Below are 72,089 nucleotides of genomic sequence, written 5' to 3'. Positions count from 1 at the left end.
CTATTGACTTCATTATATATATATATCGGAGAAGGCAATAGCACCCCACTCCAGTACTCGTGCCTGGAAAATCCCATGGACGGAGGAGCTTGGAAGGCTGCAGTCCATGGGGTTGCTGAGGGTCGGACAGGACTGAGCGACTTCACTTTCACTTTTCAATTTCATGCATTGGAGAAGGAAATGGCAACCCACTCCAGTGTTCTTGCCTGGAGAATCCCAGGGACAGAGGAGCCTGGTAGGCTTCTATCTATGGGGTCGCACAGAGTCAGACACGACTGACGCGACTTAGCAGCATACATATATATACTTGATTTCCAGGTAACATAAAAACATTTAATTATTTAACCTTAATTTTCCCACCCAACAATCCTGTAACCATACTGGCTTTGTGTAAGAAAATAAACTTTCAGATAAGTTGAATTATTTGCCCAAACTAGCCTTTTTTATATATCATAAGGAACTTTAGAACAGGAATTCTATCTATCATCTATTTATCTTTCTGTTTACTTATTATATGTCTTATATGTTTCTTCACAGAAATACAAATAAGCCTCACTGCGATCTGTTACAGTTTTCTTATTTATACAGCTGTCTAATATTTGTCTAGTGTGTTAACTGTTTCAGCTTATATCAACTGTGCATAGAACAATATAGAACTCTGTGTTGGAGTATCAAGTTCTACACATTTTCTGAATTTTTGTTTTAAAATTTTATTATGGATATTATTTAACTGCATCATAATTTATTATATAATTGGCATATGTATTGTCATATTATTAAATTTAATTTATACGTGTCTCTATGTAATTGCAATTATATAACTGACTAGATAGAAAGAATAGAAAGTTTACAAAAACAGCACAATAATAGTTTATATATGTAGCCCTCAAATCTATGTCTTAAATTTTTTCTTGTCATATCTATGTCTGTATCTATTGTATTTCTTGTCTGTATCTATAATATCTATGCATGTATATATTTATTTGTCTATTTATCTATCATCTATCTACCTATAACATCCTGGTTTTTCAACCTTAGTACTACTGAGATTTTAGACAAATATGGTGATTTATAAGATGTTTAGAGGAATCACTGACCTCTAACCATCATATGCCAATAGCTTCCACATTCCAGTTGTAACAATTAACATGTCTTCTCAATTTTGCCAAATGTCCTTTGGTTAGTAAAATAATTTCCAGTTGAGAAACAGCAACTATCTCTGTCTCTATCATTATTTATAGATTTTATTATATGTAGGAAAATTAAAATGTTAGTTGCTCAGTCATGTTTGACTCTTTGCAACCCCATGGACTGTAGCCTGACAGGCTCCTCTGTCCTTGGGATTCTCTGGGCCAGAATACTGGAGTGAGTTGCTATTCCCTTCTCCAGGGGATTTTTCTGATTCAGGAATTGAACCCAGGTCTCCTGAACTGCAGGCAGACTCTTCACTATCTGAGCCATGAGATGAGTTTATTTTCAAATATCCTAAACTGGAATGTTTAATCTGTTTATACTAGCTTTGCATAGTGAAACTCTTCCAGATGACGATATATAGAACCTATTGACTATGTTGATGCTTCTACCCAGAACAGGTTCTTTAATAAACCTGAATGGAAACACGCAATGGAACAGTGCTGAGTGAATTCATCCTTATGGGAATCACAGACCGCCCTGAGCTGCAGGCTCCATTGTTTGGGCTCTTCCTCATCATCTACGTGATCTCAGTGGTGGGCAACTTGGGCATGGTCATTCTCACCAAGATGGACTCCAAGTTACAGACACCCATGTACTTCTTTCTTAGACACCTTGCTTTTACAGATCTTGGTTATTCAACAACTGTGGGACCCAAAATGTTAGTAAATTTTGTTGAGGATCAAAATATAATCTCCTATTACTCTTGTGCTATGCAGCTAGCTTTCTTTCTTGTGTTTATTGTTAGTGAAATTTTTATTCTGTCTGCAATGTCTTATGACCGCTATGTGGCCATCTGTAACCCTCTTCTCTACCCAGTCATCATGTCACAAAGAGTGTGCTGGTTGCTGGTAGCCATCCCCTATGTCTACAGCACGTTTGTGTCTCTTCTCGTCACTGTAAAATTATTTAATTTATCTTTCTGTGGCTATAGAGTCATCAGTCATTTCTACTGTGACAGTCTTCCTTTGTTACTTTTGCTCTGCTCAAATACACATGAAGTAGAAATGATTATTCTGATTTTAGCTGGGTTTGATTTGATTTTCTCTCTTCTGATAGTTCTTGTGTCTTATCTTCTCATTCTTGCATCCATTCTCAGGATGAGCTCTGCTGAAGGCAGGCGCAAGGCTTTTTCTACCTGTGGGTCTCACCTGACTGTGGTCATAGTGTTCTATGGGACTTTACTATTTATGTATGTGCAACCAGAGTCCAGCCATTCCTTTGACACTGATAAAGTGGCTTCCATATTTTATACTCTCATTATCCCTATGTTGAATCCCTTAATCTATAGCTTGAGGAATAAAGATGTAAAATGTGCACTACATAGGATGTGGAAAAAATCATGCAGCTTTTTTTATTAACATGCAATACAATTTCTATAAACTGGTTATGGACTCTAAATTTTGTTTATATGCCTCCAAAGTAAGTAATGAGTATAAATATGTTCAACAATTATTTATAGATTACATTATATATACTAGGCACTTCCAATTGCTGCAGAGATTAATGAACAAAATAGTAAAAAAAAAAAATTGCCTTGAGCACAAAAGACCAATTTTGTATATAAATTAAGTAAATGTTAAGAGAATGTGTTAGGAGGATATAGACAAAGAAATGACTGTCCAGGTTCCTGAATGTTTTCTCATCTTTTAGAATAAAATTATGGTATATTGTGTGTGTCTGTGAGTTCTTTATTTTCTTTCATTTTTGCCTTCATACTTTTCCCCAGTATGTTTCATCTGTGTATTTGAAGTCATCAATCACATTTGTTTTCTCAAATACCCTTATTCTTTTCACTGAGCTCCCACATTTTTTATCAGCAATTCCTCTAATTCCTTATAAGAATCTATTCACCTAGTAACTGAAAATATGTTGCAATTCAGCAATTCATAGGTCCCACGGAAGCCTGATTTTGCCTCAATTCATACATTTTGTTGAAATCAGAGGACATTTAAATCAAGATAAAATTTGAGATCCCTCAGTAGCTTCCAGATTGGTACTTTTGTTCTCTCAAGTGATAATTCTTTCTTCATAACTGGTAGTTTCATTGAAGGGAGAGTAAAATAATTTTGTCTTTTTGAATAAAAATATTTATCCATGTTTAAAGTAATGTTCTACGTTTTGCATTCTTGAGTAAGAGAAGTGCTGATGAATTAACTAACTGTTGGTTCTCTTCCCTTGGATTGATGTCTCCAATTTTTATCAACACTGTTTATGCAGTAAGTTTTAATTGACTTTCAGTATTTAACTGCACAATTCATTATTCTACTTGTGGGAAGCAAATGGAAACAATCTCATTGTTGGCACTATACCATATTTCTAAGGCCTGATACATGGCAGGAATGCAATTGTCTCGCTTTTTATAAATGATTTCTACATTTTCTGATGTGCTACCTTTTAATCTATTTAATAATCCTGCAACTTTACTGAGGCTATTAGTCTACAATGTATGCTTTATTTAGTATCTTGCAATAAAATTATTTGTTTATCCCATGAAGCTTTAATAAAAAATCTTCCCTGGAATACAATTTTTAAACAACATGACACAAACAACCAAGATTTCCTTTAATATGAGTATGGATAAAAAAAGATGGTATATCCAGAAAATGGATGATAGCCTTTTAAAAACATGTGCTAATGTTATTGGGAATACAGAGACAAAAATAAACAAATTAACAAATAATGCTGATCCGAACCTTATAAAGATGCACTCAAAATGAAAAAAACAAACAAAACAAACAAACAAACAAACAAAAACATTAGGTGTAAAATGCTAAACCATAAAACATTCAGATAAAGCAATAAGGGAAAATCTATATCCAAGACCAAGGGCTAGTGAAAAGTTTGTATGACATCAAAATATAATCTAGATAATCCAATCAAAAATGATCAGGAGACCTAGTCATTTCTCAAAATAAGGCATACAGATGGCCAAGAGACACATGGAAATATGTTCAATGTTGCTGATTATTAGAAAAATCCAAATTAAAACTTCAATAAGATGTTACCTCACGTCAGCTAGAATGGCTAGCCTCAAAATATCCACAAACAGTAAATTCTGGAAAGGGTGTGAAGAGAGAGGAACTCTCCTAAAATATTGGTGGGAATATAAATTGGTATAGAAACTATGGAAGACAGTATGGAGGTTACATAAAAGATAAAAATAGAGCTACTATATGAGCCTGGAGTCCCACTCCTAGGCATATATATGGAGAAAAAATATGATTCAAAATATATACACAACCAATGTCATTGCAGCACTGTTTACAGTAGTCAAGACACGGAAGCAACATAAATGTCCAAAACCAGAGGAATAAATAAAGAAGATAGAGCATTTTCCAGGCAATAGTTGTGGAGCGGATTGCCATTTCCTTCTCCAGGGGATCTTCCCATCCCAGGGACTGAACCCAGGTCTCCCACATTGTAAACAGATGCTTAACTGTCTGAGCCACCAGGGAAGTCCCTAGAAGATATAGCACATATATACAATGGAATTACTACTCAGTCATTAAAAAGATCAAATAAAGCCAGTTGCAAGAACATGAATGGACTTAGGGATTGTTCAGTTCAGTTCAGTTCAGTCACTCAGCCATGTCCAACTCTTTGTGATCCCATGGACTGCAGCATGCCAGGCTTCCCTGTCCATCACCACCTCCTGGAGCTTACTCAAACTCATGTCCATCAAGTCAATAATGCCATTCAACCATCTCATTTTCTGTCGTCTCCTTCTCCTCCTGCCTTCAATATTTCCCAGCATCATGGTCTTTTCCAATGAGTCAGTCCTTCACATCAGGTGGCCAAAATATTGAAGTTTTAGCTTCGGCATCAGTCATTCCAATGAATATTCAAGATTGATTTCCTTTAAGATTGGCTGGTTTGATCTTCTTGCAGTCCAAGGGACTTTCAAGAGTATTTTCCAAGACCACAGTTCAAAAGCACCAATTCTTCAGTGCTGTTTTCTTTATAGGCCAACTCTTACATCCATATATGACTACTGGAAAAACCATGGCTATATCTAGATGTACATTGTTGGCAAAGTCATGTCTTAGCTTTTTAATATGCTGTCTAGGTTGGTTACAGCTTTTCTTGCAAGAAGCAAGCATCTTTTAATTTCTTGGCTGCATTCATCATCTGCAGTGATTTTGGAGCCCAAGAAAATAAAGTATTGTGCTGTTTCCATTGTTTCTCCATCCATTTGCCATGAGTGATGGGACCAGATGCCGTGATCTTAGTTTTCTGAATGTTGAGTTTTAAGTAAGTTTTTTCACTCTCCTCTTTCATTTTCATCATGAGGCTCTTTAGTTCCTCTAAACTTTCTGCTATAAGGGTGGTCTCATCTCTGTATCTGAGGTTATTGATATTTGTCCTGGCAATCTTGATTCCAGCTTGTATTTCTTCCAGCCTGCCATTTTCCATGATGTACTCTGCATATAAATTAAATAAGCAGGGTGATATACTCTTTTCCCGATTTAGAACCAGTCTGTTGTTCCATGTCCAGTTCTAATTGTTGCTTCTTGACCTACATCCAGATTTCTCACGAGACAGGTCAGGTGGTCTGATATTCCCATCTTGATAATTTTCCACAGTTTATTCTGATTTATCCAGTCAAAGGCTTTGGTGAATCAATAAAGCAGAAATAGATGTTTTCCTGGAATTCTCTTGCTTTTTCTATGATCCAATGGATATTGACAATTTGATCTCTGGCTCCTCTGCCTTTTCTAAACCTGGCTTAGCAAAGGTTTAGCAAATTCACGATTACCATACTGTTGAAGCTTGGCTTGAAGAATTTTGAGCATTACTTTATTACCTTGTGAGATGAGTGCAATTGTGCGGTAATTTGAACATTCTTTGGCATTACCTTTCTTTGGGAATGGAATTAAAATTGACCTTTTCCAGTCCCGTGGCCACTGCTGCGTTTTCCAAATTTGCTGGCATATTGAGTTCAGCACTTTCACAGCATCATCTTTTAGAATTTGAAGTGGCTCAACTGGAATTCCATCACCTCCACTAGCTTTGTTCGTAGTGATGCTTCCTGGGGTGCACTTGACTTCACATTCCAGGATGTCTGGCTCTAGGTGAGTGATCATACCATAGTGGCTATCTGGATCATGAAGATTTTTTTTTTTTTGTATAGTTTTTCTGTGCATTTTTGCCACCTCTTCTTAATATCTTCTGCTTCTATTAGGTCCATACTATTTTTGTCCTTCATTGTGCCCATCTTTGCATGAAATGTTCCCTTCATATCTCTCAGATCCAAAGTGAAAGTGAAATTAGCTCAGTTGTGTCCTACTCTTTGTGACATGGAATTCTCCAGGCCACAATACTGGAATGGGTAGCCATTCCCCACACCAAAGGATCTTCCCAACCCAGGGATGGAAACCAGGTTTCCTGCATTGCAGGCAGGTTCTTTACCAGCTGAGCCCCAACGGAAACACAAGCATACTGGAGTGGGTGGAATGGGTAGCCTATCACTTCTCTAGCAGATCTTCTGAACCCAGGAATTAAACTGGAGTCTCCTGCATTGCAGGCCGATTCTTTACCAACTGAACTATCATGGAAGCCCCAGTAAATGTACAATTCTTTCCAGATCCCATGATGAGGCAAAATGGAGTTTCTAACACAGACTGAAATGTGGAAAGAATTAATTGGATAGTAACAGATTTTTAAGTACCCAGTTTTATGGTTTTATTATTATGTAATTGTACAATATAATCTGTTACACAATTGGCATATGCATTAAGTCATATTAGCAAACGTCATTTATACATGCCCCTATGTGATTGCAGTTATGTAAATGACTAATAGAAAGCTTAGAAGAATAGCACAAAAATAGTTATACATGTAACCCAAAATTTTTGTTTTAGCTTTCTTCCTTTGCATATCTGTTTATATATCAGTATCTATATATTTATATTTATTTAGCTCTATCTATTCAACTACATATGTACATATTTATCTATCTAACCATCCTGGTTTTTCAATCTTATAACTCTTCAGATATTGCACTGATAAAGGGTATTATAAGAGGTTGAGAAGCATAACTGACCTTTAACCATTGCTGGCAAGTAGCCCCCAACTCCTAGTTGTGACAACCAACATGACTCCTAGACATTGACAAATGTTCTTTGGTTAGTAAAATAGTTTTCAGTTGAGAACTAATAAATATTCCTGACTCTGTCTTTACCTTTGTATGTATTATTACATGTAGAACATGGGTTTATTTTTAAATATCCTATTTTGAGACATTAATATGCATTTTATTTAGACCAGCTTTGCATTTAAAAATCTTCCAGGTGATAATACATGAAATCTGCTTGTTATGCTCATATCTCTATCCAGAATAAGTTTCTGATGAACGTGGACGGACAAACACAATATAACGATGCTGAGTGAATTCATCCTTATGGGAATCAGACTGCCCTGAGCTGCAGGCTCCATTGTTTGGGCTCTTCCTCATTATCTACGTGATCTCAGTGGTGAGCAACTTGGGCATGGCCATCCTTACCAAGACAGGCTTCAGGCTACAAACCCCATGTAATTTTTTCCCTGATACCTGATACCTTGGTTGCTCTATAAATATAGGACCTCAAATGCTAAGAAATTTTATTTTGGATCAAAATACAATCTTTTATTATTCTTGTGCTATACAGCTAGCTTTCTTTCTTGTGTTCATTATTAGCAAACATTTTATTCTGTCAACAATGTCCTATGACCGCTATGTGGCCACATGTAACCCTCTGCTCTACCCAGCTATTATGTCACCAAGGGTATGTAGGGTGTTGGTGACAATCCTGTACCTCTATAGTGCATTTGTATCTCTTCTCATCACTGTAAAGACAGTTTACCATTCTGTGGTTATAATGTCATCAGACATTTCTACTGTGACAGTTTCCCTTTGCTATCTTTGCTCTGCTCAAATACACATGAAGTAGAAATGATTATACTAATTACAGCTGGTTTTGATTTTATTTCATCCCTTCTGTTAGTTCTTGTGTCTTACCTTCTTATTCTTGCATCCACTCTCAGGTTGAGCTCTGCTGAAGGCAGGCGCAAGCCTTTTGCTACCTGTGAGTCTCACCTGGCGGTGGTCACAGTGTTCTATGGGGCTTTAATATTCATGTATGTGCCGCCAGAGTCTAACCATTCATTTGACACAGGTAAAATGGCATCTACAATTTACACTCTCATTATCCCTATGCTAAATCCCTTGATCTACAGTTTGAGGAACAAAGATGTAAAACATGGCCTACAAAGTACATGGGAAAAACTATGCAATTCTCTCTCTTAAGGCTTCTGTACAATATGAATCCTCTAATGTAGGTGATGGGCTTCATACTGCTCTCTGTGTGTCTCTAAAAGGAATAAAAAGTATGGAAATGTTCAGCACATATTTAGAAAATGCCTTCTAAAGTGAAAGTGAAGTTGCTCAGTCGTGTCCAACTTTTTGCGACCCCGTGGACTGTACCCACCAGGCTCCTCCATCCATGGGATTCTCCAGGCAAGAATACTGGAGTGGGTTGCCATTTCCTTCTTCAGGGGATCTTCCTGACCCAGGGATTGAACCCAGGTCTCCCACATTGTGGGCAGATGCTTTAACCTCTGAGCCACAGGGCTGGTCATACTTCTATGTGCTATACATACATTAGCACCCAAAGGGGGACAATATCTGCCTTTCCTGAGGGTAAGTGATGAATTACAAATATAATTAAGTAAATAGCACCATGTCTTAGAATGAGTTAGGACACTGTAAGGGCAAGTAAATAAAGTCAAGTGAGGAAGAATAACATATATAAAAGGATTCAAAGGATTATTGTTATTCCCAACTATTAGAATAAATTTCCTAGTGTCTACATGTGTTTGTACATGTACATGTGGTTTTATGTAAGTGCATACTTCTGCTTTTTTATTTGCTATATTTTTCTAAGGCATGTATTATAATTAAACTTATGGTGGTTTCTAGGAGGCTCAGTGTAGTACAATGATTTGAATTCATCAGTCATCTCAACTGATAGAGATGTTCCCTTGTCACGTGGAAGAGTTTAGGATCCTGCTCTGTTCTCATCAGTGAAGTTGCTTTCATATATGAGCCCTAGAAAGTCTTCAGACTCAGCACACTTAGCGACTCAGTAACTCACAACATCTAATTTGTCTAAGTCACACCATTTCTCTATAAATTCAAGTTCAGTCACTCAGTCATGTCTGACTCTTTGCTATCCCATAGGCTGCAACACACCAGGCTTCCCTGTCCAACACACCAGTGATGCCATCCACCAACCTCATGCTCTGCTGTCCCCTTTGCTCCTGCCTTCAATCTTTCCCAGTAGGAGGGTCTTTTCCAAAGGATCAGTTCTTTGCAACAGGTGGCTAAAGTATTCTCTGTACCACATACATCTTTAAATTGTCTTTAACAATATTCTATGCTTGAAAGTTGCTAAAAGAGTTCAGTTCAGTTCAGTCGCTCAGTCGTGTCTGACTCTTTGCGACTCCTTGAATCTCAGCACGCCAGGCCTCCCTGTCCATCACCATCTCCCAGAGTTCACTCAGACTCACATCCATCGAGTCCACAATGCCATCCAACCATCTCATCCTGGGTCGTCCCCTTCTCCTCCTGCCCCCAATCCCTGCCAGCATCAGAGTCTTTTCCAATGAGTCAACTCTTTGCATGAGAATGCCAAAGTACTGGAGCTTCAGCTTTAGCATCATTCCTTCCAAAGAAATCCCAGGGTTGGTCTTCAGAATGGACTGGTTGGATTGTTGGGACCTAACAAACGCCATGATAGGCTTCAGGGACTAAGGTAGGACTCACGGGAAAGGCTGAGTCATTGCCCAGTGAGGTCATCCCCATGGATGCCAGGACTTGTTTAATCAGCATACTCCTCATAACCTGGTTTGAGTTCATCAGGACGTAAAAGACATCCCCCTGTAGCCAATAGCCAATTAGTAAATACCAGGAAACCCCTGCAGCCAATAAAGATTAGCCAATTAGTAAATACTAGGAAACTCCTTCAGCCAATCAGCCCTTGTCAAACTCTCTGTTCTAAAACCTATAAATACTGCTGTAAATCTGGGCTCGGGGCTCCTTGCTCCACTCCACTGTGTTGGATGTGGCATGAGCCCTAGCTCGAGCTAGAAATAAAACCCCTTCATGCTTTTGCATTGCTGTGGATGTTTTATTCTCTCAGTTTTGGGGGCTCGGACTCTGGGCATAACATTTGGGGGCTCGTCCGAGATCCCTTTAACTGGGAAGAATAACGCTCTCCCGGTAGAAGGGGTTTCCTCACTAGGAGGAAAGATATTTGAACACCGGTGTTAAGTCTGGTTAAGTCCAGCATAAGGCCGAGGCCCAGCATATGCACTGGAAGGCAGTTGGCTCTTGTTAGGCCTAATCAGAGGCGAATTAGTCGTCCTAGCCAGTGTAAGACCGAGTGAGCACGCTGGAAGGCAACTGGCAGCCAGCATAAGACCGAGGCACAGCATTCGCGCTGGAAGGCAGCTGGTTCTGTGAGGGATTGGGAAGGAACATCTCTCCTGACTCCAGATCTGGTGGGCAGTGGATGCCCTTCGGTGAGATGACATTGGGAAGCAAGACAACAGTAACCTGGGATAGACCCAGTTCTGTGTTTTCAGCAGATATTTGTTTGTCTTCTGTCTGTCTCCTTTCTTTGTGTGCCGGCGCCATTTTTGGTTTTTTTTTTGTGTTCATTGTGGGCTCCGTCATTATGGGTCAAAGCTCTTCCACCCCTTTGTCTGTAATGACTGACCATGAAGATCAGGAGAGTCAGAAGAAGCCGATACTCCAGGAATCCTCTTTATATCCTAGCCTGATTGACTTAGACACTGAGATCTCACCTCCCCCATACATGCAGCCACCCTTGCCCCCGCAGGCACCGCAGGTGTCGTCTGTAGAACAAAGGAGGGACTCAGAACCCTCGGCTCTGCCATGGGAAGGGGGCTGGCCCAAGGAACTCGCGGAAGGACTCGAAGGGGCGGAGACTTGTCTGAGGACGGAAGCCGGGAGGCTCCTTCATCCACTGTTCGGGCATTCCCTGTCTGGGTGGGGCCGGCAAATCCTGGTGGGGAGCGAACATACCAGTACTGGCCATTTTCTATGAGTGATTTATATAACTGGAAAACCCCTTCTTTTCCCGAAAAACCCCAAGGTCTTATTGATCTCTTAGATTGTATCTTGTTTACTCACAATCCTACTTGGGATGATTGTCAGCAGCTATTGCAGGTGCTCTTCACCACAGAAGAACGGGAGCGAATTCTATCGGAAGCACGAAAACATGTTCCAGGAGTGGATGGAAGACCCACCACGCAGCCCCACCTAATCGAGGAGGGGTTTCCTTTGATGCGACCGAACTGGGATTTTGAACGTGCTGAAGGTAGGGAGCGTCTCTGAGTGTACCACCAGACTCTGATGGCTGGCCTCCGGGCAGCCGCCAGGAAACCAAAGAAGTTGTCTAAGGTAAATTTGATAAGGCAGGAGCCAAATGAGAGCCCGGCAGCCTTTTTAGAGAGGTTAATGGAGGCTTTCAGGCAGTATACACCCATGGACCCTCAGGCTGATGAGTCACACACAGCAGTCTTGCTAGCCTTTGTTAATCGGGCAGCTCCGGATATCAGGAGGAAGTTACAGAGGATAGAGAGGCTAGGAGAACAGTCAATACAGGATCTGGTGAGGGCAGCTGAGAAAGTGTTTAATAACAGAGAGACCCCTGAGGAGAGGGAGGAACGAATTAGACGGGAGGAAAGGGAATTTAGAGTCAAGGAAAACTGGAGAAATCAGAAAGAGCTGGCTCAAATGTTCTTTGCGGGAACGAGACTAGGACCTGATTCCTGGAAGACTCGAGACACCCAGCCAAAAGGAAGGGAGAAACCAGCCAGACCGACTCTAAAGAGAGACCAATGCGCCTATTGCAAAAAGCAAGAGCACTGGAAAAATGAGTGCCCCAAGAGAAATCTGAAAAAAAGGACTGTAAGAAAAGAAGAGTCTCCCTGGGGTACCCACATTTTATATGCAGGAGAAGATACTGATTAGGGGGTCAGGGCCCAGCACCCCTCCCTGAGTCCTGAGAGCGTCTCTGAGTGTACCACCAGACTCTGATGGCTGGACTCCGGGCAGCCGCCAGGAAACTATTAACGTGGAGGGGAAACTGGTCGGCTTCATGGTGGATACGGAAGCCCAATACTCAGTCCTCAATCAAAAATTCGGGCCGATGTCCAAGAAGACTAGCTTGGTCCAGGGAGCCACCAGGACAAAAAGATATTATTGGACTACTAAACAAAAAGTGGACTTGGGAGCCCAACGGGTGTCCCACTCATTTCTGGTGATCCCGGAATTGGACCCTGGGTGCACTGCAACCACGTGTGTCGTGCCACCCCAGAGAAACAAGAAAAGGCCCCCCAAAAATGGAAGGCAACACCGCATCCCACCAATCCCTTAAAAATGAAGCTCATCCGCCAGCTGGCCCCAGACAAATCCCCCTGACTCTCCTGTTGGTGGCTCTCCTCCACTCCAGAACTGCTGGTGCTAACCCACATCAACCTGCTAAGATCACCTGGATGGACTAACCCATAAGGTACTCAATTCGACTACTGGAATCCCCCCAATACTTGGTGGCCAGATTTATTCTTTGACCTTGGACCTTTGTAAAAGGAACATATCAGTACAGTTCAAGTGACGATGCTGAGACAACAATATCAGGCAACGTCTCAGAGAGAAGAAGAGGATTCCTCTCCATGATCAAAGGACAGGGGGGAATGTTGGGACCTAACAAACGCCATGATAGGCTTCAGGGACTAAGGTAGGACTCACGGGAAAGGCTGAGTCATTGTCCAGTGAGGTCATCCCCATGGATGCCAGGACTTGTCTAATCAGCATACTCCCTGTAATCTGGTTTGAGTATATCAGGACGTAAAAGACATCCCCCTGTAGCCAATAGCCAATTAGTAAATACCAGGAAACCCCTGCAGCCAATAAAGATTAGCCAATTAGTAAATACTAGGAAACTCCTGCAGCCAATCAGCCCTTGCCAAACTCTCTGTTCTAAAACCTATAAATACTGCTGTAAATCTGGGCTCGGGGCTCCTTGCTCCACTCCACTGTGTTGGATGTGGCGTGAGCCCTAGCTCGAACTAGAAATAAAACCCCTTCATGCTTTTGCATTGCTGTGGACGTCTTATTCTCTCAGTTTTGGGGACTCGGACTCTGGGCATAACAAGATCTCCTTGCAGTCCAAGGGACTCTCAAGAGTCTTCTCCAACACCACAGTTCAAAAGCATCAATTCTTCAGTGCTCAGCCTTCTTCACAGTCCAACTCTCACACCCATACATGACCACAGGAAAAACCATAGCCTTGGCTAGACGGACCTTAGTCGGCAAAGTAATGTCTCTGCTTTTGAATATGGTATCTAGGTTGGTCATAACTTTTCTTCCAAGGAGTAAGTGTCTTTTAATTTCATGGCTGCAGTCACCATCTGCAGTGATTTTGGAGCCCAGGAAAATAAAGTCTGACACTGTTTCCACTGTTTCCCCATCGATTTCCCATGAAGTGATGGGACTGGATGCCATGATCTTCGTTTTCTGAATGTTGAGCTTTAAGCCAACTTTTTCGCTCTCCTCTTTCACTTTCATCAAGAGGCTTTTTAGCTCCTCTTCACTTTCTGCCATAAGGGTGGTGTCATCTGCATATCTGAGGTTGTTGATATTTCTCCTGGCAATCTTGATTCCAGCTTGTGTTTCTTCCAGCCCAGCGTTTCTCATGATGTACTCTGCATATAAGTTCAATAAGCAGGGTGACAATATACAGCCTTGACGTACTCCTTTTCCTATTTGGAACCAGTCTGTTGTTCCATGTCCAGTTCTAACTTTTGCTTCCTGACCTGCATACAGATTTCTCAAGAGGCAAGTCAGGTGGTCTAGTATTCCCATCTCTTTCAGAATTTTCCACAGTTTATTGTGATCCACACAGTCAAAGGCTTTGGCATAGTCAATAAAGCAGAAATAGATGTTTCTCTGGAATTGATTTTTCCACGATCCAGCAGATGTTGGCAGTTTGATCTCTGGTTCCTCTGCCTTTTCTAAAACCAGCTTGAACATTAGGGAGTTCACGGTTCACGTATTGCTGAAGCCTGGCTTGGAGAATTTTGATCATTACTTTACTAGAATGTGAGAAGAGTGCAATTGTGCGGTAGTTTGAGCATGTTTTACACTGCCTTTGTTTGGAATTGGAATGAAAACTGACCTTTTCCAGTCCTATGGCCCCTGCTGAGTTTTCCAAATTTGCTGGCATATTGAGTGCAGTACTTTCACAGCATCATCTCTCAGGATTTGAAACAGCTCAACTAGAATTCCATCACCTCCACTAGCTTTGTTTGTAGTGATGCTTTCAAAGGCCCACTTGACTTTACATTCCAAGATGTCTGGCTCTAGATTAGTGATCACACCATCATGATTATCTGGGTCGTGAAGATCTTTTTTGTACAGTTCTTCTGTATATTCTTGCCACCTATTATTAGTATCTTCTGCTTCTGTTAGGTCCAGACCATTTCTGTCCTTTATCGAGCCCATCTTTGCAGGAAATGTTCCCTTGGTATCTCTAATTTTCTTAAAGAGATCTCTAGTCTTTCCCATTCTGTTGTTTTCCTCTATTTCTTTGCATTGATCAAAGAAGAAGGTTTTCTAATCTCTTCTTGCTATTCTTTGGAACTCTGCATTCAGATACTTATATCTTTCCTTTTCTCCTTTGCTTTTCACCTCTCTTCTTTTCACAGCTATTTGTAAGGCCTCCCCAGACAGCCATTTTGCTTTTTTGCATTTCTTTTCCATGGGGATGGTCTTGATCCCCTGTCTCCTGTGCAATGTCACGAACCTCATTCCATAGTTCATCAAGCACTCTATCTATCAGATCTAGGCCCTTAAATCTATTTCTCACTTCCACTGTATAATCATAAGGGATTTGATTTAGGTCCTACCTGAATGGTCTAGCGGTTTTCCCTATTTTCTTCAATTTGAATCTGAATTTGTTAATAAGGAGTTCATGATCTGAGCCACAGTCAGGTCCTGGTCTTGTTTTTGTTGACTGTATAAGCTTCTCCATCTTTGGCTGCAAAGAATATAATCAATCTGATTTCGGTGTTGACCATCTGGTGATGTCCATGAGTAGAGTCTTCTCTTGTGTTGTTGGAAGAGGGTGTTTGCTATGACCAGTGCATTTTCTTGGCAAAACTAGATTAGTTTTGCCCTGCTTCATTCTGCATTCCAAGGCCAAATTTGCCTGTTACTCCAGGTGTTTCTTGACTTCCTACCTTTGCATTCCAGTCCCCTATAATGAAAAGGACATCTTTTTTAAGATGTTAATTCTAAAGGGTCTTGTAGGTCTTCATAAATCCATTCAACTTCAGTTTCTTCAGCGTTACTAGTTGGGGCATAGACTTAGATAACTGTGATATTGAATGGTTTGCCTTGGAGACGAACAGAGATCATTCTGTCATTTTTAAGATGGCATCCAAGTACTGCATTTCAGACTTTGTTTGGTTGACCATGATGGCTAGTCCATTTCTTCTGAGGAATTCCTGCCCACAGTAGTGGATATAATGGTCATCTGAGCTAAATTCACCCATTCCAGTCCATTTTAGTTCACTGATTCCTAGAATGTCGACATTCACTCTTGCCATCTCTTGCTTGACCACTTCCAATTTTCCTTGATTCATGGAGCTGACGTTCCAGGTTCCTATGCAATATTGCACTTTACAGCATTGGACTTTGTTTCTATCACCAGTCACATCCACCACTGGGTATTGTTTTTGCTTTGGCTCCATCCCTTCATTCTTTCTGGAGTTATTTCTCCACTGATCTCCAGTAGCATATTGGGCACTTAATGACCTGGGGAATTCCACTTTTGGTATGCTATCATTTTGCCTTTTCATACCGTTCCTGGGGTTCTCAAGGCAAGAGTACTGAAGTGGCTTGCCATTTCCTTCTCCAGTGGACTGCATTCTGTCAGATCTCTCCACCATGACCCACCTGTCTTGGGTAGCCCCAAGGGCATGGCTTGGTTTCATTGAGTTAGACAAGGCTGTGGTCCTAGTGTGATTAGATTGACTAGTTTTCTGTGAGTATGGTTTCAGGGTTTCTGCCCTCTGATGACCTCTTGCAACACCTACCATCTTACTTGGGTTTCTCTTACCTTGGGCATGGGGTATCTCTTCACGGCTGCTCCAGCAAAGCACAGCTGCTGCTCCTTACCTTGGACGAGGGTTATCTCCTTACTGCCGCCGTTCCTGACCTTCAATGTGGGATAGCTCCCCTAGGCCCTCCTGTGCCTGCTCAGCCACTGCTCCTCGGGTTGCTCCTCCCGGCCACTGGCCCTAGCCTTGGGCTTGAGTGGCTCCTCCCAGCTGCTAAAAGAGTGGGCCTTAAATATTCTCACCTCACAAAAAGGAATGATAATCATGTAACGTGAAAATGTTAGCTAGTGATAAATTGTTGCCATATTAAACTATATAAATGGGTCAAATCAACATGTTGTAGACTTTAAATTTACACCATATTAAATCATTTCATGGGAAATAGATGGTGAAACAGTGGAAACAGTGTCAGACTTTATTTTGGGGGGCTCCAAAATAAATGTAGGTGGTGATTGCAGCCATGAAATTCAAAGATGCTTACTCTTTGGAAGGAAAGTTATGACCAACCTAGACAGCATATTAAAAAGCAGAGACATTACTTTGCCTACTAAGGTCCATCTAGGCAAGGCTATGGTTTTTCCTGTGGTCATGTATGGATGTGAGAGTTGGACTGTGAAGAAGGCTGAGCACCGAAGAATTGATGCTTTTGAACTATGGTGTTGGAGAAGACTCTTGAGAGTCCCTTGGACTGCAGGGAGATCCAACCAGTCCATTCTAAGTGAAATCAGTCCCAGGTGTTCATTGGAAGGACTGATGTTAAAGCTGAAACTCCAGTATTTTGGCCACTTGATGCGGAGAGCTGACTCATTTGAAAAGACCCTGTGTTGGGAAAGATTGAAGGCAGGAGGAGAAGGGATGTCAGAGGATGAGATGATTAGAGGGCATCACCGAGTCAATGGACATGAGTTTGGGTGGACTCGGAGTTGGTGACGGACAGGGAGGCCTGGCGTGCCTCCCTCGTGGAGTTGCAAAGAGTCGGACATGACTGAGTGAGTGAACTGAACTGACCTGTTAATTTCAACAGCAAAATTTGATGACAACTCTATCAATTGAATTATATAAGCTATGAATTCAAATAAGATCAATTTTAAGATTAAAATAGTGATAGTGAGGGAGGAATGGAATAGGCTGAGCTGACTCTTTCTTGAAAAAGAAAGAATCTCTATCTTTCACTTTCCGTGAACTTTGGACTATGTGCCCGGTAGCCATGGGGATAGCATACCTATAGCTGAACTGGCTTCCTGGACTGATAAACACCAGATTCCATACCAATATTTCCCATCACCAAAAGGAATGTAATAATCCCGTATGTAGTCAGTCACCTTTGTAATCTTGGTGGCAGCAATTGGTGTAGGCTTCAATGTAAAACCAGGTGACCCTCCTGATTATGAACCATGGCTGTAACCTGACTGCATCTCCTTTTAACACTTCCCAGGCTAGGTTTAAGGAATCTGGGGATGCAGGCTTGAGTGGTACAGCTAAGATATATAAGGTTTTCACAATAGTTGGTTGGGGTCCCTGCCTAAAGAGGAAACTCTGCCTCAGACCCACCGGTGTCATAAACTGCACTCCACTGCCCATGCTGTCCTTCTGAGTGAGTTTGTTTCCTGGAGCATTTGGTTATAACAATAGAACTCTATCATATTTCAATATTTTAATTATCTGCAGAATGTTGGCTAAACCTGAAAAGAATAAATAGAAAGACACTGATTTAACTTACCAAAGATAGAAAAGTTTATGATATCAGTTTATGTAGGATACTCATGTGTATATTTTCATGGTTTCTTAATGTCTTATTGGACATGAAATCAGTTAATGTTTTTTTTCTGAGAGACAGATTGATCAATACATTAATGATAGATAACTGAACATCTTTTCAGGTTAAAAAATGCCCCAATAAAACTTAATACAAAACAAACATATTGGAAAAAAAGAAACAATGGTTTTATGTCTTTAATTCTCTCCTCAAAGAGAACAAATTGGAAAGAAAGGGCAGGTACACATATACACATATGCAGGTTTTTGTTTTAATGAGGTCCGTTTCCTGTAGTTGAAATGCTGATTACACAAAAGCAATAAGAACAACACAATTACACTTTGCTGATGGACATCTAGGTTGTTTCCATGACCTGGCTATTATAAACAGTGCTGCGATGAACATTGGGGTACACGTGTCTCTTTCATTTCTGGTTTCCTCAGTGTGTATGCCCAGCAGTGGGATTGCTGGGTCATAAAGCAGTTCTATTTGCAGTTTTTTAATGAATCTCCACACTGTTCTCCATAGTGGCTGTACTAGTTTGCATTCCCACCAACGGTGTAAGAGGGTTCCCTTTTCTCCACACCCTCTCCAGCATTTATTGCTTGTAGACTTTTGGATCGCTGCCATTCTGACTGGTGTGAAATGGTACCCCATTGTGGTTTTGATTTGCATTTCTCTGATAATGAGTGATGTTGAGCATCTTTTCATGTATTTGTTAGCCATCCGTATGTCTTCTTTGGTGAAATGTCTATTTAGTTCTTTGGCCCATTTTTTGATTGGGTCATTTATTTTTCTGGAATTGAGCTGCATAAGTTGCTTGTATATTTTTGAGATTCGATGTTTGTCAGTTGCTTCATTTGCTATTATTTTCTCCCATTTAGAAGGCTGTTTTTTCACCTTGCTTATAGTTTCCTTTGTTGTGCAGAAGCTTTTAATTTTAATTAGATCCCATTTGTTTATTTTTGCTTTTATTTCCAGTATTCTGGGAGGTGGATCATAGAGGATCCTGCTGTGATGTATGTTGGAGAGTGTTTTGCCTATGTTCTCCTCTAGGAGTTTTATAGTTTCTGGTCTTACATTTAGATCTTTAATCCATTTTGAGTTTATTTTTGTGTATGGTGTTAGACAGTTCAAAAGCATCAATTCTTTGGAGCTCAGCTTTCTTTATAGTCCAACTCTCACATCCATACATGACTAATGGAAAAACCATAGCTTTGACTAGAAAGACCTTTGTTGGCAAAATAATGTTTCTACTTTTCGATATGCTGTCTAGGTTGGTCATAACTTTCCTTTCAAGAGCAACCGTCTTTTAATTTTGTGTCTGAAATGACCATCTGAAGTGATTTTCAAACCCCCCAAAATAAAGTCAGCCACTGTTTCCCCATCTATTTGCCAATAAAAATACTGGAGTAACTAGAAAAATACATTAAAATTTTATATGTGAATATTAACATAAATATGAGCTATATGTTAAAGGAATGTAAAGACAAGATAGGAAATGCTGACAGATAATTGTTTGGGGTTGCAAACTAGCCCGCATGCATGGAGTGCAAATAGAGACAGCAGAAAGAGTCTGACCACTCCAGATGGAAGGTGGCAGGTTTAATAAACAAGGGAAATTAACAAATGAGCTTGTCTTGGGAGACCAAATTTTTGTAAATTGCAACCCCTGCCTGCCAGAATCTTAAAATTTTATGGAGAGACCTTAACTGGATTCAGTCATATATTCAGTCCAGATTATCTCAACAGCATCTTACTCTCTCAGGGGAGTGTCCCTAAACAATGCTTGTTATAGGAATGCTGGGCAGAACATATATTCCCAGGATGAGGGGGTGGTGAGGAACATCTGCTATCTGGGTCCAGCTCACTGTCAAAGCACAATCATATCTTCTGGAATAACTCCTCAAACAAGTTGGAGCCTATAGACATCTCTTTAAATGAAATTTCTGCTTCTGTATAGGTAAAGATAAGTTAGTGTCTTTACGGTAGAAAGGTAGAAAATGCTAAATTGTTATGGGGCAATTGTCCAACTAACAAATTTTATGTTACGTAAGTTTTAGAATCTTAATTTAAGGCTTCAGTGACTATAAAAAAACTTATTTTTATATGAACTCTAATTTCTACTGGAGATTTTTTTTTTTTTCAAAACAATTGAGAAACTCCAGTCATACCCCCACCCCACCTCCCCCCCCGCCCCCCCAGGGAGTATTTGCCTAATCTGACATATATTACAGGGTCAATCTATCCTGATTGGGAATCTCTGATGGGAAAGTGAAAAACTGTAAAGAATGAGTTGACCAACACTAATATGAAAAATGTGAAATTAAAAGAAATTCAAAACTGTGTCAGTGGATTGGAAGAATCAATATAGTGAAAATGAGTATACTACCCAAAGCAATTTACAAATTCAATGCAATCCCTATCAAGCTACCAGCCACATTTTTCACAGAACTAGAACAAATCATTTCAAGATTTGTATGGAAATACAAAAACCTCGAATAGCCAAAGCAATCTTGAGAAAGAAGAATGGAACTGGAGGAATCAACTTGCCTGACTTCAGGCTCTACTACAAAGCCACAGTCATCAAGACAGTATGGTACTGGCACAAAGACAGACATATAGATCAATGGAACAAAATAGAAAGCCCAGAGATAAATCCACACACATATGGACACCTTATCTTTGACAAAGGAGGCAAGAATATACAATGGAGTAAAGACAATCTCTTTCACAAGTGGTGCTGGGAAAACTGGTCAACCACTTGTAAAAGAATGAAACTAGATCACTTTCTAACACCGCACACAAAAATAAACTCAAAATGGATTAAAGATCTAAATGTAAGATCAGAAACTATAAAACTCCTAGAGGAGAACATAGGCAAAACACTCTCAGACATAAATCACAGCAGGATCCTCTATGATCCACCTCCCAGAATGCTGGAAATAAAAGCAAAAATAAACAAATGGGATCTAATTAAAATTAAAAGCTTCTGCACAACAAAGGAAAATATAAGCAAGGTGAAAAGACAGCCTTCTGAATGGGAGAAAATAATAGCTAATGAAGCAACTGACAAACAACTAATCTCAAAAATATACAAGCAACTTATGCAGCTCAACTCCAGAAAATAAACGACCCAATCAAAAAATGGGCCAAAGAACTAAATAGACATTTCTCCAAAGAAGACATACGGATGGCTAACAAACACATGAAAAGATGCTCAACATCACTCATTATTAGAGAAATGCAAATCAAAACCACAATGAGGTACCACTTCACACCAGTCAGAATGGCTGCCATCCAAAAATCTGCAAGCAATAAATGCTGGAGAGGGTGTGGAGAAAAGGGAACCCCCTACACTGTTGGTGGGAATGCAAACTAGTACAGCCACTATGGAGAACAGTGTGGAGATTCCTTAAAAAATTGCAAATAGATCTACCTTATGACCCAGCAATCCCACTGCTGGGCATACACACCGAGGAAACCAGAATTGAAAGAGACACATGTACCCCAATGTTCATCGCAGCACTGTTTATAATAGCCAGGACATGGAAACAACGTAGATGTCCATCAGCAGATGAATGGATAAGAAAGCTGTGGTACATATACACAATGGAGTATTACTCAGCCGTTAAAAGAATTCATTTGAATCAGTTCTGATGAGATGGATGAAACTGGAGCCGATTATACAGAGTGAAGTAAGCCAGAAAGAAAAACACCAATACAGTATACTAACACATATATATGGAATTTAGGAAGATGGCAATGACGACCCTGTATGCAAGACAGGGAAAGAGACGCAGATGTGTATAACGGACTTTTGGACTCAGAGGGAGAGGGAGAGGGTGGGATGATTTGGGAGAATGACATTCTAACATGTATACTATCATGTGAATTGAATCGCCAGTCTATGTCTGACGCAGGATGCAGCATGCTTGGGGCTGGTGCATGGGGATGACCCAGAAAGATGTTATGGGGAGGGAGGTGGAGGGGGTTCATGTTTGGGAATGCATGTAAGAATTAAAGATTTTAAAATTTAAAAAATATAAAATACTAAAAAATAAAACTGTGTCAGATTCTTTCCATGAAGCATCTTTGATGCTGTAAATGGTTGAGGCATACAGTAAACCTGTGAAAGACAAAGTTATCATATTTCAGTTGCATCTGCGCCTTAGAAATGAAAGAATTCCATCAATATGTATTGATTATAAAACTTATAAGAAAAGTATAAAGAGTCAGTCAAGAGTAGCTAAATCCTTCTAAAAAAGAAGACCAAGGGACACGTTCCAGTTCACACAGATACTAAGACGCAGTGGCTAGAGTGTTTGATAAACTGTAATATTGGCACAGGAGTAGATCAATAGAATACCGGAGTAACACTGAGTGAGAATTGTTTTCCAGCTATGTATGAATCCCTAAATTAGGAAGAATTGATACAAAACAGAAAATAGCTGCTCTTTTTGATAAATGGTGCTGAATATTTGTGTATTTGTATATAAACACAAGGTAAAACATAACCTTTTTAGATGATAATATATCTCATTAGACTCAGGGTAGAAAATTCTAACTGTAAAATATATGAATATTTATATATATTTATATATAAATTTGTAAATATATAAATTTATCCTATGCTGAAAGTCTACATGTTTTTGTTGTCAAAATGGGCTTCCCTCATAGCTCAGTTGGTAAAGAATCCTTCTTCAGTGCAAGAGACCCTGGTTCCATTCCTGGGTCAGGAAGATCCCCTGGAGAAGGGAAAGTCTATGCACTCCAGTAATCTGGCCTGGAGAATTCCATAGACTGTATCGCCCATGGGATCGTAAAGAGTCAGACATGACTGAGCGATTGTTCAACTTTCACCGGTTGTCAGAAGAGGAAATTAAGACAAGACAAACCTTGATAGGAGAATATATTTCTGATAGATGCAACTAACAAGAAGTTGGGGTCCGATATCATCACTCCATGGCAAATAGATTTGGCAAAAAGTAGAAACAGTGGCAGATTTGTTTTTCTTGGGCTCCAAAATCACTGTGGTATGGGACTGCAGCCACCAAATTAAAAGACACTTGACCCTTGAAAGAAAATCTGTGCCAACCTAGACAGCATATGAACAAGCATGTAGTTGTATGGCAAAACCAATACAATATTGTAAAGTAATTAGCCTCCAATTAAAATAAGTAAATTTATATTAAAAATAAAAATGAAATATGAACAAAAATAAAAAAGAAAAAGCAGAGACATTACTTTGCCAACAAACGTCCATATAGTCAAAGTTACAGTTTTTCCAGTAATCATGTAAAGATGTGAGAGTTGGACCATAAAGAAGGCTGGGTGCTGAATAACTGACCCTTTTGAAATGTGGTGCTGGAAAAGACTCTTGAGTGTTCCTTGGATAGCAAGGAGATCCAACCAGTGGATCCTAAAGGAAATCAATCCAGATGTGAAGAGCTGACTCATTTTAAAAGACCCTGATATTGGAAGGATGGCATGCGCCTTGCAAAATGTATGTGCAAAGACAACTACTTTTACAATATTTTGTTATTATTTTTCATAGGAAAGGTAAAAATTGCTTTTCCTGCTTTAAATCCTGTCATCCTTGCTAGCACATTGACAATGTCTTCATTGTCAGATATGAACTAGTGAATGTAAGCTTGTTTAACTATTTTAAACATTTTCTCATTTGTTTTAAAAATCCCAATCTGTGTCTTTCTGGTATCAGTAGTTAATAAAGACTCTAAAAATACAGAAAACTGTCCATAGTATAACTAATTTTTATTTTCAAAATTTATTACAATATTATTCACAGGACCTTTGGTAACAGATAATCATTTCTAAAATGATGGGGAGTTTTGAAGTTACATGATCAAGTAAACCATCATTACAGAATAGAAACTCTCATCCAGCAGTAACACCCATCATGTGATTTTAAAATTGCTAGAGATTTTTCTTTCTTTCTTTCTTTCTTTTTTTTTTTAATCTTGGAAGAATATGAAGTAGATTCTAAGAATCAGAGTTGAATGGGAAGGGTGCTGAAAGGGTGCTGAATTATATCTACTCTCAAATTCCAAATATGTATCTATCTTTATACTGGGCTTTTTTTTTAGGAAGAGAACATTACTGCAAACTGAAAATTACAACAGTGTCATTTTCCAACAACTCAACTTTTTTGTTGAGGTCATGGATGTCCAAGAACAAGAAGAAAAGTAAGAAAATCACTACTAGTTAGAAAATCTCATTTGGAATCATAGTCTCCTTTTTTGCTAATATAGGGATTTACCAATATTTAAAATTTTAATATAATCTTTAAGAGGAAAATAAAGTGCCATGTATAAAATTATCTTAATTTTCTGAGTCAATACATGTAAGTATTTTATAAAAATATTTAATTCTTTATATCTCCAATAGTATACACACATCCACAAACTTTATTTTCTGAATTTCAGAGAAGATACATGTAATTCTATGAATTGATAAAATAAATTTATTAAAATCATTTTATTAAAAATGATTAATACAGATATTAATAACCTGAGTTTTTAGTTTGACTTTTTAAAAATTGACATGTATAAAATCACTTCTGATTTTTAGTCTCAGCTTCTCATGTGAAAAGGACTATATAGAATGAAATTATTTGTCCTATACTTAGAAGTTCTAGAATTCATTGAATTTGTGTGGATGTTGGTAAGGGAAGAATTGACTGACTGACTGCTATAGGGCTAAATAATGTGAAATTAGCATGACAAATGTTTTATTTCTATGACCCTTCTCACAGCACCCTTTACCTCTTTGTTTCTCAGACTGTAAATCAGTGGGTTTAACATGGGAATCACCAGTGTATAGAACACTGAAACCACCTTCTCTTGTTCTACAGAATACTGGGAACTTGGCTGAATGTAATTAAAACTCAAGGTGCTGTAGAATATGGTCACAGCGGTCAGGTGAGAGGCACAGGTGGAGAAGGCTTTCTGTCTGCCTGCTGCTGAGCGGATCCTCAGGATAGCAACAGCAACGAAGGTGTAGGAAATGATCACAATCAAGAAGGTGGCCACGGCAATGACTCCAGAGAAGGTTAGGAGCAACAGCTCGTTCATGGAGGTATCAGAACATGACAACTTCAGCAGTGGGGGGACATCACAGAAGAAGTGCCTGATGACATTGGACCTGCAGAAAGACAATCTCCCAAAGCTTATGGTGTGGGTCAGTGAGTTGACCATTCCACCAACGAGTGATCCAGTGACCAGTCCCACAGACTTCCTCTTAGACATGGCTGCAGCGTAAAGCAAAGGGTTGACAATGGCCACATAACGGTCATAAGCCATCACAGACAGCAAGAAGCCTTCTGTGGTGATGAACACCCCGAAAAACAAATGCTGCACTATGCATGCAGAGAAGGAGATGGTTTGCCTCACAACTAGGAAGCTGATCAGCAATTTTGGTGCAATAACAGATGAATAACAGGTATCCACAAATGAAAGGCAGCTGAGGAAAAAGTACATGGGTGTGTGGAGCTTGGGGGCGATTTGGATTAAGAAGATCATGCCCAGATTCCCCACCAAAGTAATAACATAAATCACCAGGAACAATACAAAAAGAATAACTTTCAGCTCAGCATTGTCTGTCAGTCCCAAAAGAATAAATTCAGTAACAACCGTAAAATTCTTTGCAGCCATTTAATTCCTTAATCTTGAAATCTGTAAGTAAAACAGATGCGGGGATTAGAATGTACACAGGAGAATCTGGTGTTTAATATTAAAGACTCAAAGAAATATATATAGGCTTCTGTCCTTGGAAAAATAAATTATTTTGCCAAACCAAGCTTGATTAGAATGTTTTTTTTTTTTTCATTTAGTGCTAGTTATAATTTTACTCCATAAACAAATATATGAAAATTCATTTTGGCTCTCAAAAATCTAATTCTGTCTCCAAGTGCCTGCCTCTATGAGAAAGTGATACTAGCTTGAGGGATACTGATGGAAAATATAAGGAATTCACAAAATTAAACTTAATCATTCTTTAAAAGTCTTCATTTTTAAAGGAGTAAATTACAAGAAGATCTTTAGTCAGCTGTACTATTATCTCCATTGTTAATCTATAAAAGCACTATGATGTAGCCAGATAAAAGCAAAGCTGTGAGATGGAGTCCTGACCTCCAAAGATGCCATGAATCTCTTTAAGGTGCATAAATCTCTGGCCTCTTATGACACTTCCTTATAAGCATCACAGAGAGAGACCCTCAGTGAAATCACACAAGGGTGAGACTCAGAACATAGAAAATGAGGCCTTGTCTAAATGGAGCAGTTAAAAGATGTTATATATTACATGGGGCTTTTTAGCTACATCTGTTGTTATATAAATTTCTATACAGAATATTTAACTATTTATTATAACCATTCACATATAAAAATATATATATATGCATAGAAAAGATAAAATGTAAAATGTGGAATAACACAATCATTTATTGTTCTGGAATGTTTTTTGTTCATTTAATGTTCTGGAATGCCTTTATATAAGTCTATATATAAAATTGAAGTGTGGCTCAGTTGTGTCTGACTCTTTGCGACCCCATGGACTATAGCCTACCATGTTCTCCCATCCATGGGATTTTTCCAGGCAAGAGTATTGGAGTGGGTTGCCATTTTCTTCTCCAGAGGATCTTCCCAACTCAGGGATTGAACCTGGGTCTCCCACATCGTAGGCAGATGTATGTATTTATATTTATATATGTGTTTGTTGTGCTGTGTTTAGTCTTACAGTTGTACCCAACTCTTTGCGAGCTCGGGGACTGTTGCCCACCAGTCTCCTCTGTCCTTGGCATTCTCCAAGAAAGAATACTGGAGTGGGTAGCCATTCTCTTCTCAACCCACGGATTGAATCCGGGTCTCCCTCTCTCTCTCTCTCTCTCTATATATATATATATATATATATATATATATATATATATATACACATATATATATATTTAACTATATGTACATATAAAACACTAATATATTTATTAGTAAAACAGCGCTTTGAAATGAAAGTGACTCAGTCAAGCCTGACTCTTTGCAAGCCCAGGGAATGTATCCTGCCAGTCTCCTCTGTCCTTGGAATTCTCCAGGCAGGAATACTGGAGGGTGTACCCCATTTTCTTCTTGACCAGGGATTGAATCCGGGTCTCCTGCACTGCAGGCAGAGTCTTCACAGTTTGAGCCACTAGGGAACACTGTGGTTTTCTCAATAAAGTGTCTATTCTTTAGGTAGTTTGGTTACTTAGGCTTTTTAGTCTATTGTACCAGGCTTCTATGCTATGTGAGTGCTCTGCCATTTCCGACATTTTTCAACCCCATGGACTGTAGTCCACCAGGCTCCTCTGTCCATGGAATTTTCTAGACAAGAATACTGGAGGGAGTTTTCATTTCCTCCTCCAAGGACTCTTATGGATTCAGGGATGGAACCTGTGTTTCTTTTGCCTTCTACAGTGACAGGCAGAGTCTTTACCACTGTACCACCTAGGAAGCCCCACTATGCGTATATAAGAATCAATACATCCATAAGAGGGTAGGGCTCTCCATATATTTTTAGATATAAAGAAATAAATACAATGATAAAATTTGGTTTATCTATGTCAATTCTATGAATTTATTTTAATAAATATTTCAACTGCCACAAAAGCGAAATAGTTGGCATCAGCCCAAACTACAATTAAAATATGTGCTATCATTTATTGATTTATTGACTTTGGGAAAGTCATTTATCTTCCTTTATACTAGTATAATCACACCTATATCACATAATTACTGAAAATAAGAGATACTATGAGAAAAATGCTAGGTTTTGCTTTAATAATAAGCACACAAATTATAAGATAGATAAATAGGAAGGTGGGGAGATAAGTTAGTAGATAAGCAATATATTGACAGAGAATTGTAATGTGAACAAATTTAATGGTCATGCAGATGAGTATAAATCATGAAAAAAGGTACAATACTAAATCTATTAACATTTCCCAAATTTGAAATCTTTAGCTCATTCTGTTTAAAAATACAATGAAATAGAAATGGATGTTTTAATATTTCCTTTCATAAATATGTAGCCTAGAAGTTTTCACAATTGCTAATACATTACTCAGAAACTATCAAAACATTTGCCAAAATGCATGAGTTCTTCAAACTGTAATGTTAAATCTAGACATTTCAAAACAAAATATAACATTAGTTCATCACATCTGAGCTATCTAATTCAGTGATTAGTAACTTTATGTGAATGTTTAAATAGAAGTTAAACATAATAAAAATAGGTAAAATTCTACAGTCTGATTTACTCTCAAGCGCTCAATAGTCATACATGACTATATAGCCACTATATTGATCAGTGCTAATTACAGAACATTTCAATTACTGCAGAAAGACTTGTATTGATTAGAGCTCTCATCTAACTCTCTAACTCATCTTTCTAAAGTATCAATTAAATAGCATTATCTCAAGGAAAGATACTTTACAGATAGTTTTCATTGTAAGCATAATTAAAAAGGGTTTCCAAATGGAATTTAGAAATTAAATTATATTACTCATCAGGCATGCCTATCCCTGTAAAACATAAGACAATATTGTGAATAAAACTAGATGATACAGGTGGAGTGGCTAGAGTTAAGTTGGTTTAAATGACTTCTAATATTCTTAACATTCATGATTCTATCAGATTTAAAACAGTCTAAGTGATCTATTAAAATATGGGAAAAATTTAAAAACAAAGAAATACGTCAATTATTGTAAAATAAATTCAACTTACTGAAAGAAAATATTTTAAAATTTCAGCTTTAGAAACTTCATGTTGTTTTCCATGTTTTCTTTTTCACAAAACTTTATTAAAAACAATAATTAAAAGTATATGATGAAGATGATATCTCCAAGTAAAACAACGGAAGGCAAATCATCATTAATACACAATAAATAGAGTAACAAAATAACAAATTTTTAACATTTTTTATTTTTGCTCTAAAAGAACAAATTTGAATAGAAGTTACAACTAAATATATATATATACATCCACTTTTTACATCAGCTTCTAATGAGTTCTATTACAGCTTAAATGTTACAAAGTTAACAAATGAAACCTTGGGAAACACAGTTCTTAAGGGACTTTACATTTTCCCCTGATTCATAGATGTCCCTAAAGTGTGTAATTAACTAAAACACTATAAAGAATTTTTAAATCATCAAGCTTGGAGGATTCTTGAATTCAATAAAATTTAAAAAGAAAAATAATGGAAAGAATTTACTCCACAGAACAGAGATTTACCTAAATGATAAATGATCAGGTGTCACTAGGCTTGTTATGCAGATATGCAAGATAAGGAAACTGAAAACACAGTTAATTTTAAAGAATCTTTAAAAGCATCATATACAGAGAGAGAATAAAAAAGTGAATTTTTGGTGGTTAGATTGCTAATCTCTATTTTCAGTTTAACTTGGAAACTGAGTTCAAAAGAATCCTTCTAGAACTCTGGTGAAAATTCAAGGCTTACATTCATCAAACTATTTACTGAAGAACAACATATTCTAGCATCATTTACAGAGATAAATCGGTTATCAAAAATGGTTCAATCTTCATTTTTAGAAAGATTGGAGAATAAATATACTCCCAAAGACACTTAGATTATATAAAAATCTATAATTAAAATAGAACGTTGAGTTTAAAATCGATAATTTAAATAAAGAAATGGATAATCACCATGGGGAGAAATGAGAGAATACTCAAATTAAACAAGTAGGAAAATTGGTAGGATGCATTTCCCGAGGGCTTTTATCAATCTCTGTAACAAGAATATTGGATTTTAATAAACCTGTTGCTAAAAATAAGCGGAAAACTAGAGACAGACATGTAACAAAAGTTTTCAGATATTTGACAACTGGTGGCCCATGACAGAAGGATCGTGATTACTGGCCCCTGGTATGGAATGATGGTGCGGCACAGGAAGAACATAACAGTCGTGTAGAGAGGAAGACACTCAGTCAGGTCAGGAAGGCTACAGGGCCTGGAATATGCAGGGCTGAGCCCTGGAGTGGAGACACCGAAGCAAAATGATTTCACATCAGCTTGAAGTTGGCTGGCGACACATCCGATGGCTTCTAAATTGCAGCTATTGAGACTGTATAAAGCCAAGCCAAGAATGGGCTTCCCTCATAGCGCAGTTGGTAAAGAATTGGCCTACAATGCAGGAGACCCGGGTTCGATTCCTGGGTAGGGAAGATCCCCTGAAGAAGGAAACAGCAACCCACTCCAGCATTCTTGCCTGGAGAATCCCATGTGCAGAGGAGCCTGATGGGCTACAGTCCATGGAGTCACAAGAGTAGGACATGATTTAGCGGCTAAAGAGAAATCTAGAACAGCTACTAAGAAAAAAAGGAACTGCAAGGAAGTTGTACCTTGAAAACTACCAGTTCTCATAGGGTTAGGATACATTCAAATTTGTCAAATCTTATTGAAGAATGTCATTGAACATCTAGGGCTTTCCATAAAGACAGCTGAAGAGAGAACTTGCCCCAAAGGAAATAATCCACTAAATTCCATCTAACAGAACTCAACATTAAATCTCAAAAGGATTATGCAGGTGAGCAAGCAAATAAACTGACTGGCAAAACAAATCCCAACACTTTGAAGATATAAACAAACAAACAAACAAACAAACAAAAACTATGGACTCAACTGAAAAATGTACTCAATGTCCAGCATCCAAAGAAACATCTGCAAGTTGAAGAGAAAATGTTATCCATAACCATGAGAAATATGTCATCATTTCTAGATCCTGTAATAACAGATGAGAGAATAAGTGGTGAAAGGGTTAGTCACTCAGTCGTGTCCAACTCTTGGCAAGCCCATAGACTGTAGCCCTCCAGGCTCCTCTGTCCATGGAACTTTCCAGGCAAGAATACTGGAGTGGGTGGCCATTTCCTTCTTCAGGAGACCTTCCCAGCCCAGGGATCATGTGTCTCCTGCGCTGCAGGGAGATTCTTTACTACCCGAGCCACCAGGGAAGCCCCAGAATAGGTAAAAAAAGGACTTTAAAAGCAGTAGCAAATATTTTAAGAATTTGAAGGCAAATATAAATATGAAAATTAGAACTGAGAGTTATAATAGAAAACCAAATTGAGTCACTAGGATTCAGTAGAGTATCAAGATTGAACATTTTACTCTGTGTTTGTTAAAAGCAGATTAGACATCGAAGAAATAACTTAGTGAAAAACACACAAAACAACAGAACTCTCTACATTTAAGTACCAAGAGATAAATGGAAATCGCTGAAAAGTTAGACACTTGACAAGCCCAAGTAAAATACATTATATATATTTTTAAAAGAATAATAAACACTGACTTTGTGAAAAATAATGCACACTAAAAGAAAATGAACAAACATTTAACAACACTGGAAAAACAGCAAAGAATAATTTTATATCAGACAAAAACATAACCTAGAAATTTAAAGAAAGACACATTTTCCTTATCTGCTTCTGGCAATCACCAGGTAAAATTTTATATGATATCACATCACAGTTAAAAACTTTGAGAAAAAAAAAAGAAATAGCCAACCTTGAAAGTACTGGAGACAGAAAATTAAGCAAGTTATGAAAGGCATTAGACATTCATTAATAGAACAAGTGATGTTCTCCTTTGACAAATTCTACTTTGAGAAGGGCTTGATCTTGCAACAAATGATTACCCTGTAAATAGCCCACAGTCTTTCTGAGCTGAACAACAAGAGACAGAATTGGGACAAACATAGTCAAAGGGAACAAATGAGAGAGAGATGAATTCTAGGAAGGAGAAAGCCAGGGAAGGGGAGATTAATATCCTGTGTAAAAACATCGTCCAGTTCACTGATCCTGAGCCATGAACATGTGCAGATTCCATATGCTAGACAGAGCTAAAAATATGAAGTAATATTTGTATTACAACCCATGAGACAGAGTTTGAGTCAAAGCCTGTCAGTTTTCTGCTAAAAGAAAAAGGAACAAATAAAATCAACTCTCTTAAGATAAGGACAACAATATTCAGACACAGCAGGATATTACAATATCCAAGATAAAGTCAAAAATTTCTTGACACGCAAATGTGCAAGAAAATTAGGACAAGCCTTGAAAGGGCAGCAGAAATTGGTTCTTTGCTCTTTTTCTCCCTTCTCAGTCTTTAGATAGTTCTGTATAGTTTGAATGGTGGCTTTCACTTTCCCATCTCCCCTTCCCATTTCATTCCCAAATCTCTTTTATATCTGAGTGGCTTCCCTGGTAGCTCAAGGGTAAGGAATCTCACCTGCAAGGCAGAAGACACAGGAAATTCAGGGCTTTGGGAAGATCCCCTGGAGGAGGGCATGGCCAGCCCACTCCAGTATTCTTGCCTGGAGAATCCCATGGACAGAGGAGGCTGGCCACTACAGTCCATGGGTTGCAAAGAGTCCGAGAGGGCTGAAGCCACTGAGCACACAGGAGCAAAGGTGGGAGAGGGTTTTCTGCCCTCCCTAGTGGGAGCACAGTTCTTCTTTGTGTCACTACAGGACCCTGGCCAAATAACTAATAAAACAGTAAAACATATAGAGGAAAATCTGAAAAGCAGTTTTATTTAGCACAGATATAAAAGTTCAAAAAAATATATTGATCAGAAAGAAAAATAACCAAATTAAAATGAACCAAAGGGTAGATGCTTCAAAAGGAAGTGTATGAAAGACTCATATTTTATACAGAAAAGTGTTTATTATTATTAGTCTTCAAGCAAAAAAGATCACAATGAAATAATTTTCACTAATTTCTATTTCAAAAATTTAAAACTTCTACATGAAATATTGGCACAGATTCTCATAAAATGGGACTCTCATGGATATTTGTTGGTAACGTAAAAGGCTGCAATAAGCTTGGAAGGCTTCAAATTTCTTATAAGCTTAAATATTCATTTATCCTGTGATCCAGTAATTTCACCCTTAGATCTAACCATGAGAAATTAACTCATCCATCCACAAACATATTTAAACGGAAAAGTTCATACTAAGCTTTTTATAATAACCCAAATCACTAATATTCATCAATGACTAAAGAATGGTGGCGCATGCATGTACTGGGATATAATCTAGCTATAAAAATCACAACATAGATAAATGTCAAAATCACTATATGAAGTGAAAGATACCATATTAACAGTATGTATTGCATTACTCTACTTACATGAAACTCAGGAACTGGGAAAATAAGTTTATGGAAACAAGCCAGAGCAGCAGTTGCTGGAGGTGGGAGGATTTTGTTCGAGGTGTAAAGGGGAGAGGAACATTTCTACGTTGGAAATGGTCTAGATACAGGATATAAAGCATCAGAAAAATTTCTTTGGGACTGAAAGTGTTCTATGTATTGTTTTAGGTATTAGGAACAAATAAAACAGTTTTCAGAACTTATCCATTTGTACAATTTAGATCCATCTTTAACTGTATATGTTTCCCTCAATTATTGTATGTACAGAAGTCATAGAGGAAGATGGCATGGGTAAAATATTGTGAGAAGGAATATAATATTTTATGTTAGATTTTTTTTCTTGATGAGGTTGTACTGAACATTATCCAAGCATGGTTGAATCTCAGCTCAGGCAACACTATGGTTGAGACGATCATCACAGTAAGATACTGTATCTCAGTTTGTTATGGTTGGTCATATGGAAGGACAAGACAAGAATATATTATCCACCTAAAGATGAGGGTTTAATTTCAAATCGTCTAGTTATCAATTATATGGCTTTGGTCTAATTATCTGGTTCTCCAAAACTTGATGTCCTCTGAATATGGAAATAATACCTATCTAAAATAGATTAAATGATATATTTTTAACCCAGTGTTCACTGCATATTTTTACTTGACTAACACATTTAAAGAAAAACAAAGTATGTGATGATGATAATGCATTTAGAATTTATCATGGGCTTTGTAATTGTACCAGTTTTACTGGAATAAAGCTGATTGAAGAATCTTTCGTTGCTACTTCAATCATTGACTCTGTGTGAGGGGATATGTATTTTTACAGAGCTCTCCGAGAACTGTACAGATCCTTTATGCTGTTTGCTTTCTTTCCTTGAATTATCCCTTACACTTTTGTTTTTCTTTCAATTGGGAATATGCAGAACATTCTGAATAATTAGCAGTCACCACAGGCAGTTTTTAATAAATGCTCAGATGATTTAGGTGTAATCATCTGAATAAATTATACTATTTCCTCTGGGATCATCACAGAGGAAGAGAAAAGTCATATATTCTCCTTACGAAAACAAAAAGTAATTTTGGAGAAGAAAATCCCATTCTTCATTAAAGGTAAGTGGATAGAAGTGGCCGATTTTGCTTAGCACCTGGGTGTTGGTCATTTCCTAAGTTTTCTGGCCTCTGACCATGGACTCTTAGGACTCTTAATGGTCACTGAGCGCTAATTCTTTACATGACAAAAACATTATTATCTCCCTTTTTATCTGGAGTAGTATGAAATTTTTAGAGTATTAGATCATATGAATTGACTAGAAGTAATATATCCACTGATTTCTGAAATGTGAAGGTGCATTTGGATAGTTCATGGGATGAAAAAGTTAGAAATATCTGAAAAAATCATCACTGATTGAATCTCTTAATAGATTCTTGTTAGAATCTATTAAGATTAAGATTTATCTAGATAAGATATAGGATGCCCAGTTACATCTGATTTTTAGATAAAATATTTTTAGTAGATGTCTTTTGTACTATTTGATCATTATTATTCATATAAACATATACAATGCAATATTTCAAAAGAATATATTAAATTATGCATTATATATTATAATATATATTTTTAAAATTTGTAATATTTTAAGTGAAAACAATGTTAATATAATGATATAAGTCTTTATGGCACTTCCCTGGTGGTTCATATGGTAAAGAATCTGCCTACAATGCAGGAGGGTTTGATCTCAGAGTTGGGAAGATCCTCTGGAGAAGGGAATGGCTACCCACTCCAGTATTCTTTCCTGGAGAATTCCACAGACAAAGGAGCCTGGCAGCCTATAGTCCTTGGGCTTGCGAAAAATCGGACACCACTAAGTGACTAAGAGTTTCAAGTCTTTATATATAAAGATAAAACATAAGTATTTTACATTTTTTAGTTGTCTGCTTTTTCCGCCTACTGGTTGCTTACTACTTGTTTGTGTTTTTTGTTTGCTTCTTTGTTTTCAGGAAAGGCTTTACAAACTGAAAAAAAAAAAAAAAGACTGGCAAATAAATAGAACGATTTAAGAGTTACTGAGAAAGCCCTGACCTTCAGATAGCTCCTAAATTCTATCATTATGTCTGAAGATTGAAAAGTCAGTTATTCTTTTGCATAACTTTTGCATTTTGTATGCCTTAATTCCCTAAATGGAAGTGTATGAAATGCTGCATCAAAATGACTGGAGGTATTCTTTCCTGAAATAGAAGAATGGACAGGTTATCAAAGCCTCTTTAAGATTCTAGCAACTGCTATTTCTATAGAAGTGAGGTTGTTGGATCATATAGGGAACTTTTAATCAACAAGTATAAAATTACAATTTTGCAAGATGAATAGGATAAAGATATGCTGTACACCATTGTGTACACAGTTAATAATACTGTATTGTACTCTTCAAAGTATTTTAATGGGGTAAATTCTAATACTAGAATGAGCAGGGTAAAAGAATCAAGACATCTTCAGAGGGAGGTAATCGCTGACTCTGAAAATGGAGAGCAACTCAGTAAACACTAAAATAATTCTTGGCAAACACTGAAGACTTCAAAGGGTACTGGAATTTTGGATTGTCTTAACTTAGTTATGACCAACCTAGACAGCATATTAAAAACCAGAGATATTTTGCCAACAAAGGTCTATCTAGTCAAGGCTATGGTTTTTCCAGTAGTCATGTATGGATGTGAGAGTTGAAGTATAAAGAAAGCTGAACACCGAAGAGTTGATGCTTTTGAACTGTGGTGTTGGAGAAGATTCTTGAGAGTCCCTTGGACTGCAAGGAGATCCAACCAGTCCATCCTAAAGGAGACCAGTCCTAAGTGTTCATTGGAAGGACTGATGTTGAAGCTGAAACTCCAATACTTTGGCCACCTATTGTGAAGAGCTGACTCATTTGAAAAGACCCTGATGCTGGGAAAGATAGAAGGCAGGAGGAGAAAGGGTTGACAGAGGATGAGATGGTTGGATGGCATTCACCGACTCAATGGACATGAGTTTGAGTAAACTCTAGGAGTTGGTAATGTACAGGGAGGCCTGGTGAGCTGCAGTCCATGGGATCACAGAGTTGGACAAGACTGAGCGACAGAACTGAACTGAACTCAATGTGTCTCCCATTCTGCAGGAAAGCCTCAAGAGTAGAGTCTGAAATATTGGGATCTTATTTGTAAAATGAGAAGGGGCCTGAAAGCAGAATGGGATTCAATGGGGAATCTGCAGACAACAATCTAGGATAAAGGGATAGAAATGGCTCAGCAATCTCCAGTATGCCGTCCCTAGTCTTTGAATCAAACTGGCTAAATCAATACTAAAAACTACAAAGTGCCACTGAGTGGCTTCAGACTCCAGCTAACCTTCCAGTCAGCTTTGTAGGGGAGCAATATTTAACCCCCAGCCCCCCAGAATGTCTCTTTGGCATGTGGATTATTTCCAGCTGAAAACAATCAAGATCCAGAAGACTCCAGAATAATTTTTAATCTTCCCCCTGATTGTCTAAAAAATACTAGATAAAGGGCTTGTTGATATCTGCAGAGAAAGTCGGCTAGGTGTAGTCAGGGAAACGCAGGCAGAGCCTAGAGATCCAAGTCCATTCTGTACCAGTCTCTCTATCAGACCCAGCAGATATCAGTTTATCAAGCATTTGTTTTTCCATCTCCATACGAATTCCCGCCTGCTCCTTGGAAGTCCCAAACCACTACCCTCAACATCCTCTTTTGTCTCTAGCTGAAGACAGTATTTAAGGTAAAGACTTTGGCCATTTTGATGAGCTACTCAGTTTTCCTGAGTTGCTTCCATGTATACATGTTATACAACTTGTATTTGATTTCTTCCTGCAAATGTGTCTGATGGCAATTGAATTCTCAGACTCACCAAGCAGCCAAAAGAAGATGGTAGGAAGATGGTAGAAGAGAATTCATTCCTCTCCGACAGCTCTGATGAAATAAAAATGTGCATTCTAAGGCAAGTCAGAGAAATGTGTACATAATTTTCTTTCTCTTCCTTTGGCATCCTCTGTCCCCTCTGCTGTGCACTGTGTATCTCTATTATGCCTCAACCAAACTTCCCATCAGCAGAAATGTCTACTGAAAAACAAAGAGACAAATTCTCCTAGCATCAGCAACATAAATCCTTAGGAAATAACCTTCCTTCTTGTAAGGGGCTCGCCATGATGACCCCTGACCCACCACTAACTGTACATGTAGATCTGGTCTGTTTACACTGTTAAAAATACATCATTGAATGAACAGCTCTTTGTCTCAGAAAATTACTTGACTGTGCTTTGACCTTTTAAAGAGAACAATTCCAGAACTTTCTGAGAGGCTGTTTCTGGGTTATAATCCTTAGTTTTGTTCAAATAAGATCTATTTAATTCTTAGATCAACTGATTAATTGTTTCATCAACGGATTCCAGAATTTTCACCTGGTACAAGTTTCCATCTTGGCCCATTTGGATTTCTCAGGCAAAAGTTGAACATTCTGTTACTATTAATAATTCTAGCCTTTATTTTGTCTGATTGAGGTTTTTGAACTCGAATTACTCCTCCAATTAAAAGTCATGCTTACAGAGTTCCAGATTTTGTTGAAGGAGAAACTGAAAGAAAGGGAATCCAGATGGATTAAGCTAAGAGAAGTTCTAATTGTTTTTACTGATGGGTGATTTAGTCGCTAAGTATCTGATTCTTTGTGACCCCGTGGACTGTAGCCCACCAGGCTCCTCTGCCCATGGGATTTTCCAGGCTAGAATACTGACGTGGGTTGCCATTTCCTACTCCAGAGCATCTCCTCCTCCAGAGCATCTCCTCCACCCAGGGATAGAACCTGGGTCTTCTGCATTGCAGGCAGATTCTTTACCAATTGAGCCACCAGGGAAGCCCATGTAAATTTTATGAAATGGAGGAGGCAGCGCTTAACACTGAGACATTTTAAAAATCATGGTGCTGTGCTTTGTATTGTACAAGTGTACAATATATGCTGTGCTGTGCAATTTGAGAAGTCCAAAAGAATTCTCAGATGAAAGGGGAAGTGTACTAAAGGAAAATGTGATATCCTTGTATAGATGAAATAAAGTCTATATTTCTATGTTAATACCTATATGGTAATTTAAATCAATGGATATTTTCCAAATATCACTGACTATTTAATCTGTAGTGACAGTGCATGTGATTTCTCAGGATTTCCTCTTTTTGGAAAGTAGAAGATTCTGTCCTTTATTTTAGTTTCAAAATAAGATATGGAAATTATTTTTCTATCTCTTGTCATGAAATAAAATATCTACTCTCTCTAAAAATATCATACTTAATTAAATGACATTACAGGAAAACTCACATTTCTTTCCAGAAAAGCTAACTGGACTAAATGGACCAACAGAATCAATCATCACTGACTGAATTCATTCTGATGGGGGTCACAAAGCAGCCTGAGCTTCAGATTCCCCTTTTTTGGGTCTTCCTCATCATCTACACAATCACAGTGGTGGGAAATCTGGGCATGATTATCTTAACTCAAGTGGATTCCCGGCTACACAAACCTATGTACTTTTTTTATCAAACACCTGGCTTTCATTGATCTTGGTAATTCTACTGTCATTTGTCCCAAGATGCTGGTGAATTTTGTTGTGGATCAAAATACCATTTCCTATTATGCATGTGCCACACAGTTGGCTTTCTTCCTTATGTTCATTATCAGTGAATTTTTTATCTTGTCAGCCATGGCCTATGACCGCTACTTGGCTATCTGCAACCCTCTGCTGTACAATGTTATCATGTCCCAGAGACTTTGTCTTATGCTGGTAGGCATTCCCTACCTCTACAGTACCTTTCAGGCACTCATGTTTACTATTAAGATTTTTACATTGACCTTTTGTGGCTCTAATGTCATCGGTCATTTCTACTGTGATGATGTTCCCTTGTTGCTTATGCTCTGCTCAAATGCACAAGAAATAGGGTTGTTGATCATACTGTTTTCAGCATTTAATTTGATCTCTTCCCTCCTGGTCATCCTAAGGTCCTACATACTGATCCTGATAGCCGTATTTCAAATGCGTTCTGCAGAGAGCAGGAAAAAAGCTTTCTCCACATGTGGTTCTCATCTGATGGTGGTGGTTGTGTTCTATGGGTCTCTACTATTTATGTATATGCAGCCCAACTCCACTCACTCTTTTGATACAGATAAAATGGCCTCTGTGTTTTATACTTTAGTGATTCCCATGCTTAACCCCTTCATCTACAGCTTAAGGAACAAAGAAGTAAAAAGTGCCTTCCAAATGGTCTTAAAGAATAAGTGCAAACTTTGTATCTAATATCCAATAATGAAATAAGAAATAGTATTTTAATAAACTATGATTAAAGCATATGTCACTTGATATTTCTAAAAATATATATATCATTCTTCTTGGCTCCAGAACAAAAGCTCATTAAAATACACAGAGAAATAGATTGTTTCCTTTGTATTCAGTCCAGTTAATTTTCATCCTTTAAATCTCAATGAAATCTCACTCCCTTCCCCACATTCCTTGCTGTTGATTCTATGTTTCTTTTAACGATTCCACAGAACCCTGAATCTATCCCAAAGGAAGCTCTTATTAAACTCTACTTAGTAAACTATGTGTTTGTTTCTGCCAAGCTTTTTGTTTGTTTCCTAGGAAGATGTCCTTTCAAACATTTTGCATTGTATTTCCTGAACATAAACAACTGTGTGTAGATCGAGTGAGCCTCTTACATTCAGCAGACATTTGGATCACAATTTAAAAAAAAAAATCATTCTACTTATCTCAACCTTTGGGAAATTTAATCAATTTTCCTTTTTTTTTAAGACCTATTTATTAATTAAACTATTAATAGTAAGAATAACAAATCGATTACACAAGATAATTACATTACAAGATTTTCTTGCATTTGTGACTGAAACTAATTCGGGCATGCCTTCAGTGAAAGGCCACAAGTCTGTTAAAATAGTAATCATGGGGTTGTGAGCTAAACAATCCAAGAGATCACACAGAACAGAAAGATATCAGTGTTCCAAAAAGCCAGAGAGTGGAATCCTCATTCCACACCTGGGCATCCAGTAGAGATCTCAGAGGCATAATAAAAGCTACTTTAGACTCCCATAGTTTGAAAACAAGTCTCAAAAGAAGCTAGCTGATTCTTGTTTAAAACATTTTAAAAAATCCAACATTTAAATAAAATAAAACATTAAAAAAAAATCCAAAAGTCTACAAGCAATAAATGGTGGAGAGGGTGTGGAGAAAAGGGAACCCTCTTACACTGTTGGCGGGAATGCAAACTAGTACAGCCACTATGGAGAACAGTGTGGAGATTCCTTTAAAAATTGCAAATAGAACTGTCATATGACCCAGCAATCCACTGCTGGGCATACACACTGAGGAAACCAGAACTGAAAGAGACACGTGTACCCCAATGTTCATCACAGCACTGTTTACAATAGCCAGGACATGGAAGCAACCTAGATGTCCATCAGCAGACGAATGGATAAGAAAGCTGTGGTACATATACACAATGGAATATTACTCAGCCATTAAAAAGGATACATTTGAATCAGTTCTAATGAGGTGGATGAAACTAGAGCCTATTATACAGAGTGAAGTAAGCCAGAAAGAAAAACACCAATACAGTATACTAACACATATATATGGAATTTAGAAAGATGGTAATGATAACCCTGTATGTGAGACAGCAAAAGACACAAAGATGTATAGAACAGTCTTTTGGACTCTGTGGGAGAGGGCGAGGGTGGGATGATTTGGGAGAATAGCATTGAAACATGTATAATATCATATAAGAAATGAATTTCCAATCTAGGTTCCATGCAGGGTGCAGGATGCTTGGGGCTGGTGCACTGGGATGACCCGGAGGATGGTGGGGATGGGGGAGCAAAGGTGGGAGGGGGGTTTCAGGATTGGGAACACGTGTACACCCGTGGTGGATTCATGTTGATGTGTGGCAAAACCAATACAATATTGTAAAATAAAAGACAAAAACAGAAACAGCTGTCATTCTTTTAGGAAGACAACAGGAAATTGCAGCACTCGTTATTCTGTATTTCTTCCCAGTATTTAGCAGCTAGTCACAAATACTAGACAAATGTGAGAGCAGGAACATGTGACCCCCACCCAGGAGATAATTAAATAGATCCTGAAATGTCAGTGAAGATGTAATTAACAGGCAAGGACGTTAAAATGTATTATGAATATGTTCCATATACCAAATCATTTAATAAAAACACTAAATTTAGGAACAAAATATTTATTGAATTAGTGTAACAGCATATTGTGTATTGAAAAAGAAATGATGGCTACACTGAAACACATCACAATAATGGTACTCAAAGAGAAAAGCTAAAATACTGGATACACACCACGAAAATAGTTTCAGTGATCTGTAGAACAATAGCAACCTAAATACTGTATATTCAAGTGCAGAAAAGTGGAAAGAAGAAATTACATATGATTGAAAAATCAATAAGAGAAATATTGGCCAGAATTTTTTCCAAACATTAAAAGAGATAATCCTAAGATATAAAGAGCTAAAATAATTCTAAGCAGGATAAACAGAAAGGAAATTACACCAAAGCATGTCATGTTAAGTTTCTGAAAACTGAAGATGAAAGCATTAATAAAGTAGAAATGAAAGATATAGATGAAGATGAACAGATAAATAAAAGAGTTATCACTGATCGTTTCGCAGAAACAATATATCATAAAACATTGTTTTGTGTCAACCTGCCATTTTATATCCTTCAAAAACATTCTTGGTTAACGAATGCTATGTTATCAAATATTGTATAATCTTTTTCTACAAAGTCATTTTTCATTTACTCATACACTGTATGCATGTGTGACATATCTAATATGTGCATTAAATTGTGTAACTGAGATACTGACAAAAGTATATTTATGTTCTCCAATGTTTAGTGATATTGCCTAGTTTGTTCAATTAGACCAGGGAATGAAATACTTTTGATTTTTCCTAATGAGACATATGGAGAATAACTAACAGATATCCAGGGCACTCTCCCTAAGGTAATTATGTTCAATGTTGTTGTTGTTGTTTTTTTTTTAATCTTTGAATCAGATCAAAATTTTAACAAAATGAGTCTCAAAGGGATAGAAAAACACTTAAAAACATTCTGCAATAGACAAGGAGTATTGAAACAGTAGGAAGTGGATGCAAATTCTTCAGTAAGGTAAGTAGAAAACACTGGCATGCACGTTTCTGAGGGCATACAGCTCAAACCCAATCATCACCAAAGATCTTGAAGGCATTATGCTCTGCAAAACTGTTTCTTCCCTTTCAGTATACTTTTCTGATCAACAAGATTAATGTATGGGACAGACCTTTTGTATGGTCTCTGATGCAATGCATTTAGACTATCTTAGCTTTCCAAATGAACTTAAAGCTCTCCCATCTATTTTAACAAGCATCTTCCTCTATCCTTGCTTACTGGGTGTCTCCCCTTCTCCATTTTTCATTGCCTGTGTACTCAGGATGATCATGATAGAACAGAAGAATGCCATGTTTGTGAGAATATATTCTGAAGAAAGTTAATTTTATTTGAATCCCAATTCTGCCAGTTATTGTCTGGGTGATCTTGATTAAGATATTTTATTCTTGAAATGTAAATGGATTATGCTGATATAGTTGACCCTTGAACAACATGTTTTGGACTATATGGGTCCACTTATATGCAGATCTTTTTTTTTTTTTTTCCTTAGCAATTATACCACTATGTTTCCAAGTGATGGCTGGCCAGATCTACAGATAGAGTACCCCCAGTGGATAAGGGAGGTGGACTATGGGACTTTAGTGTCTGTAGATGTTATCCTCAGTGGATGCTGGAAACAATTCCCCACAAGTACCAGGGACAACTGTGCTATTTATTTTCTAGAGTTAGTGTGTGGATCATGTGAATTAATACATGCAAAGTCCCTGGCAAATTTTCAGTTCCATATTAGTGCTTGGTATTCATCTGCATTCTTCTTTCCAGTGGATCTATTTACATGGATCTCCATAAATAACCAGATTTATAAATAATTAGAATGATCACCTTTTTTTTTTTTTCAGAAGATGAATGTGTGATTGGAAGACCATTAGAGGAGATTCAATTATCAGAAATAATTAATATGGCAAATGAGGATTAAGATATTAATAGCAAAATTTGAAAATTAAGACATTATAACATTGGATTTTGTATTGAATAAACAAGCTGAACTTATAGTAAATGAGGAACATTGAAATTTGTGTTTAATTATCAGTTTTTCTACTCACATCATTCATCAAGCTACCAACAGAGAATCTTTTTATTATTCCTTTCAACTTTGAACAGATGATTGTCAATAATATATGCTTTATTGTTTGAGTATAGATATTTGTTTTAAAAATTATCTGAACATTTTTTAAAAAGTTCAAATATAATAGACAGATCTTTTGATATATTTAAAAAGACCATGTGAAAACAAGTAGGCCATAGAAGCTGTATCAAAGCAATCATTTCAAAATGTCTTGTCCCTTTAAAGCAAAATTTCCCAAAGTTTCAGTGAATGTGCTTTGTGTTGGTCTCAGCCTGTTGATAGTGATTCTATCAATGGGGACTGCCTGTGGGCACTCAAGTGGGCCCTATTATTTGTGGTGAACTGCACAGACATTTCCCCGGTCAGAGCTGTGCTGCGGCTGGAAGAGCACTTGTGATTCTTTATGATTGCAAGATGCATCTCGGCAACAAGTATCAGGTAACTCTGAAAAACAAGTCTTGTTACATTCTGGAGGGTACATAGCACACCCAAGGACACACAGAGAGGTTAAGGAGAGAAAGAGAGAAAGAAGGAGAGTAAGAGAGGACAGCATGGTTCTGCCTTTGTTGTGAACAAGGATGAGGTGCCTACGTTAAATTTTTATTGGTTAATTTAAAACATGAAGGGGGGTTCAGGATTGGGAACACATGTACGCCCATGGTGGATTCATGTTGATGTATGGCAAAATCAATACAGTATTGTAAAGTAAAATAAATTAAAATTTTTTAAAAACAAAATAAAAGTAAAGCTAAAAAGAAATAAAACATAAGATAATAAGAGCAGGAGTTATAATATTCAGAAAGGAAAAAGTAGGGTCAATCAAGCTGGCAGTTACTTATATCATTCAGGGCTTTCTAAAAGGGAAATTTCATGGATAGGACAGCCCAGCTATTTATCTAAGTGTTTAGCTAGAAATATGTTTATTTGAGATGTATATCTTTGAAATCTATTGTCTCAGCAATGAAAAGGTTAATATCAGAACTTATATAACAATTTAAAAAGCTGATCATTACGCACTTACACCACGATGTGAATATAGGTGTAGTCTTGACCTGAAGGGAAGATGAATCTGTATTTATAATTTTAGACAAAGAAAATGACTCACATATCATATATTAAATTCTCCTAGATGATCGCATTGCAAATACAAAGTACTGATTTTATACCCAGGTAACCAGGATAGACCTCATGGAGAAACACAACCATACTGCGATGCACAAAGTGACTGAATTTGTTCTTACGGGGATCACAGACAGTCCTGAGCTGCAGGCGCCTCTCTTTGGAATCTTCCTGGTCATCTACTTGGTCACAGTGACAGGAAACCTGGGTATGGTTATCCTGACCCATTGGGACTCCAAGCTACATACTCCCATGTACTTTTTCCTTAGACATTTGTCAATTACTGATCTTGGTTACTCCACTGTCATTGGCCCAAAAATGATGGTCAACTTTGTGGTGCACAAAAATACTATTTCCTACAATTGGTGTGCCACCCAACTGGCGTTCTTTGAGACTTTTATTATCACCGAACTCTTCATTCTATCAGCAATGGCCTATGACCGCTATGTAGCCATCTGCAAACCTCTGCTCTACGTAGTCATCATGGCACAAAAAGTGCGTTGGGGGCTGGTGCTCACTCCCTACCTCTACAGCACCTTCGTGTCTCTATTTCTCACCATCACGTTATTTAAATTGTCCTTCTGTGGCTCTAATGTCATCAGATATTTTTACTGTGACTCCGTCCCTCTGATATCTCTGCTCTGTTCTGACACACATGAGTTAGAATTGATCATCTTGATCTTTTCAGGCTGCAATTTGCTCTGTTCCCTCTTGATTGTTCTTGTATCCTATATGTTCATTCTTGTGGCCGTTCTCAGAATGAACTCAAGCAAGGGGAGATACAAAGCCTTCTCCACCTGTAGTTCCCATCTGACAGCGGTGGTCGTGTTCTATGGAACATTACTGTTTATGTACCTGCAACCCAAATCCAGCCACACTTTTGCTGTTGATAAAATGGCCTCTGTGTTTTACACTCTGGTGATCCCTATGCTCAATCCATTGATCTATGGTCTAAGGAACAAAGAAGTAAAAGATGCTCTGAGGAGAACTTTGACTAATCGATGCAAAATTCCCAACTAATATCTTAATACAAGTTGCAAATGTAGGTCCAAAATCTTTGTAGAATGCTCTATTAGTCTAATGAAAGCATCAAAAATAAAAATGTTTCACCACATTGTTTCATCTTTTTCAGGATAAAATGCTTCCTTTCATCTCTCCCAGTACTCTTCTCCACTTCACCTGAATAAACATGGTGTCAGATGATTAAGTCTCAAGTGATGTTCAAGATCATATTGGAACCTATGTTATCTAAAAATAAGGCAAATCATGCCAAATTTTTGGGCAAATTCAGACTTGCAGAGATTTAAAAAGTATTTATTAGTCAAAATGGAGTACAATGGACCAAAAATTAGTGATATGTATGTTAAAGCAGGCACCGTACTAAAGGTAAAGAATATTAAACCACGAATAATGTATAAAGTAGACAAGAGGCAAGAAAGTGAATAAGTTTATGATTATAACTGAACAAGTTATTTCAAGAACATAAGCAATATAGACAATAAAGTATGCCTCTCAGAATTAAATTTTCAGTCAGATTGAGTTAATATTTCCCATCTCAGGGATACAGTGGGGATTTTAGAAGATATTTAAATTAAGAAACATGAGAAGACTACTGGCTAACTCTGAGCCTCCCTTGACAGAGACACATGCTATCGTTAGTTTTGGTTTCTGCTAGCTTCCTGATAAATACGTTTATTTAGGGTTGCAGATTCAAGAAAAATGAGTTATCTGGTCACTTTCTTGTTGTTGTTGTTTTTCAGTCACTAAGTTGTGTCTGACTCTTTGACACTCCATGGACTGCAACACACCATACCACCCTATCCCTCACTACATCCCAGAGTTTGCCCAAGTTCATGTCCATTGAGTCAGTAATGCTATCCTACCATCTTATCTTCTGCCGCCCTCTTCTCTTTTTGCCCTCAATCTTTCTCAGCATTAGGGTCTTTTCCATTGAGTCTGCTCTTCACATCAGGTGCCCAAAGTATTGGAGCTTCAGCCTCAGCATCAGTTCTTCCACTGAATATTCAGGGTTGATTTCCTTTAGGATTGACTGGTTTGATCTCCTTGCAGACCAAGGGACACTCAAAAGTCTTTTCCAGCACTACAATCTGAAAGAATCAACTCTTTGGTGCTCATCCTTCTTTATGGTCCAACTCTCACATCCATATATGACTACTAGAAAAACCACAGCTTTGACTATACAGGCTTTTATCAGTAAAGTGACATCTATGATTTTTAATACACTATCTAGGTTTGTCATAGTTTTCCTTCCAAGGAGCAAACATCTTTTAATTTCATGACTGAAGTCACTGTCTGCAGTGATTTTGGAGCCCAACAAGAGAAAAATCTGTCACTGTTTCTACTTTTTCCTCTAGTTGCCATGAAGTGATGGGACTGGATGTCGTGATCTTTGTTTTTTGAATATTGAGTTTTAAACCAGCATATTCACTCTCCTCTTTCACCTTCATCAAGAAGCTCTTTAATTCTTTCTGCCATTAGAGTGATGTCATCTGCTTATCTTATCTGAGGTTGTTGATATTTCTCCCAGCAATCTTGATTCCAGCTTGTAACAATCCAGCTTGGCATTTCACATGATGTGCTCTGCATATAAGTTAAATAAAGAGGATTACAATATGCAGCTTTATCGTACTTCTTCCCCAACATTGATCCAGTCAGTTGTTCCATGTAAGGTTCTAACTGTTGCTTGTTAAATCTTATACAGGTTTCTAAGGAGACTGGTCAGGTGGTCTTGCTTTATCATCTCTTTTTTCAAGGTATTCAATAACACCGCACACAAAAATAAACTCAAAATGGATTAAAGATCTAAATGTAAGATCAGAAACTATAAAACTCCTAGAGGAGAACATAGGCAAAACACTCTCAGACATAAATCACAGCAGGATCCTCTATGATCCACCTCCCAGAATGCTGGAAATAAAAGCAAAAATAAACAAATGGGATCTAATTAAAATTAAAAGCTTCTGCACAAAAAAGGAAAATATAAGCAAGGTGAAAAGACAGCCTTCTAAATGGGAGAAAATAATAGCAAATGAAGCAACTGACAAACAACTAATCTCAAAAATATACAAGCAACTTCTGCAGCTCAACTCCAGAAAAATAAACGACCCAATCAAAAAATGGGCCAAAGAACTAAATAGACATTTCTCCAAAGAAGACATACGGATGGCTAACAAACACATGAAAAGATGCTCAACATCACTCATTATTAGAGAAATGCAAATCAAAACCACAATGAGGTACCACTTCACACCAGTCAGAATGGCTGCCATCCAAAAATCTGCAAGCAATAAATGCTGGAGAGGGTGTGGAGAAAAGGGAACCCTCCTACACTGTTGGTGGGAATGCAAACTAGTACAGCCACTATGGAGAACAGTGTGGAGATTCCTTAAAAATTGCAAATAGAACTACCTTATGACCCAGCAATCCCACTTCTGGGCATACACACCGAGGAAACCAGAATTGAAAGAGACACATGTACCCCAATGTTCATCGCAGCACTGTTTATAATAGCCAGGACATGGAAACAACGTAGATGTCCATCAGCAGATGAATGGATAAGAAAGCTGTGGTACATATACACAATGGAGTATTACTCAGCTGTTAAAAAGAATTCATTTGAATCAGTTCTGATGAGATGGATGAATCTGGAGCCGATTATACAGAGTGGAGTAAGCCAGAAAGAAAAACACCAATACAGTATACTAACACATATATATGGAATTTAGGAAGATGGCAATGACGACCCTGTATGCAAGACAGGGAAAGAGACACAGATGTGTATAACGGACTTTTGGACTCAGAGGGAGAGGGAGAGGGTGGGATGATTTGGGAGAATGACATTCTAACATGTATACTATCATGTGAATTGAATTGCCAGTCTATGTCTGACGCAGGATGCAGCATGCTTGGGGCTGGTGCATGGGGATGACCCAGAAGGATGTTATGGGGAGGGAGGTGGGAGGGGGTTCATGTTTGGGAATGCATGTAAGAATTAAAGTTTTTAAAATTTAAAAAATAAAAAAATAAAAACTAAAAAAAAAATATGGGCATTGGTTACAAAAAAATGAATAAATAGATCATTTCTAAAATAAATAAATAAATAAATAAAAACGCTCCACAGTTAGTTGCGATCCACACAAAGGCTCTATTATTTATTTTTTCTTCCAATCTGTTGTGGGCAGAATTGCGTCCCACCAAAATTGGTATGTTGAAGCCTCAATCCACAATATCTCAGAATCTAAGTGTATTCAGAGATAAGGCTTTTAAAAAGAAGTAATTAGTTAAAACAAGTTATTAAAATGAGCCATAATCCAATATCATAGGTGTCCTTATAAGAAGAGGCTAAAGCACATAGAAAGACACCAGACACTTCAATGTACCCAAACCGAGTGACAAGCACAGGAAGATACAGCAAGAAGGGGGCCATCTATATGCAAGCCAAGGAGAAAGGCCCCAGAAGAAATCAAATCTGCTAACCTCTTTTTCATAGACTTTACTTATTTAAGATTTTTTGATATGCGTGCTTATTTGCTCAGTTGTATCTGACTCTTTGTGACCCTTTGGACGGTAGCCCTCCAGGCTCTTCTGTCCATGGGATGTTTTAGGCAAGAATTCTGCAGTGAGTTGCCATTTTCCTCCTCCAAGAATCTTCTGACCCAGAGAATGAACTCATATTGGCAAGAGATTCTTTGCCTGCTGAGCCATCGCGGAAGCCCTTTTTGATATGAACTGCTTTTAAAATCTTCACTGAATTCGTTAAAGCGTTGCTTCTGTTTCATGTTTTGCTTTTTTTTGGACCGTAGGCATGTGGGATCTCAGCTCTCTGACCATGCATCGAACCCACACCCCCTGTGTGAAGCCTTAACCAGTGGACCACTAGGGAAGTCCCTTGATCATGGGCAGACTCCAGAACTGAGAACACATATTTCTTTTATTTAAACAAACCTGTTTTGGGTATTTCTGTTATAGCTGCTCAAGCAAATGAATACATTTTTCATCTTTATTCATTTACCCCACGAGGTGGGCTTCCCAGTGGCTCAATTGTAAAGAATCCGCCTGTAATACAGGAGACACAAGTTTGATCCTTAGGTTGGGAAGATCCCCTGGAGAGGAAATGGCAACCCAATCCACTCCAGTATTCTTTCTTGGGAAACCCCCTGGATAGAGGAGCCTGGCAGGTTACAGTCCATGGGGTCACAAAAAAGGTGGACATGACTTAGTAACTAAGCAACAACAAAACCTTACTAGATAACCATCCCAATGTATTTAATGTGAATCTACTCCAACTTCCAGCTTTAAATTTAAGGCCTAAAGGGGAAAATAATATGACCAAAACAAACAAACAAAAATGTTGTTGCAAAGAGAACTTAAGCCCCAAAGCTGACAATTTCTCCAGGGCACTTTTCTTTTTACATGATTCTCTTAGTCTTTAAATGCATGAAAATATATGTCAAAAATATTTAGTGTTTAAAAAAATTGTGTGATAGGAAATTTATATTAAAGCTTTAAATAAAAGCTTTAGTTTCAAATATTATATTTGTTCCTTGCCTAGAATTTATCTTCTACATTTTTTTCACCTGAAACACAATTATAAAGAAAGGATTAAAATAATATTTTTAATATAGACAATTTTTTGGAGGATATAGCTTCACCTTTAATATGCAATTTATCCTATTCTTGAAATAATGACAGTGCTAAATTGCATTCTTTGAAGTAAAAGTAGGAAACAAACAGAAATAGTGTCATATAAAAACAAAATATGTAGATGGAATTTGTTTTTATTTCATTGTTAGACCATTGGTTTCTAGCTCTTCGGTTTGCATTTTTTTGGTAATGAATCGCTGAATGCAATGAAGTTACTTTGATAGATACGCTTTAATCAGACGTCATGGAATTGAACTCATTTCAATAATATAGGTCATACTGCCAAAAAAAAAAAAAAAAAAAAGAGAGCGAGAGAGAGAGAGAGAGAGAGAGAAAGACTGGAGAGATGTCTGGTTGAACTCCTAGCGGGAGATCTTATGAAACAGCAAATCCCAAATGGCATCTTCCCAAAGGATGCAAAAGACAATTTGTGGATATTAGAATCACCTGGGTTTTAGTTAGGTTCTCAAAGGTTTATAGAGCCCCACCAACTCTTACTGACACAGCCACGTAGAAATTCTCACTAAGAGGCTGAAACAGATGTGCCTTAGAGGTGGGTAGAAAATATCTTATTTGGTATAATGGCCTTCAAAGGATTGAAATCTACACCTCAAAGTCCATCACTTCACTTTCATTTTGGAAGGCATCAGACATCATGTATGATCAAATAATACAATGCTTAAGTAAAGGCTATTTCCAAGATTTACAACATTTTTGGAGAAAACAAGTCATTAAAAACTATCTAGCTATTATATTTAAAACTTACAACTGGTATCATTAGATATTATATACTTATACCACTTCTGAAACAATGGATTTTTGCTCACTGAGATTATTTATATCATAGTTTTGTTCCTGTACTACTAACTAGAATGAAAAACTCATCTTTCACACAAATACGCAAAAACACTTGTGAAGGAAAACTGAGTACAGAACCACCCAAATTTTAAATGAGGATTCTTTTTGAGAATACAATGATATACCATCAATTTTCTCAAGAAAATCTCTGGTAATATATTCAATACAATGGAGGTGAATATATATATATATATATATATATATATATATACACATATATATATATATATACATATATACACATATATATAAACATAATATATAACCAATGCTATAATAACATATATTTAGATAAATCATCTATGTACAATAAAATTAATCTGACAACATTTTACTCAAGAAGTTTTCAGAAAGAAGACTTCAGTTTGAAGAGACAGTGCGTAAACAGGATCGAGACATTAAGAACTGCAGACCCTGAATTTCTGGTTTTATAGGACAAGGCTTTCTGTAACATTCTCAAGGAGGAAATGAAACCCAGAAGAAAGAGAATGCTCATTTACTGGGATGCTTTTAGTTAAAGTAACCCAAAATAAAATATCTGAAATAAATTTACTTAAAAAAATACTGGCCTTAATTTTATAATAAAATAAATTTCTAAGTACATGGAGAAAAGTATATATATATATGTATAATTACTCCTCCTTATTCATAAGCATCTTTGCTAATTTAAAGATAATTCTTTTAGCCTTCCTGTTACTCATTGGTGATCATATGAAGGTTGAAAATGCCTAGAGTATGATCAGGAATGACATTTTCCAATACTATAAGTTCAAGTTTTGTAGCCTCATTTGAGGTTACATTCATTTGCAGTTTCTGGTAGCATAAGACAACTGTTGCAAGATGAGCAATCTTTTTTCCAGATAATAAGGTACCTCTCACCAATCTATGTATTTGAAGAATCAATATGAATATGGAAACAAAAGGCCAGAGATACTGATAAAATCCAAATTCCCTACTTTGATGCATTCTCTTCAGACGGAAATACTGTAACACTGCTTAACTTATTCTCAAAATGTTACTCCTCCCTTCCAATTTCTACCCCTTCCAATCAATTTCTATCCTTCCCCATCATATAATTCATTATCTTTATAAAAGCAAGAATAATCTTCATTTTTAAATTTAAAGCTGATGTTATTATTCACCTACATTAAAACCTATCTGTTTTACAATTTACTAGAAAAAAATTCAAATATTTTTATTGTGACTTAAATTATCTGATTTTATTTCCAGATTTAAAATGTATCCTGGTATAAGGTAGTAAGTCAAGAAAAATAATATGAACTGATTGTGAAATATATTGAAAATGAAGCTAAAGATACTTCAATTATTCTAAAAAGCAAAGCTTAGATTGCATGAATTAATAAATCAAAAAGCTGTGATACTGCCATTTGCCTACCAGCTAATCTGAGAATCACGGCACAGCGACCATTAAGGATAACAGTCAATGACTGTGTTACTGACCCAGGGAAGTCTAGACCTAAGAAAGAAAAAGAGGGGGTGCTTAGGATCGAAAGTATTACATAAATTGCCAAATACTTCAATGTGGAACCTTGAATAAGAAAATTAGAGGATGAATAGAATGTTTGTGATCTAAAATAGTTGGTTTAAAAATGTAATTTTACAATTTAAGATAAAGTATATAACCAGTGAGACATTAGACTTCAGCAGAAACACAGGAGCTGATATAATTTGGAAGTTTGGTTTGGGCTGATAGTTGATATGTTTGCCAAGGGAGATGATGGAGAAACTGACAATTTCAGACGAAACATTAAAAATTGTAAACATGGAGAAGACAAGACAAAAAAAAAAAAAAAAAGAGGCATGGTAGGGACAGGGGGAACAGAAGCAATATTCTGTAGCTCAGTGTCTGAGGGCAAAAAAAGCTGGAATTTTAAAATAGAGGGTTGTCTGCAGTGTAAAAGGACGGAGGTTGATTGAGGAACATATTAGGAATTTTTCTTACAACCTTTAACAAATAATTTTGAAATAAATGAAAAAAATATAGTATATCTATTAAGGTTGGCATTTTCTTAAGAGCCTGTAAGGCTAATCACACGAAATGTGTCCCAGACTTAAATATTAAATTGCCTGAATGTTTTATAAGTGTTTCCTAAGTACCTAAAACTTAATATGTTGAAAATATCACTTTGATCATTTCATTTTAAATCATATCTTTTAATATTTGAAAAATGTCATGGCCAACGGCCTGTGAAAAGATCACAAAAGTCTTTCCTATTCCTTCAGTTCAGTTCAGTTCAGTCACTCAGTCGTGTCTGACTCTTTGTGATCCCAAGGACTGCAGTGCGCCAGGCCTCCCTGTCCATCACCAACTCCCGGAGTTTAGCCAAACTCATGTGCATTGAGTCGGTGATGCCATCCAACCATCTCATGCTCTGCCATCCCCTTCTCTGGCTTTCCCAGCATCAGGGTCTTTTCCAGTGAGTCAATTCTTCCCATCAGATGGCTAAAGTATTGGAGTTTCAGTTTCAGCCCCAGTCCTTCCAATGAATATTCAGGACTGATTTCCTTTAGGATGGATTGATTGGATCTCCTTGCAGTACAAGGAACTCTCAAGCGTCTTCTCCAAAACCACAGTTCAAAAGCATCAATTCTTTGGCACTCAGCTTTCTTTATAGTCCAACTCTCACATCCATACATGACTACTGGAAAAACCATAGCCTTGACTAGATGGACCTTTGTTGGCAAAGTAATGTCTCTGCTTTTGAATATGCTGTCTAGGTTGGCCATAACTTTCCTTCCAAGGAGTAAGTGTCTTTTATTTCATGGCTGCAGTCACCATCTGCAGTGATTTTGGAGCCCAAAAAAGTAAAGTCAGCCACTGTTTCCACAAGTTTCACATCTATTTGCCATGAAGTGATGGGACCAGATGCCATGATCTTCGTTTTCTGAATGTTGAGCTTTAAGCAAACTTTTTCATTCTCCTCTTTGAATTTATCAAGAGTCTCTTTAGTTCTTCTTCACTTTCTGCCATAAGGGTGGTGTCATCTGCATACCTGAGGTTATTGATATTTCTCCTGGCAATCATGATTCCAGCTTGTGCTTCATCCAGCCCAGCGTTTCTCATGATGTATTCTGCATTTAAGTTAAATAAACAGGGTGACAATATGCAACTTTGACGTACTCCTTTTCCTATTCGGAACCAGTCTGTTGTTCCATGTCCAGTTCTAACTGTTTCTTTCTGACGTGCATATAGATTTCTCAAGAGGCAGGTCAGATGGTCTGGTATTCCCATCTCTCAGAATTTTCCACAGTTTGTTGTGATCCACACAGTAAAAGGTTTTGGCATAGGCAATAAAGCAGAAGTAAATATTTTTCTTGACCTCTCTTGCTTTTTTGATGATCCAGGGGATGTTGGTAATGTGATCTCTGGTTTCTGTGTTTACTAAAACCAGCTTGAACATCTGGAAGTACACGGTTCTGGTAGTGTTGAACTTTCCAGCTGCAGCATTGGAATGGCAGCTGCATGGCATGGAGCAGCCGTGAGGACATGCCCCACGTCCAAGGTCAGAGAAACTCCAGAAAGATGGTAGGAGGGACGAATTCATGTTTGGAATCAAACTCCATTCCCTCCAGAGATTCTCAGAATGCTTAAACAAACCTTGTAAGCACCAGGACTCAGAGACCCCACAGAGACTGATACAGAACTTTGTTTGAGCATCTCCTATGGAGGTATGGATCGGCAGTGGACTGCCGCAGAGACAAGGGCTCTGGGTGCAGTAGACTTAGGTATGGCATACATCCTCTTGGAGGAAGTCACCAGTAATCCTATCAGAGAGCTGCCAGAACTTACACAGGGCTGGGAAAAAGACTCATGGTGGGCACAAACAGAACCTTGGCCACCAGGACCCAGGAGAAAGGAGCAGTGACCCCACAAGAGGCTGACCCTAACTTGCCTGTGAGTCTTCAGGAGTCTCCAGCAGAGGTGTGGGTCAGTGGTGGCCAGCTGAAGGGTTGGGGGCACTGAGTGCAGCAGTGTCTGCATGGGATCTTTTGAAGGAGGTCACCATTATATTCATTACCTACAGCATAGTTTGGCCCCACGTAAATAGCAGGGAGGGAACACAGCTCTACCCATCAACAGAAAATTGGATTAAAGATTTACTGAGCATGGCCCCACCCATCAGAACAAGACCCAGTTTCCACCTCAGTCATTCCCTCCCATCAGGAAGCTTCCATAAGCCTCTTATCCTTCTCCATCAGAGGGTAGACAGGCTGAAAACCACAATCACAGAAAACTAACCAATATAATCACATGGACCACAGCCTTGTCTAACTCAATGAAACTATGAGCCACGCCTTGTAGGGCCACTCAAGACTGATGGGTCATGGTGAAGAGTTCTGACAAAACGTGGTCCACTGGAGGAAGTGAAAGGAAGAAAGTGAAGAAGCTCAGTCGTGCCCGACTCTTTGCGACCCCTTGGGCAGTAGCCTGTACCAAGCTCCTCCGTCCATGGGATTTTCTAGGCAAGAGTACTGAAGTGCGTTGCCATTTCTTTCTCCAGGGATGGTAAACCACTTCATTATTCTTGCCTTGAGAACCCCATGAACAGTATGAAAAGGCAAAATGATAGGACACTGAAAGATGAACGCCCAGGTCAGTAGGTGCCCAATATGCTACTGGAGATCAGTGGAGAAATAACTGCAGAAAGAATGAAGGGATGGAGCCAAAGCAAAAACAATATGCAGTTGTGGATGTGATGGGTGATGGAAGTAAACCCTGATGCTGTAAAGAGCAATATTACATAGAAATCTAGAATGTTAGGTCCATGAATCATGGCAAATTGGAAGTGGTCAAACAAGAGATGGCAAGAGTGAACATCGACATTGTAGGAATGAGTGAAGTGAAATGGACTGGAATGGGGGAATTTAACTTAGATGACCATTATATCTACTACTGTGGGCAAGAATTCCTTAGAAGAAATGGAGTAGGCATCATAGTCAACAAAAGAGTCTGAAATGCAGTACCTGGATGCAATCTCAAAAACGACAGCATGATCTCTGTTCATTTCTAAGGCAAACCATTCAATATCAATGTAATCCAAGTCTGTGCCCCAACCAGTAATGCTGAAGAAGCTGAATTTGAATGGTTCTATTTAGACCTACAAAAACTTTTATAACTAACACCCAAAAAAGATGTCCTTTTCATTATAGGGGACTGGAATGCAAAAGCAGGAAGTCAAGAAACACCTGGAGTAACAGGCAAATTTGGCCTTGGAGTACAAAATGAAGCAAGGCAAAGGCTAATAGAGTTTTGCCAAGAGAATGCACTGGTCATAGCAAACATCCTCTGCCAACAACACAAGAGAAGACTCTACACATGGACATCACCAGATGGCCAACACTGACATCAGATTGATTATATTCTTTGCAGCCAAAGATGGAGAACCTCTATACAGTCAGCAAAAAGAACCGTGGAGCTGACTCTGCCTCAGATCATGAACTACTTATTGCCAAATTCAGACTTAAGTTGAAGAAAGTAGGGAAAACCACTAGACCATTCAGGTATGACCTAAATCAAATCCCTTTCCTGTTCCTAATGTAACACAAATTATGTCTCAGATATTATCTTTTTTCTTCTTCCAATTATTAAATTTACCTCTGCTTTCTATTTCCAAGTTTTCTACTTGGCTCATTGTCTTCTGCCAGAAATCCTGTAACACTGCTTAGCTCATTGTTAAAATTTACGCCCCTCTTTGATTTTCTACTCCCTTCCCACATATATTTTCTACCCGCTTTCAACCTATAATTTCTACCCCTTTCCAATCACATAGTTCATTATCTTTGAAACTGCAAGAGTAAACTTTTTCTATAAATGTAAAGCTGACCTTGTTACCCACCTACCCAAAAACCTATTATTTTTTTAAAAATTTACTTAGAAAAAATCCAAATATTTATTGTGACCTATGTTATCTGATTTTACTAATATTCACTGTTATTCAGTGACTCTGGCATTAAAGGAAACACTAGCCTCTATTAAGTTCCCATGATACAAAAAAACAAAAACAAAAAAGATTTTCTCTCTCAGGACAGCATCTTTAGGAAATACACTCTTTATTATAATTATGAATGTATCTCTTAAAGATTCCTGGAATCCTGGGATATTCTTCTTGTGATTTATTCAGTACTTGATTACTTCTCATTCTTTAGGTTTTAGTTGAAATTTCACCCTCAGAAAGGAATTCTCTTAACAACATCTAAGAAGCAATTCTCCCAGGTTATCTTGATACATCATTTTTGTGTAATTTACTTATGGTACTTAATCTACAGTTATCTTGTTTATGTGTTTTATTCTAGCCCTTTTGTTTTGTTTTGTCCTCATTATTTGTTTTGTTTCATCCTCATAATTGAAATAGTAGGTTGGAGAAGGCAATGGCACCCACTCCAGTACTCTTGCCTGGAAAATCCCATGGGTGGAGGAGCCTGGTAGGCTGCAGTCCATGGGGTCACTAAGAGTCGAATATGACTGAGTGACTTGACTTTCTCTTTTCACTTTCATGCATTGGAGAAGGAAATGGCAACCCACTCCAGTGTTCTTGCCTGAAGAATCCCAGGGACGGGAGAGCCTGGTGGGCTGCCGTCTATGGGATCACACAGAGCTGGACATGATTGAAGCGACTTAGCAGCAGCAGCAGCAGGTCCAGAGGTACACAGGCCTTCAGACTGGGACTGAATTATACCACTGGCTTTCCTGGCTTTATACATTGTAGGCAGAAGATTGTGGAATTTCTCAGCCTCCATAAATAGGGAACTGAACTCCTCAAGATAAACCTCCTTTATATATATATATATATATATATATATATAGGTTTGATTCCTGGGTCAGGAAGATCCCCTGGAGAAGGAAATGGCAACCCACTCTAATATTCTTGCCTGGAGAATCCCATGGGCAAAGGAGCCTGGCAGGCTAAAGTCCATGGGGTCACAAGAGTCGGACACGATGTAGTGACTAAACCAACCAACCAACCAGGTCCAGAGGTAAGGGGCAAATAAAGTAACTGAAACTTTAATATCTGTTGGAACAAGTAGGAAACAAATAAGATTATATTGCTGTTGTCCAGCTCTTTGTGACCCCATGAACTGCAGCATGCCAGGCTTCCCTCTCCTTCGCTATCGCCCGGAATTTGCTTAAACCCATGTCCACTCAGTCAGTGATGTCATCCAACCATCTCATCCTCTGTCACCCCCTCCTCCTCCTTCCCTCAATCTTTCCCAGCGTCAGGTTCTTTGCATCATATGGCCAAAGTATTGGAGCTTCAGCAAGAGACCTTTCAATGAATACTCAGAGTTGATTTCTTTTAAGATCAACTGGTTTGATCTCCTTGCTGTCCAAAGGACTCTTACAAGTCTTCTCCAGCACCACAGTTTGAAAGTGTCAATTCTTGGAAACTCAGCCTTCTAGTATGACTCAAAGTGTTAAGAGAAAGAATGATTTGGAGTTAAAAACAACTAATATCAAATATTCAAAAATGTTTGGTGTTGTTACCACCTTATTTCTTCAATTGTTTTATATCACTGCTTCATTTTTCATTTCATTGCAGATTTTTTTTTTTAAATCTTCTTTAGGAGAAGAGATATCAAATCTCTTCTTTAGGAGAGGAGATATCAAATCTCTTCTTTCTTTAGGAGAAGAGATATCAAATCTCTTCTTTAGGAGAAGAGATATCAATAACTTTTACTTGTCAGGAAATTATGATACATATCTTTTAAAAATCACTTTACTGAGTTATCTTTGACATAAAAGAGCTGTATGTGGTTAATGTATACAATTTGATGAATTTGAAGATAAGTATATATTAGTGATACAGTTACCAAAAATCTATGCTGTAAACATACCCACCATTCCCCAAAGTATCATCTTGCCCATTTTATCATTATGATTATTTTATACATATACATAATTAACTTTTCATTAAAGGGTAGATCTTATATTAAATGATGAAATAGTGTTGATTCTCTGGATCTAAATTTTACCTTTTCATATAAGAGACTGAGATAGAATATTTAAGGCCACAGACCATTACTGAGATCAATTAAAAGTGAGAAGGGACTATAATTGGCTTAGTTAGGAACAGGAAGCCATCCTTCAAGCAGATATTTCTAGGAAAACATTATAATTCCATGCTGATTCTTTGGCAAATATATACAATGTAATTTTCAGAAAAGCCTTATGAAAATGAAATGTTTAGCATTGTTACGTCAATAAAAATGATCAAAAGTGTAAAAATGACAGAATTTGCAATTTCAGTCTACACTGAATAAATGTTAGTACAAGGATGGAATAAAGAAAAGAGGGCAGAATAGTGACTGGATCAGCGGCACAGTGGTGAAGAATCCACCTGCCAACGCAAGAGACGCTGGTTTGATCCGTGGATCAGGAAGATCCTCTGGAGGAGGAAATAGCAACCCAGTCTAGTGTTCTTGCCTGGAAAATGACAGGGACAGAGTAGCCTGACAGTCTACAGTCCATGGGGTCACTAAAAAAGAGTTGGACGTGATTTAGCAACTAAATAATATTTAAAAATGACTAGATCATGCATTATTCAGAAGAAGCAAATATTTTCAAATTAGAGATCACAAGGAACATTGAATTATTTGGAGGCATACAATTACTCAAGAGTTTCTCACACTCAGTGCAGAAGATATCAATATGATGCCATGATATGAATCGTGGCTTTAAATGTTTTCAAGCTAATAAGACATCCATAACTTAATAAAATTCAGTGGATTGGATCTTTGAAATATTCATAATGTTGGATCATCTATTTTTTTTTGCTGCACTTGAATATTCTCTTTAAGAGATTATTTCAAATTTGATTTAATAGACCAAAAACATGAGTTCAATAAATTCTTTGAGGAAATCTCATCCAAGGGATGCTTTTGCCATCTATTGATAGTCCTAGAAGATAATTCCTTAATTTCTAACCAAGTAACTTTTTCTTCCATATAGATGACTTTCCAAACTGTTACAAGGCTAATGGAAATTTCACTCAGGTCACTGAGTTTATTCTCACAGGAGTCTCAGAACGCCCAGGCCTCCAGATCCCTCTCTTCTTTGTCTTCCTGGTCATCTATGGAATGACCGTGACAGGGAACCTAAGCATCATCACCCTCACCAGTGTGGACTCTAAGCTTCAGACCCCCATGTATTTCTTCCTCCAGCACTTGGCCATCATCAATCTTGGCAATTCAACTGTCATTGCTCCTAAAATGCTGGTCAACTTTTTAGTAAAGAAACACACCACCTCCTTCTATGAATGTGCCACCCAACTGGGAGGGTTCTTGGTTTTCATTGTAGCTGAAATTTTCATTTTAGCTGTGATGGCCTATGACCGCTATGTGGCCATTTGTAGCCCCCTGCTCTACATGGTTGTGGTGTCTCGACAGGCCTGCTTTCTGCTAGTTTCCCTCACATACCTCTATAGCTTTTTCACAGCTGTTGTGGTTTCATGTTGTGTATTTTCTGTGTCCTATTGCTCTTCTAATGTAATCAATCATTTTTACTGTGATACCGTCCCTCTGTTAGCCTTGTCTTGCTCTGATACTTCCTTTCCAGAAACAGTAGTCTTCATATCTGCATCTACAAACTTGATGTTTTCCATAACTGTAGTTGTAACATCTTATTTCAACATCGTTTTGTCCATTCTAAGGATACGTTCATCAGAAGGACGGAAAAGAGCCTTCTCCACATGCGCCTCACATGTGACAGCTGTGTCTGTCTTCTATGGAACTCTGCTTTTCATGTATTTGCAGCCTCGAAATAACCATTCACTGGATACTGATAAAATGGCTTCCGTGTTTTATACACTGGTGATTCCCATGCTGAATCCCTTGATTTACAGCCTGAGGAACAAGGACGTGAAGGCTGCCTTGAGGAAATTTCTGACCAATTAGTAATGTAGTGTTAGAACTTTATAGGTCACTACAGAGATGGTTAAGATAGGCTACCACTGTGTGGGATATAGTCTGAACAACATTAGAAGCTAAAAGAATGGATGATTTTCTGATTTTACAATTTTTGTTTTGAGAAAAGGTCCCAGTCCACATCTTTCAAACAGAAATCTTAAATACAAGCCCTTTTTTTATAATCTAAAAAGTGAAAAATGTGAGACAACAGCCACAGAAATTTTGGTGATAAACAGCTAGTGAAAGTCAGATCCATATTATTTGTACAAAATCTGTGCAATTCACTGGTCTTGAGGCGCGTGGGTGTGGAGATTTCAGCATCCCAGGAAAGGTTGTGTGTGTGTGTGTGTGTGTGCATGCATGTGTGTGTGCCCAGTCACACCTGACACTCTGAGACCCCTTAGACTGTAGCCTGCCAGGCTCCTCTGTCCATTGAATTTTCCAGGCAAGAATATTCAAATGGGCTGCCATTTCTTCCTCCAGGAGATCTCCCCGATCCAGGGATAAAACTCACGTCCCCTGAGTCTCCTGCAGGTGCATTCTTTACCACTGAACTATCTGGGACTCCCAGACAAGCTAAAAACATAAAGAAATATTTATGTAACTATGAGACAGAGTCTATAGTCTGACACAACCTTGTTAGTTTTTTCTAAAATAAAAGGAAAAGAACAAATTAATCAACTCTCTTAAGATTATAACAATATTTAGAAATCTTCACAGTACGATGTCCCCATGTCCAACATGGACTCCAAGTCCGCTGAACATCACTGTTTTCAAGAAAATTAGCCTAATCCTCGAAGTGACAACAGAGAGGGACTCTGTTCTCCTGCTCCCTTCCCAGCCTTCAGTGTCCGTCTGTGTACCTTATGTTGGGAATTTTCCAGCTTTATGTCCTCTCCTACCCACTTCATCTTCTTCATCCCAATCTGTTTTGTACACATGGAACTGTTTGGTGGGAGAAACTGTTCTGTCTTCTTCAGTGGTAGCAAAACTCTTCTTTGTAAAACTGCAAGATCATGGGTCAAAGTGCTAAAGAGAAAAATCAAAAAATAAAACTTCTCAAATAAAATTTGAAAAAGTAATTTTATCTATCACACTTATAAAAACTCTAAAAATCATTGAAAAGAAAAATCTCAATTAAAATATACAAAATTTAGAAATTTAAGATGGAGATATATGAATGAATATAGTATATAGAAAAGTGTTCAGTATTATTAATCATCAAGTAAGTGAAAATCAAACTCACAATATTATTTTTATCCCAGTTTCAATTTATAAGTCTTTTTTTTTTTAAATTTTGACTTCAAATATTGGCAAGTATGTGGGAAAAATATGAATTCTCATACATGGTTTTAGGTAATGAAAATGCAACAGTTAGCTTAGAAATCTGCAGTTTGTTATAAAGTTAAATATATAGTTATCTATATTCCAGTAATTTCCCTCATAGATCTATTGCTAGGGAAATTAATACATCTATACACATGCATGTTAAGTCACTTTAGTTGCACCCGACTCTTTGCAACACTATGCACTCCCCTGTCCATGGAATTCACTAGGCAAGAATACTGGAGTGGTTGGCATGCCCTCTGCCAGAGGATTTTTCCAACCCAGAGATGGAAACTGCATCTCATCTCTTATGTCTCCTTCATTGGCAGGCAGGTTCTTTACCGCCTGGGAAGCCCCACATATATGCACATATACAGTTATGTAGCAGTGTTAACACTAGACTTATTACAACAAGCCAAAATTCAAATACCCATCAATAAGAGGATGGTTACAGATAGGATATATGCATGTAGTCAGTTATTATGTATCTGTATAAGCACAGCACAGACAAATTTCAATATCACTATGCTGAGCGAAAGACTGCTCATTTGAGACTGTTTATTGTGTGATTCCACTTATATGAAATTCAGAAACAGGGAAAATAAGCTTGTAGCAGCAGTAAGTGGAAGTTGGAGGATGTTGTTCATCATTATAATGGGAGTAGCCTAGGATGTAGGGATATTTGGGGGCATTTAAAGTATCAGGGGCCATTTTTGGTGTTGATGATGTTCTATATCTTGATTTAGATATTAGGAACAAATGGTACATTTATTAAAACATACCCATTTTTACATTTTAGATCCATTTTTAACTATATAGAATTTTCCTCGATTCTACATGAGGAAGTAACAGAGGAAGAGAGCATGGGTAAATGTTATGAGAGGGAATATATTATCTTCTGTTATATTTTAGTGTCTATGAAGTTGTGCTGAACATTATGCAAGAATCATGAGAGAGCTCAGAAAACATTACCATTTAGACTGTTATTATTGTAACACATTTCACTGCAAGAATTATGTGTTTGTCATATTAAAGGCCAATGTATGTATATCACTCAGAGATGAAGTTTTAATTTCAAATCTCTAGTCACCAGTTACATGTTTTTGATCAAATGAAATAGTTTGTCTTAGTTCGGTGTCCTCTGGATGTGGGGATAGTAATATCTATATCATATAGGTCAAATGCTTTATTTTTAACCCAGGGCCTACTACTTATTTTACTGGGGGAAAACTAAATAAATAAATAAAACTCTATGCAGTGATGATGATTCATTTACAGTTTTATCATGACTTTTCAAACTGTTCCAGTTTTGCTGAAATAGAACTCATACAGTAATGCTTTCATTGTTATTTAAATCATTGACTCCGTAAGTCCTCTATGACATGTAGGTCTCCATGGAACTCTGCAGATCATTTATGCTGCTTTCTTCCTTTCCTTAAATTATTCCTTACAATTTTTCCACTAGAGAATATGCAAAATATCCTGGAGAATTAGCAGGCACCGTAGGTAATTTCTTTTTTAAATCTCGCAAATGATTTAAATTCTGTACTACTTCCTCAGGGACATTACAAAGAAAGAGGAAAAGCATATATTCTCTCTACCCAAAGAAATATCAGGAGAACATAAGAGCAGAAAATCCAGTTCTTCATAAAGGTGAGCACATAAAAAATATTGATTTTGGTAACAACTCTGGTGTTGGTAATTTCCCTTGATTCTTAGATTCTGACTAAGGACACTATCATGGTCACTGACTGCTTATTTTTACACCATAAAAATTTCATTATTTCCTTTGCTAACTGATTTCCCTGGAATAGGATGGTAGTTTTAAGGCATTAATCACATGGCTTGACTGCATGTTATATATCCTTTGATTTGTGAAAGTCAAAAGTGGTATTCGGATATTGCAAGTGAAGAAGTTACAGGTACCTGAAAATAAGTATCACCAATTTAATCTAAGAGAATCCATTTATGTTAGGGTTTCCAGATAAAATACAGTCTGCTCAGTGGCATTTAAATTTCAGATCAATAACAAATACTTTTTAGTATTTGTTTAATATAATATTTATTTTTTGTAAATATACCCAATGCAATATTTGAAAAATAATAATTCATGTATTATTCATTAAACATTGTATATACCTAAAATAATTTTATTTATTTTAAAATTGACTCTGAAGTTAAGTGAAGTGAAAGTTGCTCAGTCATGTTTGACTCTCTGTGACCCCATGGACTGAATTCTCCAGGCCAAAATATTGAGGGTATAACGGAGTGAGTAGCTGTTCCCATTTCCAGGTAATCTTCCCAACCCAGGGATCAAACCCAGGTCTCCCACATTGCAGGGAAATTCTCTACCAACTGAACCACCAGGGAAGCCCCCAAATAATTTTGATATATAGATATGCATACTCTTCAGTATGAAAATAACTCCCATGCATAAACTTGGATAATTTTTACTTGTTTGTTTTTCTTACTGGTTTCTTAGCACTTGTTTGTTTGTTTTTCAGAAAAGATTTAACAAATTAGTGAGTAGACTGGTAAAAAAAGTATAATGATTTATTAAGAGCTATAAGAAAGCCATGAGCCCCACATAACTCCTAATTGCTATCACCAGGACTGAAGATTGAAAAATCAGTCTTCCCACTGCATACTTTCTGTATTCTGTCTACTCTAAATATTAGTCCTCAATGGAAGGACATAAAATGTTGCACTGGGATATTAAAAAATGACCAGAGATACCTTTTCCCAAAGGAGAAGAATCGGCAGGGCATTCCTACATTTTTAGGATACTGAAGCAGTTATTTTGGATAAATAACGAGAAGTAATAAGTTGAATCACATGGGGAATTGCTAATCAACAAATATAGTTGCATTTACATAAGATTGAATAAGATATAGAGATCCACTGTACAATATAACTTTAATTAACAATACTGTACAATTAATCCAACAATCATTTAAAGTGGCAGATGCTATATGTTCTTAAAGCAGAAAATTATTATTGTTATTTTTTAATTTTTTTACTTTTTAAATTTTAATATCTTTAATTCTTACATGCGTTCCCAAACATGAACCCCCCTCCCACCTCCCTCCCCATAACATCTCTCTGGGTCATCCCCATGCACCAGCCCCAAGCATGCTGCATCCCGCGTCAGACATAGACTGGCGATTCAATTCTTACATGATAGTATACATGTTAGAATGTCATTCTCCCAAATCATCCCACCCTCTTCCTCTCCCTCTGAGTCCAAAGGTCCGTTATACACATCTGTGTCTCTTTCCCTGTCTTGCATACAGGGTCGTCATTGCCATCTTCCTAAATTCCATATATATGTGTTAGTATACTGTATTGGTGTTTTTCTTTCTGGCTTACTTCACTCTGTATAATCGGCTCCAGTTTCATCCATCTCATCAGAACTGATTCAAATGAATTCTTTTTAACGGCTGAGTAATACTCCATTGTGTATATGTACCACGGCTTTCTTATCCATTCATCTGCTGATGGACATCTAGGTTGTTTCCATGTCCTGGCTATTATAAACAGTGCTGCGATGAACATTGGGGTACATGTGTCTCTTTCAATTCTGGTTTCCTTGGTGTGTATGCCCAGCAGTGGGATTGCTGGGTCATAAGGTAGATCTATTTGCAATTTTTAAAGGAATCCCCACACTGTTCTCCATAGTGGCTGTACTAGTTTGCATTCCCACCAACAGTGTAGGAGGGTTCCCTTTCTCCACACCCTCTCCAGCATTTATTGCTTGCAGATTTTTGGATCGCAGCCATTCTGACTGGTGTGAAGTGGTACCTCACTGTGGTTTTGATTTGCATTTCTCTAATAATGAGTGATGTTGAGCATCTTTTCATGTGTTTGTTAGCCATCCGTATGTCTTCTTTGGAGAAATGTCTATTTAGTTCTTTGGCCCATTTTTTGATTGGGTCATTTATTTTTCTGGAATTGAGCTGCATAAGTTGCTTGTATATTTTTGAGATTAGTTGTTTGTCAGTTGCTTCATTTGCTATTATATTCTCCCATTCAGAAGACTGTCTTTTCACCTTGCTTATATTTTCCTTTGTTGTGCAGAAGCTTTTAATTTTAATTAGATCCCATTTGTTTATTTTTGCTTTTATTTCCAGAATTCTGGGAGGTGGATCATAGAGGATCTTGCTGTGATTTATGTCTGAGAGTGTTTTGCCTACGTTCTCCTCTAGGAGTTTTATAGTTTCTGATCTTACATTTAGATCTTTAATCCATTTTGAGTTTATTTTTGTGTGCGGTGTTAGAAAGTGATCTAGTTTCATTCTTTTACAAGTGGTTGACCAGTTTTCCCAGCACCACTTGTGAAAGAGATTGTCTTTACTCCATTGTATATTCTTGCCTCCTTTGTCAAAGATAAGGTGTCCATATGTGTGTGGATTTATCTCTGGGCTTTCTATTTTGTTCCATTGATCTAGATGTCTGTCTTATACTGTCTTGATGACTGTGGCTTTGTAGTAGAGCCTGAAGTCAGGCAAGTTGATTCCTCCAGTTCCATTCTTCTTTCTCAAGATTGCTTTGGCTATTCGAGGTTTTTTATTTCCATACAAATCTTGAAATTATTTGTTCTAGTTCTGTGAAAAATGTGGCTGGTAGCTTGATAGGGATTGCATTGAATTTGTAAATTGCTTTGGGTAGTATACTCATTTTCACTATATTGATTCTTCCAATCCATGAACATGGTATATTTCTCCATCTATTAGTGTCCTCTTTGATTTCTTTCATCAGTGTTTTATAGTTTTCGATATATAGGTCTTTAGTTTCTTTAGGTAGATATATTCCTAAATATTTTATTCTTTTTGTTGCAATGGTGAATGGAATTGTTTCCTTAATTTCTTTTTCTTCTTTCTCATTATTCGTGTATAGGAATGCAAGGGATTTCTGTGTGTTGATTTTATATCCAGCAACTTTACTATATTCATTGATTAGAAGCAGAAAATTAAAATCAAAATTAAGAAAAGAATGGGCAAGGTAAAAGAGTCTGGAATTTCAGAAAGAGATACTTACTGACACTGAACATGGAGGTACCCTCAGTAACCATTTGAATAATCCTAGCACAGCTGAAGACTTCAGAGTTGCAGGACTGATACTAGAAATCTGAATTCCTGTGCTTAATCCAGTGTGTCTCTCTTTGCACAATGAAAGCCATGAGAGCAGGCCAGGCAGCACCTGGTCCTTGTCTGTGCGTTAGGATGGAGCCTGAAAGTAGAGTGGGGCTCCGCAGAGGAGCAGCCATCTCCTTCTCCAGGGGATCTTCCAGAGATCGAACCTGGGCCTCCTGCATTGCGTGCAGATCCTTTACCACCTGGGCCACCACGGAAGCCCAGAGAAACAGCAGAAAATACTATCTAGGAAAGAGGAAAAGAACTGGCTCAGCAATCTTTACTACTGCCTTTCTTTCTCAACCCCACTCCTTGGATTGGACTAGATTCCCGGTTTGATACATCAGAACTTATGCAGCATAAGAGAAAATAACAGCTAAGAATAAAGGTTTTATATTCTAGGTTGTCTGTTCTTGGTTCAGCTGGTACTTTCGAATGTCAGTAGGGAAACAGAAAGACAGAGATGAAAATTTAGAGTTCAAAAAGCCTGGTCCTATGTGATATGAATAGAAAAAAGGATATGTATCTGATTGTGGAATGCATTGAAAACAAGGCTAAAGATTTTTTCAATTATTCTAAAAATATCTCAGATTACATGCTATCCAAAATTTTTAATGACTGCTATCTGCCAATCAGCTAATATGAATCATGACGTGGAGACCCGAAGGCTACAACAGTCCATGACAGTGTTAATACAAGCTTGACCTCAGGAGGTAGGTGAGGAGATGCTTAGGATGGCAAATATTATGAAAATTGAAATTACAAAAAAAAATACAATGTGGAACTCTGACAGAGAAAATTAGAGGATGGATACAATGTTTGTGCTTTACAGTGGTTGCTTTTTCACATTTATTTTTTCCATTTAGGCAAACTATATAAGCTGGAATACACTAGATTTCAGCAGAAGTAGAGGAGCTGATGAAATTTGGAAACATGATTTCAGGAAACCCCACCCCAAGAATAGCCCTTGTTATCTAATGACAGTCCATGAAAATAATTACTTGGAAGTTTGTAACCATATTTTCTTTTCTTCCCCAAATAGATTAATTTCCAAACTGTTACATGGCTCATGAAAATTTCACCCGAGTCACTGAATTTATTCTCACAGGAGTCTCAGAACGTCCAGACCTCCAGATCCCTCTCTTCTTTGTCTTCCTGGTCATCTATGGACTGACCGTGACAGGGAACCTAAGCATCATCACCCTCACCAGCGTGGACTCTCGGCTTCAGACCCCCATGTATTTCTTCCTCCGACACTTGGCCATCATCAATCTTGGCAATTCCACTGTCATTGCCCCTAAAATGCTGATCAACTTCTTAGTAAAGAAACACACCACCTCCTTCTATGAATGTGCCATTCAGCTAGGTGGGTTCTTGGTTTTCATTGTAGCTGAAATTTTCATTTTAGCTGTGATGGCCTATGACCGCTATGTGGCCATTTGTAACCCCCTGCTCTACATGGCAGTGGTGTCTCGACAGGTCTGCTTTCTGCTAGTTTCCCTCACATATCTCTATAGCTTTTCCACATCGATTGTGACTTCCTTTTCTGTATTTTCAATGGCTTATTGCTCTTTCAATGTAATCAATCATTTTTACTGCGATATTGTCCCTCTCTTAGCCTTGTCCTGCTCCGATACTTCCTTTCCAGAAACAGTAGTCTTCATATCTGCATCTACAAACTTGATGTTTTCCATAACTGTAGTTGTAGCATCTTATTTCAACATCATTTTGTCCATTCTAAGGATACGTTCATCAGAAGGAAGGAAAAGAGCCTTCTCCACATGCGCCTCACATGTGACGGCAGTGTCAGTCTTCTACGGAACTCTGCTTTTCATGTATTTACAGCCTCGAAATAACCATTCATTAGAAACTGATAAAATGGCTTCAGTGTTTTATACGCTGGTGATTCCCATGCTGAACCCCATGATCTACAGCCTGAGGAACAAGGACGTGAAGGCTGCCTTGAAGAGATTTCTGACAAATTCGTGCTGTTGATGTCTTTTTGAACTCTACAGGTCAATAAAGAGATGGTTAAGATAGGCTGCCGTTGTGTGGAGGAGATTCTTACAACATTAGAAGCCAAAGGAATGGGTTATTTTCCCATTTTGCAATTTCTGTTTTGAGAAAAGGTCCTAGTTTGCACCATTCAAATAGAACTCTTGAATACAACCCAGGTTTTCTGATCTAAAGAATAAAAATGTTTGAGTCAATAGTCACAGAATTTGGGGGCTGAATTGAAGAAAAAAAAAAAGAGCCAGTGAAAGTCAGATCCTTATTCTTTGTATGAATTTTCCAGTTCACTTATTCTGATGCATGTGGCTGTGGGGGACAATTCCAGTACCCCAGACAAGGCTAAAATATGAACTAGTATTTATGAAATCACCCATGAGGCAGAGTCCGTAGTTTAGTTAATATTTAGTTAATATTAAAAAAGAAAAAGAACATATAAAATCAACTCACTTAAGAAGATGACAATATTCAGATATCTGCAGAGCAGAGTGTCACCATGTCCAAAGTAGACTGCAGATTTCCTAACACACCAGTATATTCAATGCAACAAAATTAGAGTAATGTTAGAAGTGATAGGACTTCTCTGGTGGCTCAGATGGTAAAGAATCTGCCTGCAATGTGACAGATCTGAGTATGATCCCTGGGTTTGGAAGATCCCTTGGAGGAGGGCAGGGCAATCCACTCCAGTATTCTTGGGGCTTTCCTGGTGTCTCAGAGGGTAAAGTGTCTGCCTGCAATGTGGGAGACCCGGGTTCGACCTCTGGGTCGGGAAGATCCCCTGGAGATGGAAATGGCAACCCACTCCAGTCCTCTGGCCTGGAGAATCCCATGGACAGAAGAGCCTGATAGGCTACAGTCCACAGGATCGCAAAGAGTTGGACATGACTGAGCGACTTCACTTTCTTTTCTTTCTTTCTCTTGAAGTGATAACAGAGAGAGATTCTTAGGTTTCCGGCTTCCTTTCCTGTCTTCCAAATGTTCCTCTATGTGCCTTGGCTTGCAGTTTTATCAGTTTTATGGCCTCTCCTACCCACTTCATCTCCTGGGTCCCAAACTGCTTTGTTTGGAACTTTTTGGTGGGCGAGGGTTTTCTGCCCTTCCTACTGGCTGCACAACTCTGCGCTGTATCACTGCAGCAATTTGAGACAGAACTAAACAGAAGCATCAAAAGCAAGAGAGTCTAGGAAAAAAACAAATCTGAAAAAGTAGATTCATCTAGCAAACTTTTAGTATTCAAAAAATCAATAGAAAGAAGAAAACAATTAAAATGGGCAAATTTTAGGACTGTAAGAGGTGAGTATATGAATAACCAAGTACATAGAAAGCTGTCCACTTTCACTAGCCACCAAGTAAATGAAAATTCAACTCACAATGAGATTATTTTATCCCAATTCCATTTATAAGTTATTTTTAAAATGTCTACATCAAATATTGCCAAGGAGATGGGGCAAATAGAATTCTCATACATGGCTTTTGGTAATGTAAAATGTTACCGTAAGTTCATAAAGTTAGTAGGTTCTTATAAAGTAAGAAAAGCAGATGTTTATGTTACAGTAATTACCTCTTAGACCTATAACTAGTAAAATAATACATATATACACATATATGCTTTTATAAGGGTGTTTATACAAGATATTTTATAATAAACCGAAACTCAAATATCTATTGATAAGAGAATGAGTAAGATGGGATAGATGTGGCAGAGGGCTATATGCATCCATATAAACTCAGCACAGCCGAATTTCAAAACAATTAAGCTGAGTGCAAGATACAGACTAAGAACATTTATTGCGTGGTTTCACTTATGTGAAATTCAGAAACAGGGAAAATGAGATTAGGGATAGAAACCAGAGCAGCGTTTCCTCTAGGTGAGAGCGAGCTCTTTGGGAAGTTAAGGTCTGAGGGAAATTGCCTTTATGATGGGAGTAGCCAAGAAGCGGGGGTTATAAAGTATCAGGGAAATGTCTGTGGTGTTGAAATGTTATCTTGATTCAGGTATTAGGAACAAATGGCACATTTTCCAAATTTACCCATTTGTACAATTTAATGCCATCTTTTCTGTATGCAAATTTTCCTCAATTCTAAAGCAAAAGGAATTCATAGAAGAAGAGACCATAGGTTAACTGTTATGCGAGGGAATATATTTCCTTGTATTAGGTTTTATCTTCTGTGAGACTATGTGAACATCATGCAAAACCGGTAGATCGCAGCTCAGGAAGCACTATGATTTAGACAGCTATTATTGCAACACGTTGCACTACAGTAATTGTCATGTGTCTGTCATATGACGAGAAAATGCATGTATATCACTCGTTTAAAGACAAGGCTTTAATTTCAAATCTTCTAGTCATCAATTACACATCTTTGGTCAAATCACA

The 72,089-nt window shown here is 37.8% G+C and overlaps 6 protein-coding genes and 1 pseudogene across 6 annotated transcripts; 6 read left to right on the top strand and 1 right to left on the bottom strand.

The window, feature by feature from the left end:
• The first annotated feature begins 1,610 nt into the window (after nucleotides 1-1,610).
• LOC101110447 (olfactory receptor 8K3-like) lies at nucleotides 1,611-2,552 on the top strand. The gene has a single exon (XM_004016780.3). The coding sequence runs from the start codon at nucleotides 1,611-1,613 to the stop codon at nucleotides 2,550-2,552; it is 942 nt and encodes a 313-aa protein (XP_004016829.2).
• Nucleotides 2,553-4,214: 1,662 nt separating this feature from the next.
• Nucleotides 4,215-8,479, top strand: LOC101110705 (olfactory receptor 8K3-like; annotated as a pseudogene).
• Nucleotides 8,480-24,873: 16,394 nt separating this feature from the next.
• LOC101111227 (olfactory receptor 5J3) lies at nucleotides 24,874-25,812 on the bottom strand. The gene has a single exon (XM_004016781.3). The coding sequence runs from the start codon at nucleotides 25,810-25,812 to the stop codon at nucleotides 24,874-24,876; it is 939 nt and encodes a 312-aa protein (XP_004016830.3).
• Nucleotides 25,813-38,724: 12,912 nt separating this feature from the next.
• LOC101111488 (olfactory receptor 8K5) lies at nucleotides 38,725-39,670 on the top strand. The gene is given in 2 exon segments (XM_012096643.4): nucleotides 38,725-38,907; nucleotides 38,909-39,670. Coding segments are annotated over 2 exon segments (942 nt in total). The 5' UTR covers nucleotides 38,725-38,727.
• Nucleotides 39,671-44,863: 5,193 nt separating this feature from the next.
• On the top strand, nucleotides 44,864-45,817 carry LOC101111745 (olfactory receptor 8K1). The gene has a single exon (XM_012096644.4). The coding sequence runs from the start codon at nucleotides 44,867-44,869 to the stop codon at nucleotides 45,815-45,817; it is 951 nt and encodes a 316-aa protein (XP_011952034.3). The 5' UTR covers nucleotides 44,864-44,866.
• Nucleotides 45,818-55,011: 9,194 nt separating this feature from the next.
• LOC101112001 (olfactory receptor 8J1-like) lies at nucleotides 55,012-61,231 on the top strand. Its single transcript, XM_042232630.1, has 2 exons — nucleotides 55,012-55,066; nucleotides 60,288-61,231. The coding sequence occupies exons 1-2, from the start codon at nucleotides 55,012-55,014 to the stop codon at nucleotides 61,229-61,231; spliced, it is 999 nt and encodes a 332-aa protein (XP_042088564.1).
• A 7,532-nt stretch (nucleotides 61,232-68,763) lies between these two features.
• Nucleotides 68,764-69,696, top strand: LOC101112259 (olfactory receptor 8J3-like). Its single transcript, XM_042232808.1, has one exon. The coding sequence runs from the start codon at nucleotides 68,764-68,766 to the stop codon at nucleotides 69,694-69,696; it is 933 nt and encodes a 310-aa protein (XP_042088742.1).
• The last annotated feature ends 2,393 nt before the right edge of the window (nucleotides 69,697-72,089 follow it).

The sequence above is a fragment of the Ovis aries genome, chromosome 15 (assembly GCF_016772045.2).
Source record: "Ovis aries strain OAR_USU_Benz2616 breed Rambouillet chromosome 15, ARS-UI_Ramb_v3.0, whole genome shotgun sequence".
In the NCBI taxonomy this organism is placed as follows: Eukaryota; Metazoa; Chordata; class Mammalia; order Artiodactyla; family Bovidae; genus Ovis; species Ovis aries.
The sequence above is the reverse complement of the archived record's forward strand: the minus strand, read 5'-3'. Positions and strand labels throughout refer to the sequence as shown.

Bases quoted from the DNA above. Each gene is read 5' to 3' on its own strand.
- LOC101111227 (XM_004016781.3), bottom strand. From the start codon at position 25,812: ATGGCTGCAAAGAATTTTACGGTTGTTACTGAATTTATTCTTTTGGGA.
- LOC101111745 (XM_012096644.4), top strand. From the start codon at position 44,867: ATGGAGAAACACAACCATACTGCGATGCACAAAGTGACTGAATTTGTT.
- LOC101110447 (XM_004016780.3), top strand. From the start codon at position 1,611: ATGGAAACACGCAATGGAACAGTGCTGAGTGAATTCATCCTTATGGGA.
- LOC101112001 (XM_042232630.1), top strand. From the start codon at position 55,012: ATGGATCGGCAGTGGACTGCCGCAGAGACAAGGGCTCTGGGTGCAGTA. The intron at 55,067-60,287 runs GTATGGCATACA...TCTTCCATATAG, and splicing joins TCTGGGTGCAGTAGACTTAG to ATGACTTTCCAAACTGTTAC.
- LOC101112259 (XM_042232808.1), top strand. From the start codon at position 68,764: ATGGCTCATGAAAATTTCACCCGAGTCACTGAATTTATTCTCACAGGA.